Source organism: Pungitius pungitius, chromosome 8 (assembly GCF_949316345.1).
Source record: "Pungitius pungitius chromosome 8, fPunPun2.1, whole genome shotgun sequence".
Lineage (NCBI taxonomy): Eukaryota > Metazoa > Chordata > Actinopteri > Perciformes > Gasterosteidae > Pungitius > Pungitius pungitius.
Genome location: NC_084907.1, coordinates 10,624,368 through 10,696,456, shown reverse-complemented (window position 1 = coordinate 10,696,456; position 72,089 = coordinate 10,624,368). Strand labels below are relative to the sequence as shown.

Genomic DNA, 72,089 nt, shown 5'->3' with positions numbered 1-72,089 from the left:
GTCCCCTCATTTGGTGTTTTCATATCCCTCTGTGTGCAGAAACATATTAGCAGTGTGTGAACCAACGCTCCCATTCCTTTCAATGGGTCCACCCCCAGAGTCAGACCCCCCCCCCCCAAAAAAATACCTTTGAGGTGAAAAGGTTTAACTTTGAACCCAACGCACCATCCCCTGGCAATGAGCTGCTGCTGTTACTACTCTTACCAAGAGATAATTGACAGGGAGGTGGAAGCATCTCATCAATGGTTAGCCATTATTAAACATTCAAAGAACCATTCAATAAGCCATCTCATTGGCTCTCCGTGCCAAAGGCTACACGCCACCACCAATGCAGCGCCGCAGTGTTTTTGTAGCAATATAAATAATTCAGTGAGCTTGTCAGTGGTAACAACCTGCTATCATTATGACTCTCCACTGATTATTCATCAAACTTAGGTTTAGAAATACTTAATCTGATATGTGCCACTGTAGTAGTAGTAGTATTCATATTTTGTGCCGATGGCAAGGTGGACTATCTCTCTCTTTGATGGGGTAAAGTGTAACATTGAGTTGTGTTGCACGGAGGTAAAAACGTATCAGTGCTTTGTCACACTCACCGTATACACTGCTCACAAAAGGGGAGCCATATGCCTTCACAGCGGGGATCTAGTCGCGCTTGTTATGAATCGGACCGAAGGTGTTTCATCACAGTGTTTTTGCTGACTGGGTGAATAAGCAACCCAGCTGTCTAGGCCATAATCTGAATTCCCATGTGGACAAGACAACTTGTGCAATTTTACTGCTTATCCCCAATATTTCTCTCTTGCCCAATCATCTGCAGAGAGGGGCACTTCAGAACCATCGCCACGCAGATTTGTTCATTTTTCTTATTTACTCAGCAATTGATCAGTTATTTGTTTCAATAGAAAGAGGCACACTGTTACCAATGAGCGATCAATACGCATTTCTTTCTGCTAGTAGTTCAGACAGTTCAGATTTCTTTAGATCAAGACTTTCATTTTTGGGAAAGGTTTTAATTTATTTGATACATTTCATTTGACTTTGCTAGATTCAAAACACCCCACTCGATTAATCATTGTTAAAACGGGGAATTTATCACGACATCTTTTGATAACCGAAGTCCGAAGAGAGTGAGGTAATGCCATGGGCTCACCTGATGAGCGTCCAGGTCGATGATGGTGGCCCTGGAGATGCCTTCCACTCTCTCGAACAGGAACTGAAAAAGGCGAGACGACACACTCACCGTCTGGACCCACACTGCGGACATTTCATTTAAATGGAGCAGATTTGCAGAAATGTCTGCTTTAACGGCTGCAGGGTATGAACATGTGTTATTTACGGTTGATCGCCTGGTTGATCACGCCCCCCCCCCACACACCTTTGCTGTTTGCTCTCTTTTTAAGTATTGCTAGGCAACACCTGGATGAGTTCTGATGTTATATTTACACAAAGCATGCACTACTAGCCTTCTAATACTTAATAGTTCAGTTCTATTGAATGCACTAAGCCTGCTGGCTGCTTCCAGGTCAGATCATGGTGACCACGGTGGATAAAGTCCCAATTTCCCAATGAGAGTGCAACTCAAGGGCCAGAAAACGCGCAGAACTCTAATTGAACAATTACATCAAAAAGGCCCCGGGCTGGCGAAATACACTGTGCCCTATCAGATGATCAGTATTTAGTTACCCGCCATAAGCTATAGACCCCAGCAGAGCGAAGAAGCCAGGGCAATTTAACTATCTACTACTGTATCTTAGTGCTACTCATTATGTCTTTGGTCTTGGCCTGTGTTGGAGCCGACGCCGTTGGGCATCCGCCTTACTTTGATGGCCAGAGTGATGTCGGCGTAGGCGCAGAAGCCCCCTCCCTTATCGCTGGAGCAGTGGTGGAAGCCTCCTCCTGGGGAACAGGAAAACCACCGGCTCAACGTCAGGGTCAGCAGACGGGCCCAACGGGTCACTGCACAACCCAAACGGTTCCATCCTTTCAAAGCGGCTGTTCTTGAGTTTAATGCGCCGTGTGGAAATGCTGCTGTGCCCCCATGGGGGGTTTTCACACCAGAATGTTACCGCTGAAATGCGACTGAAATGTTTGTGGAGGGCCGATGGGAACTTCTGTGAATCTTTTTTTTTCTTCAAATTGGGATGAAAACCATTAATTGAGGTTAGGAGTTATACTCCCCTGTGCCCTGCGATGCTCGTGTTCATTAAGCCAGAGGAAAGAGTGGAATACTAATAAAGGCCAGTAAGTATGATTACCATTCATTGGCTGGCCTCCATAAACAGCCTCAACCTCCACGTCCTCTGGGGGGGGGGGGTCCACACACTCAATATGCACACGTCAGACACATTTGAGTAGGCTTTTTTTATCTTTATAGTTTATTGATTCCCCCTCAACCCACGCGCTTCATCCACGGAGGGTGCGAAGAAGCTGACTAAGCTGTAAGGTGTGACGCCGCCTTCTTTTCGGTTACCCCGCTTGGCATGAATAGTAAAAGCACGACCCTTGCTTCATTTATCTATTTATTCTTGAGACAAAGACCCGCTCAGCGCGGCCGCTGAAGGGAGGGGAGACGTGTATTCAAACTCTACGGGGGACATTTGGTGAGCCTTGTCTTCGTGGCCGATAAATGGACAGTGCAGAGGGCTTGACCGCCCCTTTGCGTGTTAAAAGTATCTGTACTAGAAACCCACTTACCTACGTTTATAGCCCATCCTCGGTCGACGGCCAGCTTTGCCGCCTGTGGAGGACCAAAGGTTTCTCCGAATCAACCCAGGCAGATGGATGAAGAAAGATAAACCTTTCTGAGCAAAACATTATTCATTTCCCAATTATCCAGGAAAATAGAGCGACAATCTTTGAGACAACAGGAGACGCGTGAGTTCCTGTGTGGTAAAGCTCTCCAAACGGAACATGTAATAAGCAACAACGACTTTATCAGAGCTAAACACTTCGATCACGCTTCAACAAGTCCTGTCTTTTCTGGAGGGGATTTAGTCCGAACACAACGATCACTTACTGTGATGTACTAAATTCACTGCAGTGATGGAATATGTAAAAATGCACATGTGGCTTGTTAAAAGTGCTTAAAAGGTCTTTCCCAGACTGGCAATAAAGCCACGAGGATGTATCGTACGGCTCGGGGTACCGCCCACGGGGGAGTGGTGGTGGTGGTGGTGCGGACGATGGGACCCAACGTGCAAAACGCATCGATATAAAAAAAGCATGCGTGGGGACCTTTCTGTAATTCTCACAATAGCAAAGTCATCCGGCGGGGTTTCACATCTGTGCATTAGGGTCGAGACAAGGGTTAGCCGAGTTCAAGAGGTATTCCATCACGCAAAACAGCATTGATCGATGGCAAAAGTGCATATTTTGTGACGAAGGTAACAGAGACTACACAGGATCACGTCTTCATTTGGTAGCAGTGCTCCAGAACACTATCTCTTTGAAGGCAGATGGAAGGAAAATGGGTGCAAATATGTTATGTTGCGAGCCAGAGACATTTAGGGACATGAAGAGGAAACGTACCATTATTGTTCCTCCAGTCTGTGTCCGCAGAGGCCTCAACACTTTCCGCTGCACGAGGAAATTAGGCAGAAAGATCAGAGGTGGGATTTCTGTGATCCCCGCCACCACCAGTGACCACTGAAAGAGAAACGGAATGAGATTAGACGCCGTGTGCACATGGACCTTTTCTATCCGCTGTCAGGGAAACAAAACCACACATGGCCCCTCGGACCACTGAGCCAAACAGAGGGTTTTAATGTGGGATACAAATGGTGGACTAAAGAAAGACACGACGATGCTGCCGGAGGGCTTACTCCTGAGGCTCGGCTCTCACAGAACAACTGGTACGAGGACGTAAAACCATGAGTTGCCGTGGGACTCATGTTGAGCTGAGGTTTAGTGAACGAGAGGTGACACTGAGAAGAAGCGAAGCTACCTTTAATCTGTTCAGGTAGCGTCGGGTGTGAACCACCAGCAGGTCCTCTTCGGTCGCTTCAAGGGCTTCCACGATGTTCCCGTCAGTGACGAACTGCTCCTCTGAGACCAAAGGCATCGTTTCATTAGGACTTAACCAGAACTAACACTTTTTCAACCACACTAATGGTGCGCTTCCAAAGAGGTTGGACGCCGAGGAACCCGGAGACAACACACGGCAACACGGGGAGAACATGTGACCTAAATACAGACAAAGGCTTTGTTTGGACACACCTTCTCATTCAACCGAATGACTTTTCAATGGAGACGTATGTGACACCAATATTTTATTTTTATTCATAACAGCACAAATCACATCCGACCTTTTTGACTCTGAGTCGAGCCACTTTCATCTGTTGACTTGACAGAAATAGGTTGGATTGTTTGCTTCTGAACAGTCTCGACCTCTGTGCAATCTGAATGTGTAAAAGGAGGAATGTACGAGATATATATACGTTAAGGGTACGCTAATTTGACATTTTCTTATTTATTTTTACTCTACTTTAATCATTTGTATTCATTTTTCTTTCTTTATTATTTATCCAAGTTATTGAACTTACTCAACAAAATTATTATTTATTTTATTATTTATTTTGCAACGCCTGGAATGTACCTGCCCATCTCTCTGGTCACCAGATTTGAATTTAGAACAGTTACACACTTACAATACATGTACGTCTCACTAACTAAAATGTGATCAATGATCGGATCATGACGTTTCACACGTCTTGGGTTGATGACTGTATATTTTGTCAAAAATGTTTTCTTTCTAATATTACACCTGTACGTCACAGTGAATGTCTTATCTCCATTACATCGTCTCTCCACCAGGGGGCACTGACAAGTGTGCTTTTCGTCTGTGAAACGTCTTTCAAAGAACACACATTTAACACATTTAAGGAATCCTAAGTGAAAAGCGGATTGATATTGAACGCGGCAGATTGTTTTACCAGTTGAGCAACAAAAGATATGAAAGCAGACTGAGTGCTGCATTAGGTGACAAATCAATCTAATTATTTATCCATTGAATACTTATGAGTCATAACAAAACTCACTCTTTGAAATATTGTGATTTCGATCTTTACGTCCAAATGAATGATAACTAGTCACCAACTCCTTAACGACCTTGTCAAGTAAAATAAAATACAAACCATTTGGATCAATATGACACAAATAAAGAGCATTTTTGATGGTGTTTAATGTACTTCTGTACACAAGGCAATAATTCAATATTGGTAAAACACTGATGCAATAACTAGCTATCACACTGAACATGACAACTTATTTAACTATGTTTACCAGTTTTGGTCAGTTCAGTGCAGTAGTCTACATTCAGCATCCACAGCGCTTACTCCACTTGATTTGCTATATTTATCTCATTATTTACTTTAAATAACCAAGGGCTGTTGTTATCAGACACTGATTACCTACTTGACTGTTTATCAAAATCCATGGCGCCAGTTTCTTAGATTGATTCTCTAATTGTGCGATGGGCTCATTTGCAAAAATCATCCTCTCTTTTCTGCTACGTCCAGTAACACGGACCACTTATCCTGTCGACTCCCCCCCCGTCCTCAAATCCTGAGCCAGGCCTCATCGACACCGCAGTTGGACACACACTCCCACGGGGAGCTTGCTCTAACGATCTGCGTTCTATTGCTCTGCATCTCCTCTTCTCCAGCAACTACATCTCACCTCTCCACTCTCTCTCTCTCTCTCTCGCTCAGCTTTGTTCCTCTTGCGGTTGACTCCGAGGGAAATGTATGCATCTTACCTTTCAAGAAGTGAATGACTTTCCCCCACTTCCCTGCATCAAACGGGTGGAGCTTTTCAAGGCCCATGAAGGTGATGTTGTAGTCTGGGTGGTACACAATGGGCAGAGATGTTTTTGGGATGCAGGCGTGCAATGCAGTGCAGTGGGAGCTGAAAATAATTATTAATGAATACATTAATAAAATTAAACCACTGCTGCATTTCATTTTACATGGAGCACTTTCCCCTGTGGTTTGACAGGCATTATTGGAAGTGTCTTGCTGTGCTACTCACCTCCTTTTACCTTCATTATCTTCTTTGTGAGCCATGATTTTCCGGCATTGCTACTTTCATCTGGAGGGGAACGAGAAAAAGATTAACACTAAATCAAATATACTGTAAATATTTACTGTAACTCTCTGGTAATTCTCAACTCCGTTTTAAATAAGAATGATTTCATTCTAAAGCAACCTCTGAGGAACTAGTTTATAGAACGTTCCATTAACCTCACAGAAGCAGGTGAACTGGTGATTCGTCCAAATCTCGCGCATGCGCAGTGGCATGTTTACATCTGCACAGACGCAACTGCACGAGGAAGTGTGTGAACCGACAGACACGCGCGCGCACAGCGCTACCGACGATGCGTTATAATTTGGCCGGGACATTATAGAGTCAAAGACAGTACCGTCCCCCCGGCTAACGTGTGAGACAGTCTGCAACGGACCGTGAGACGGGAGACCAGTCGCATCCGGTGTGTCTCACCTGTCACCGCGCGCAGAATGTCGCCGCGTCACCGAACAGCAGCGGGAGATTAACGTTAATTTAACGACCAGAGACGGTGGACGTTTACCCGCCCCGGCAGCCTAAAAGCTCGGTTAAAGAAAACGTTTTGTCAGATTTCCTCTCTCACCGTATCCGCGCTGCTACGTAGGCGGCGTACGTAGAATACGCGCGAGCTCCGTCCCCTTACGACGCACGCGCGTATTGAGAGCGGAACAGGCTGCGCGAGAAATGTCAGATTGGACCTCCTGAAGTCTGTTTTTAACTACATCTCCTTAAACACGTGGAAGAGAGTTGTTCAGTTATTCCTTTCACCTCAAATATTGAGAAATTACCTTTTTTGCGACTTTTCTTTTTGGAAAATCTCATATATGCTGCAGTAAAAATGTCAGATTCTCAGTTTGGATGGAGCCAGAGATGTCCTGACACGCATACACGAGTCATTGTGAGAAATTATTGATTGAAAAGCTTTTCTCAAACCTAATACTCAATGACTCCTTTCTCTGTAGAGATACATAACTTACACTCTCTCAATTGGTACAGTAAAAGTGTGTTGTATTGTGTCTGTAGTGTAAGTCTGTGGCACCTGTTCAGTAGAAACTGACAATTCTCTCCTTTGTGTAATACGTGTGTAATATTCATGAAACAAACAACTTATTCTGCTTCAGACCAGATTTCTTTTTTCTCAGCCTTTCAAAAATAACAACTGAAAACCATAAAGGTCTGCATGCAACTAGGCCATAATAATGTGACAAACAAATTAATTAATTAATGTCTAGAGTACAGACCTCCTACATCTTTGGCACAGAGCCATAGAGTAAAAACGTGTTCCGAGCTAAAGAAAAGCCAGTCCGGGACGATATCCGACTCAATAACCATAAGGGACAGCATGTCGTCTTTCTGTAACCCATATAGTTCATTTTGGACATTGGACTAATTCCAATGCTCTTTGTTCACAGGAAGCGTCAGATGTACTGCTGATGAATGGAAAAACGTACGGGCAGGAGATGTGTGTGTGTTTGCGGAGGTGTGTGCGTGTGTGTGGGGGGGGCGTGGGGGAGGGCTGAAAGGGTTGAGGAACATGGGAGGAGCGTGGCGTGGATTGCTGGCAGGCCAGCGGGGAGACGAGCAGGAGGAGACACGGGTGATGGGGAAAAAATCTCAAACACCAGCAATACATAACATTATATCCTGATTTAACCTTAAAGTGTTCAGCTATCAGTGAGGAACATATTTTCCTTTGATTTAAGATGATGTTTGATGGCATATCTCGTTTGAAGCGACTTAAAACATTGAGAGAATGCAACGAAAGGAATTAAGGAGAAATCATGTGCATCTGCATTGCAACATCCTTCCAATTCAATCCACGGAGAGGCATGGTGCGATAAGAATGTTCAGATGTCATATTAATATGTTGCAGCACGACAAATCTTTAAATCAATAACCAACTGCCAAAATACATAGTATAAATAAACATATTTCCAAATGTGCTCTTGTCTATCTGTATGACAACGAGAAAATAATTAGTGAGGAATGCGGTTGGATAGTTCCAAGGGGCGGAAGGTCTTAAACGTCTACAGCCGTTGCAATCTACAGTCCTGCCGTAGTATGAGATCATTCCAGATGTGCGTCAGGCCTCTTTCAAACCAGAGAGGACGAGGAAATTGACAAATGATAATAGCCCAAGGAGACAGTAGGGAAAGCTGCGGGGGTTCTGGCCATGAACGCAAATGTTTGCTCTCGATGACGAGCGCAGCATCTCAACGCTGATTGGCTTTTGCGAGACAGTGTCAGGAAATTGTTTTGAAATATTTCGACTATTTGCGTCCTCCATGCCACCAGTTGGAAATGGGCTTCCTCCACAACCATTTGCGTCTGTGCATTGACTTTTTTTGGCTTTTGGTATGAACGCAGCATTAGATTTTGCCTGCGTTGTCAAAACAAACACTTAGCATAATGCAAGGTCAGGATTTGTTTCCGGGCTCGGCTGGATAATGTATGCAAAGCTCAGGCTGTTCGTGCCCTTGCATCATCAGGAAATTCACAGTACAGCAGCCAGGCCTTCTTATTGTCTTATTATTGTCCTCTGCTGACCTCGCCAGTCGCAAGGGCATCTTAACTGTAAGGGAACACAGAGCAGACGGTATTGACTCAGTATGGGATTTAGGAAGTTATGCCTCGGGCATATTACAAAGTCCTCCTGTACAAAGATGGTTTCAGCTGTTTCAAGCCAGAGACTAAAGGGCCTTGAGAAATTTCTTCATGGGAAGTGTCTCTTTTCTTGTTTTTTAGGGTTATCGGCTGGAACCTGACGAAGTGTTGGTAGGTCGTGCAGATGTTGGTCTTTAGAAGCGCTGGACAAGTCACCTTAAACATAAATAATATCTTTCACATTAGCAAAGGGGCTTTGGTTGTGATAGACATGGTTCAACAACATTTTTGTACCTTTTTTTGTGATATGTCAAAACAAAAAAAACAGCAGTCACCCAGCGGTTAGTGGACAAGGAGTGACACAAGATGGCAGTGGATATGCAACCAAATACTTCTGGGGACCAAAATGTCATGATTGACTTTCATTAACTGAAAACAAGGAAAGCATATGATGCTATGTATTTGATTTTACATGGATCACATCATGCTGTATTGAAGAAGACTCGGAACATCCATATCTACTGAGGGAATAAGACAAATAAAAGGTAAGTTCTTTTTTTAAAGACTTCTATACAATGATACTTCATTTTGCCGCCTTTGGAGTTATCACCTGATTGACTTTGCTTCTCAGAACAGATGGTTACTACTAATATGTGTCCAGTATTCACTGTGATCTAGTTCTCTATAAACTGAAAAAAATGCTTTGTAAGAGGTGAGACTAAACCAACAAAATGGATGCTGAAAGGCCAAAACAACAGGCCAGTGTCGAGATGAGGTGACCTGCAGATTCTGGGGATAATTCTGTGTAGTTTTGTCAATACAAGCCACCCCTTTACTATTTTAACTGGTCATCTGATCCAATGTCAATGCAAAAATCCAAATGACTGCAGCTTCAAGGGTACAAACTTGATTCAGACCCCGAACGGATGGATTTGTGATTGGAGTGAAGTATTAAAGTAGTTTCATGTTTCCATAGCTCTGAAATAACTCCTCTGACAGCAAAATCTTGTTTTCCACAACACCCGCTGCCCTCCATGCTAATTAGCGTTGTGAGATCCTGATGACTCGAAGCGTTGGGCGGTGACAGTGAGGTATTCCTTTGCATGCAGACAGACCTCCCGGGGTGACCAATCAGGATTTCTTTCTTTATTGTTTTCCTCCAATTCAGCAAACGCCTCACAGTGGAATTGTTTACAACCTAATGTATGATAGATTATGCAATTTCCATCCTGCGATGCCACTGGAATATTAAGTTGTTTTTACCCTCGTTGGATTCACTCTACTGTGCATTGGTTTACTTGCTGCCCACATGGCGTTTGAATGCAATCAGAAGCACAGCGACCTCCCTAGTAGACATTAGGCGGAGTATTTCTTTCAATCAAAGGGCAGCGAGTTTATCGATCAATCAGTTGATAGTTTCATGTAACCCAAGCCAGCTCCCAGAGAGGCATACAGCTGTTTAATGAAATCTATGTGATCTCTTTCACTTGGTGAATGACAGATGGATGGATGGATAGATGAATAGAATCAATTTAATCGCTTCACAGTGTGTACCCATGCAACATCCCCTGTCCTGAAACCCTCACATCGGCATAAATGATGGATGGATGAATAGATGACGGATGGACGGAAATATAAATACGGGCACAAGACACAAAACAAAGTTAAAATAAGGATCATTTGAATCAAATAAATCAATGAAATGGGTATTTGGCATAGCCCGGGACAACAACAGGATATTTTGATTCTGTTCACAATGTATTGGGATGTTAAAAGTGGGCTATCTCTGGAAGGCAGTGTGCAAAACACACCATGCAGGCGTATGTTTTTGATGACGTCGGTGGTAGAAGGCCTCTATAGCCTTCTGGGGGGTGCTTTACGGGTGGCGAAAATAAGAAGAAGAAAGAAAATTATAATTGATCCAATGTTTTGTTCACGTTCGTTTTGACCTGGACACCACACTCTAGCAGGGGGGCACTTATTATAATGGTAAATAGTTGTAAATCCAGCATTTTGACCATCTGCACAGGACCAATTCAGCAGCAGTGACAACACACTTTTCCTAGTTTTTTTAATGTTTCCACAGTATTTCCACTCCAGTTGCTTTGATTGAAACCTGACACGTACTGTAGATACTTTTCACTCAAAATATAGTTAGGCTCAAAAAGACACCTACGAACATACGTCACTTGAGCCGCCTCTCGGCTGTCCCGTTAGCGTTGGCTCCTCTGGATGCGGTCGAAGGACACAGGAATTCACTCAAATATCTAACGATAGAAATTATATAGTATTATAATATAATTAGTGCTGTCCAGCAATTAAAATATTTAATCACGATTAATCGTGATGTCATAGTTAACTCTAAATAAATCACAATGATCCCACATTTTTATCTCTTCTAAATGCCCCTCTTTTATTTTTTTCCAGATTTTATTTTTAATTTAAATGCTTTTATCAATTTGGAAAAGTGGATTGGCTTTCTTGCAAATGTTTTATTTCACTGAGAAACAACATTGCCAAACAGGTGGTACAAAATATAATTATAAAGTGCACATTTCAGGTAAACAAGCCTGTAGTGCAGCTAAACCATGGCTTAATATCTTCTTTTTTTCAAGTTTGCTTTGAACAAAGGGGTCAGGCCTCTTATTTCAGAAACAATTAACCGTAACAGTTATAAAAGGTAGGCCTACTGCCTGTTGACATTTTCAGACAACAGTCATCCATATCCTCCTTTTAAAGAAAACGTTAATCTAATATATACGTATATGTGTAATACACATTGTGTATATATGTTTATACATGTATTTATATATATATATATACACATGTAGACAAAAAAGTGGGTTTTGTTGTATGCTACTTTTCCGGGGGAATGCATAGCCACTGTACGCGACGTGGGTCGTTCGGGCTCCGGACAAGGTGACTTGAAGCCAGGATCGTGTAATACAATGCTTTTTTTTTATTTCCGGGAAAAACCGCACTGGCGTCCAGCTCGCTCGTTGTTCCGTCCCCCTTGCTCGCCCCCGCGTTACTGCTTAAGTAGGGGAGAGCACACACACACACACAATCACCGACAGCTGATTATTATTGTTTCCACCTGGCACTGTTCCCCGAGCCACTCCCCCTCTCACCCCCCTGCAGCCGAGCCGAAACCACGCCCGCCACCACAGCCACGTTACCGATTTTTTTCGTCAAAGCAAATTTGTGACATCCTCATCATTCCGTTCATTGATCTTCTGAATTCAGAACCGAGCACTTGGATATTTTCTTGAGAGGAATTATCTGCGACGTTTGTCCTTTACTGACTTAAGTAGACGATTGAAAGATTCATCACCATTTTACAGAGACTACATCGACTGGTTAACCGACAAACACTTGCCTTTTTTAGGGCATTTAGCCCTTTTCAAGGCGTCTTTTTAAAGACTACACAACCATTATACACAATCACTATTCACAATGTCCCGTGAAAACCCTGCTGCAGCTTCACTTCTCGGACATCCTCTGACTGGAAACAACGTGAATATTGCACTTTCTCGTGCCAACAATGAAGTGCACACCCTGAAAAGGGGAAGTGAGCGAACTTAATGACTACGCTGAAACTCTGAAGGCCCGTACCGACTGCAGGGTGAACAGTCAAGTACTGGCTTATGATCGCACGATTGAAAAGCTTTTAGACCTTTCCAGGGAGAACAAGGGTTTGTCGCTGAAGCTCACCGAGACTACCGAACAACTCATTGTCAAAAGTGCTGAATTCACGGACAACAACGAGACCTGGCAGCAGAAGTATGACGATCTGGAGAAAAAGACATTCAGCGAACTGGATAACTTGGAGTCTAAAGTAACAGGGTTACTCTCCACCAACGGTTCTCTTCAAGATGAGCTGCACGAGCAAGTCTCTGGCCGAGACAATCAGGGAGAACAAGGGTTTATCTCTGAAGCTCACCAAGACCACACAACAACTTTGTGTCAAAAGTGATATACACTATGTACATATGTATTCATATACACACAATACTTTTTCCCTGTGACATTTCACATGATCACATATGACTTTATTTCTGAACTTCTTTGTTTTGGTTTCTTTGTATGTATGGATTACTTGGGTCGTTACCAACATCTGGTGAAAACGTCATGTCAAAAAATCTCCTTTGAAAATATATTTACTGAGAAAAATGGTAACGTGTTCAATTCTTATTTCACCCGCTGTATATATACACCTATACATCTATGCTTTTTCAGAAAAAAAAATGTAATCACATTCAAGTAAATCAGATTGCTCCATCAGATACAATTGGCAAAAAATAGTTTAGTGTGGCTGTAATTAATCGGTTTTGAACATCTTTTCAAGATAATAACAGATAATGGAGTGCAATCTATAAAAATAAAACTCGTTTGTTAATAGTTTTACACTTAATATCTTTTCAATAATGTGCAACCCGTGTAAATCAAAACAAAAACGAAGGTTCTCAATAAAGTTAGAAATTAAATCATTTTGAATTCCCCCCTCCTAATATTCAATGGGTCGTGAATCAGATTCCATGACAATAAATCATCACAATAGTTAGTTGGTGTGCTACTTGTCATGGCTATGGTTTGGGAACAGTATGATCCAAACAGACTACAGAAAAGAGTGAAAAGTTTTTCTCTTGATTCCAGTTCTCAGCTGGAGTATGCGTTTTTCTTGGGGCTCAGATGATGGTACTGTAAAAGTCTGGATTCATATCCAAACATTCATCCCCTACTGTGATTATTGGCGCTGGTGCACAGCAAGTGGCCAGCTTTCCAACACTCCAAATTAAGGAGAGACAATGTACTGCAAAGTGTCTGGAATTTCTAAAATATCCTTGTGCAAGGTTACTGTTCTTTATCCCCATCTGTTATATTCACACTATGAGGACTGGACATGAGGAAGGTGGACGGTATGTTGGTGCGTTCCAGGGGGACTCTCAGGAGTCTCAGACGTGGTCTTCTGCTGGATGCAAAAGGAACGATAATCAATCAAGCTGTTGCCCTAACTTAACACTGGAGTCTTTCAGCGAATAGAGATGTTATTATGTAATATAATAAGAATATTATCAGTGAATCGGTTCTGCTAGAGAGTTTTTAAAGTCAGAACCCATAAATGATGTGGATTTGATAGAAAAGCGTTGAACGCTATGAGACACTGTCGAGTCCAGTTTTCTTTGCCCGGAGCAATAACCGCTTTACAGAAAACTGTTTGCATTTTACACAGGAAGTGAAAGCGAAGCTCAAGGTCAACCCTGTGCATGTGGGTTTAATGAGCTCCTCGATACAGGGGTAAACGGCTCGCATGCGTCAACCACATTTCCAAAAAGGATACTTCATGTTCCATCTTTTGCAAATGAGTCACTCAGGTTGAGGTTATTGCCAGGGTCGGTGCTGAAGCAGGCGGAAGCAGGACTCAAATGCAGAGGTTCTCGATCAAAAGTGCTCTTTATTCCTGACAAAACCAATAACGTGCTCCAACAGCGGGGAACATATAGACAATGACACGACACTGGACAACAGGCACACAGGGCTTAAATACACAAGGGAGGTGCAGGTGATTGGACACAGGTGGAATCAATCAGGCAATCACAGGACAAGGCAGGAAGTGAAGTTACCCAGGAACACAAGAGACATGAAAACTACAAAATAACACAGGAAGAGAGACCAAACCGTGACAGAACCCCCCCCCCTCAAGGACCGAATTCCAGACGGTCCTCAAGGGGAACAGAACCAGAGAAACACAGACAAGGGGAGGGAGGGTGGGAACCCAACGATCTTGGACCGCGCAGGGAACTCAGGGTGATGGCGGCCACTCGTCGGGTCCTTCGGGGGGTCTACCGCTACGGCGACCGGGCTTCAGGGTCTCGGGGAGGCGACCGCTACGGCGGCCGGGCTTCAGGGTCTCGGGGGGGCGACCGCTACGGCGGCCGGGCTTCAGGGTCTCGGGTGGCCGACCGCTACGGCGGCCGGGCTTCAGGGTCTCGGGGGGCCGACCGCTGCGGCGGCCGTGCCTCGTGGCGGGGGGTGCCGAGCTGTGCGGCTGCGGCGTCGTCGCGGAGGGGGGCGCCGAGCTGTGCGGCTGCGGCGTCGTCGCAGAGGGGGGCGCCGAGCTGTGCGGCTCCGGAGTCGTCGCGGAGGGGGGCGCCGAGCAGTGCGGCTCCGGCGTCGTCGCGGCGGGGGGCGCCGAGCAGTGCGGCTGCGGCGTCGTCGTGGCGGGGGGCGCCGAGCAGTGCGGCTGCGGCGTCGTCTTGACGGGGGGCGCCGAGCAGTGCGGCTGCGGCGTCGTCGTGGCGGGGGGCGCCGAGCAGTGCGGCTGCGGCGTCGTCGTGGCGGGGGGCGCCGAGCAGTGCGGCTGCGGCGTCGCCGTGGAGGGGGGCGCCGAGCAGTGCGGCTCCGGCGTCGCCGTGGCGGGGGGCGCCGAGCAGTGCGGCTGCGGCGGCCCAACCCCTGACCCCACCCACCCCTGGGGGCCGTCTGGGACCCGGCCCTTGAGGGGGGGGTGGGAGAGGACCAAGGGATGGGAGGGAGGGGGCACGATCAGGGGCCGTGGGGACGGGCCAGGAGACTGGACTCTGGGGGACGGAACGGGCCGAGAGTGGACTCTGGGGGCCGGAACGGGCCGAGACTGGACTCTGGGGGCCGGAACGGGCCGAGACTGGACTCTGGGGGCCGGAACGGGCCGAGACTGGACTCTGGGGGCCGGAACGGGCTGGGGCGGGCGTCTTTGGGCCCGGTCAGGAGCCGGGGCTGGAGGGGTTCGTCTCCTCCTCCTCCTCGGGCTCTTCCTCGGGTTGAGGAGGTCCCTTAGTTCCAGGCACGCCTTCTGATAGCTCCTGGGACCAAAAATGAAATCCGTCTTACGCTGGAAAAACGGGCTCCTCACATCCAGGTATTCCGGGCCCAAGTCGCACCAGGAGTCTGCTGAGTCCTTCTTTGGTCGTGTCATTCTGTCAGGGTCGGTGCTGAAGCAGGCGGAAGCAGGACTCAAATGCAGAGGTTCTCAATCAAAAAGTGCTCTTTATTCCTGACAAAACCAATAACGTGCTCCAACAGCGGGGAACATATAGACAATGACACGACACTGGACAACAGGCACACAGGGCTTAAATACACAAGGGAGGTGCAGGTGATTGGACACAGGTGGAATCAATCAGGCAATCACAGAACAAGGCAGGAAGTGAAGTTACCCAGGAACACAAGAGACATGAAAACTACAAAATAACACAGGAAGAGAGACCAAACCGTGACAGCCTCACTTTACCACAACTATTCAAAAATATGCTGATTGTGGGCAACCACCTGACCAATTCTAGTTAGTCGTCAGTCAGTCATCTTCACTGCGCTCATCCTTCATACGGGGGCCGGGGTACGCCCCGGATTGGTCGCCACCCAATCAGAACACTGAACTTTCTTTTTGTGTTGAACGCTGAAAAGATGGAATGTAGCAAATGGAGAATGGCATTGTTAATGTAAAGGAGAGTCCTCTCTGGGGAACGGGTTGCTCTTGCTGTGCATCCGAGCTGCCAGTCAATTTAGACCTCTTTCATAACAAGGCAAAGTTCATGAAGTCTTTTGAATTCTCTAAGTGCTCCAAATGCACTGTTACCGTTGGACTGCATAAATCACCAGACAGTGCAGTGTTGTCACAATGTCCTTTAGCTAAAAGGTACTTTTTATGGCAACCATCAATTTTGTCAAATAAAATAGCAAAATCTGTATCAATGCATCTCTTCAGAGTGTGCAGCCAACTTGAGTTTATTTCATATTCATACAATGTAATCTTCCAGAGTAGATTTTGATTTATGAGAATACCTGAAACACTTCATTTTATATCTGCAATGGTCCTTGATTGATGAATGATCCAACCACATTGTTCTTCTCCAAGGCAGACACTGTGTTTTCCATTTTTTCTTCAGAATAGATGAAGATCTGCGCTCCACTACAATTTACAATTTCAGTTGGATTGATTCACAAATTGTCATGAAAGAAAAATAAGGAAGGTTTTCTTTGATACAGTGATGGCATGAGCCAAACACGGCCAGATGGTTCCGCCTGAGGTCTCGTTAATACACGACTCTCATCTCACAACATAAATCTCAGTAACTCTTCCAAGACAAAACAGTGAACAGGCCCACAATGAATCCCAACGATGCCAAGACTTTCAAATGTGTGTTGAGGACTTAATGTAGTTTAGTGCTCACAGTTGAATAAATACTGACAATGAGGGGATTATTAGAATTGTTCATGGGGTTTTTTACGACTCACTGCAGCACTCGTCTTTAGTGCATGGCGTAGTTTAACAGATACCCACTGTAAGGATACCAAGAGATGTATACACGGGACAATAGTGAACATAATTCTTCCAAAAGTTAGAGGGGTTCAGCGTAACTATGTTCGGAAGCATTTGCTTAATCAACTGAGGGAGAACTCTTATTACCTTGATGAGTTCTGATTAATGAAACTTAAAGCCACCGTCTGTGTTTGTTTATGTCACAATGATATACTGGATGATTAATCATTATTCACGGCCTGTCTGGATGCGTTGAAATGAATCAAATGTTGCGTCGCCATTTCATTTATTATCTGTTAATGCACAACATGAACAAATACAACTGGGACCAATGGATAAAACTGCATCAGAAAGTCTAAGAATATCCTGGGTTTTCACTTGTTTCTTTTTCATTTTTCAACTTAATGTGTGACTTCTTGGTCTTAAATGAACAATTGCTGTGTTGTGTTTTAAAGTTCACTATCATTCCTGTACTTACATACATAAATCTTCCTTTATCTACCTTTCATATGATATTGCGGACACGATTAAACAACAGAAGTGATGAGCTCCTGACTCAGCTGCCACGCCGTCCCTTATCAGAAAAGCATAGAAGCAGCAAATGCACCCCGCTGTTCGTGTCATCTTTGAAAAATACCTTCTATTGGCTGGAATTAAGCTCCAGTCTGGGACTTTGACAAAGTCAGCGCTAATGCCGGAACGACCTAAGAGGAAGAGATCAATAAAATGAACGCTGCAAGCACTTCTGTCCCTCTCTTTAGTGTTTGAACTTCCCTTTTGAGCAGAACTTCTTCCCTGATACCTAGTAGATTCCTCCTGGAAAAAAAGCGAGGTCAAAGGTCCACAAAGTGTTCGTTGAATAAAGGATTGCAGATGGCTAGTGTATTGTCGTTGGAGAAGCAGATGCCATCCGGGAGAAATGAGGCATTTCAGTTGCACAGTGTGAAGAAAAGGCCGCCACAGACTTCTTGCATGTCTCCGCTGTCAACTACAGAAGGAAAGCAGAGCACGCGGTCTATGGGGAGTGCAGGAAGTTGTGGGATGCTGATTAGCTGCTGCGACAAGTGGAGTTAGCTTGTTTCCAGTGAAATGCTGTAGACTTCATCTCTACCTCAGGTTCCACGGGTCCCGGGACCAATACAATGCACCCTGAGAACATGAAATAAGGATTACAAACATTCCACACTCGGTTCTGGACAACCTTTAATGCAATACGAACATATCTGTCCTTATTTAGATGCCAGGAACAGTCTTTATAGACATCATTATTATTCAATCCAGCGGCTAGTTGTTTTACAAATTGCATTAACATAAGGGATGAGAAATGCCAGTTGTATTTGATCAAACCCTTTTAAGGTGCATGGTGCTGCCATAATGAGTACACCTGGTGGATTTAGGTAACTTAGTTAACTTCCTTGCTCAAGGAAAGAATGACCTGTTATCCACTTTGTCATGTCAGGGATTTAAGTAAGGTGCTGTAACTTTGTTGCTCCAGAATTAGAGGGTTACCTGTTTGATTATAGCCAATCCGTTTCTCCAGACACCACTACACTACTGGGACTAGCCCAAACCATGAAAAACATCCCAAGACCATTATCTCACCTTCAAAATATATCAATACAGTTTTGCCTGCAGTATATAGTGTAGCAAGGTAGTCTTCACCATTTTTTATAGTTACGATTTAGGGGACCCCCCAAGAGTCCTAAGTTATTTCGAACCCTGCTGTCACATCTACCCGATCCACCCCCTCTGAGGACCTATTTGGCATGCCTAGCCTATGCAATTCATCAGGCAGAATCATCTGGTCAAAGTCATCTTAACGTCAACTGCAGTTCTAATGCCTTGTGTACAGTATTTGGCAGTAGCCATCTTGCTTTTTGTGCAACAAGTGAAAGGAAGTGGCTTAGAGATGCTATAGTGATGCTAAGGTAGCCACGCGCTAAACCTGGCTAGGTGAGAAAAGGTTTTAAGCCATATCCTCCTTGGCTTCTCGCTCCAGAGCCTGACGTTGCTGTCTGGGAAGAACTGATCTGGGACCAGACAATTTCCTCTGAGGATTCTAATCTTCACAGCATCCGTTTCAAAGCTAAAGTCAAAGAGCAACATGTCCATACTTCTTTGATGTCATGCTGCCTGAAAAATAAAGTAATGCAGCACAGTACAGTATGTTTTTGCTGGATCCTGTCTGATGGACAGAAGTGAACCACTCACTTGGATCTGCTGCCCATGTGGGACGAGTCATCCCAATTTCAAAAACAATTACTGCTGTTTTTCAGCTGGCCTGAATAAAGCAATGCTGCGTTGTCAATGTAAAGAGAAACCGCCTGATTGGGTTGACATTTGCATTAGAAAAACTGTTATGATGAAATGATTTGAACTTTTTTTCTTTAAACAAATTAGCTTTATGTTGTTTTTTAACATGACGGTTTTAACAGTTTTTTTTTTCAAATAAATATCATTACTCAAAGCTTCGTTGTTTGTTACGTGTATCATCTATATTATATAGGTTTGATGGAAAGAAATGTTTTCAGGTTCACATTTTTATTCTCTCCTTTTTACTAGCACAGGTTTACATGCTTTAACAAAAACACATAAGTTTGTCTTTGGTGCCTGTCTTTTTAAAATCCCTCATTTTAACAAACCTCCATGTGACAGAGGAAGGAATGGCTTGTTGAATGTGTTCTGTTTTCTCTTCTTTCATAGCTTCGCATACCCACGCACAGATAAAAGAGTTTTAAAATGCATGGGGAGGAATTCTTCAAAGCTACCAGGATCTGACATTGACAGCAATTGTTTTTGAATTCATCTTTCTACGGTAGGTAATAGAGTATTGTGAGATGTGGAACTGCTGCACACACTGCAGCAGTGCTGTTTTTCAGAAGCTCGACCCCTCAGTGAGAGAACGGCCAGCTGACTACCTCTACTACCAATCTAGGTTTTGTTGTTTTCCTTTTCGTTTAGGCTGGCTTTGTCCACCGGGCTTGGTGTTGGCTCCCAGCAACACAAAGGGAGATGAAAACAAAGGCCATGGATGTTCACTTCACCCGAGGGGCGATTCATCGGCTCAATGCATCCTCCTGTCACCAAATTGGTTTGAATCGGCAGAGGTGCAGCCTGGGGGGGTTCAAAGGGAAACCAAGCATTCAGGTAGATGGGTGAGTCTAGATTCAGTTGAGTTCCACAGTCTGAAGTTTTTAAGCTTTTCTGCTGTGATAAGGTTCTTATCTGCAGTGTAAAGGGATATAGACACGGGGAGCCAATTTGGAGCAATGCATAATTTGGATCCCTTCTCCGTATGGAGCAACATCTCCTGGAAACCAAAGCTCCCTGCCAGCGCCTGCTGTTAGCTCATGCATATTTCATGAAATCAGAAGCTGATTAGCTGAATGGGTGCGAGTGGTTACATTGAACAAAACAATTACTATTAAAATCAACGTTTTTCTATTTCAAAAATTTAAAATCCTGTTGGTTCCACAGATATATATAAATTTGGCCTTCCAGATATACCAAATGCCTTATATATGTTTCATAATATAACGCAGAAAAATGTTAATTGAGATTCGTCAGCTTAAAAAATTCAAACTAAAAGCCCTTCTATTAAATGGCATCAAATGATACCAGTGATACAAGCTAGTACCATCTATTCTTTACTTTTTTGTTTGTAAATGTTGTGGAGCATATGATGCAAAGAGATGTTTCTTAAATTTGAAATACAAGATCATGTTAACACTTTGCAGGTAATGCATCCGACTGATTGCTATTCCAATTCCACCTTCATTATGTTGGTGACCAACAGACTCTGGCTGGGACCAGTCCCCTGCGGACGGACCCACATCTGGCTCGAATGCAGCCTCAAACCTGAAAACAGAGGCAGGGCGTTTTGCTCGGCCCGCTGGAGGGCAGGCAGGCAAAGTAGAACCAGGACTGAGCATATGAAGACTGTCAGATCATTCCAGGTTTTCTGCAGGAACTCTGGTGCACGGAAACACCACTTCTGTCCACAAGGAACGACAAAATCAACAAAATCTGGAAATTCCTTGTGCGACGTTTGTTCTAGGTGGCCAGTTTCATTCCATTCTTGTAAAAAATCACCATCTGAAGGAAAATGTATCTCGCCACGTAATGCTTTACATTTTAATGCATGTAAAGCCCATTGTCAGATAGAGATGCGATATGTGGGGAAATACAGATGGAACACAGCACGGGTTTGGACCGTGTTGTGTTCACCGTACGTCTTGTGAAGTCTTGATTTCACCACATATTATTCTTGACAATCTGAGAATCAGAAATGCAGGACAGCTCCTTTCCTCTTACAGCGCATTGCTAATGGGAATTCCAGAGTGCAAAAACACCCACTTCCTGTCTCTCTCTCTCTCCCTCTCTCTCTCTCCAGAGTTCACTTTCGTCCTGCAAATCATTGCTCTGTATCCTTCAGATAACCCATCAGACTGAGGTCCAAGTGCAGGTCAAACCTCTTCAAGTATTAGAAGGAACATTTCTGTGACGCTGCATCGATGCTTTGACCAGGTCTTCGTATCTCCTGTATATCATTAACTGCAGACCTCAGTGCTGCCTTTTGCAGGGAATAAGAATTTACTGTTGAGCTGGTGCCAGAAGTTAATTGCTACATGCTGCACGTATTATCGTTGTTCATTGAAAGGGAGATATTTCCAAATGTTTTTAGTCTCCCAGGCCACAATCGGGGGAAAAGCTAGTACTCATACAAAATATGAATATCCTCTTGAAACTTTCAATACACACTGCCATCTGATTATAGTTAGCCAGTAATTTCATGCATTTATTCGTTGAGGCGTTTTAGCCACCAACACACACTGACTGAATCAAGCACATTCCAGAAATGAAATATCTCCATTGTGTTTGCCTGTCGATTCTTACCCCTCTGTACCTAAATAGTGCCATTTAAGGACAGACCTATGGTTTAAACATCCGTCGAGCTGTGCACTGCGTTATGAACCCAGCTTATTTGTAAGTTGTGCAGATTGTCTGCATGATAATCGTTGGCAGTTGCAGGCGAACAAGCTGTCAGTGAACTGTGGGTGAACTGCTCAGTAGATGAAGTCGGTAATGTTACATAGCACAAAAAATAGGGAAATTTGTGTCTGATATATTGTTTCTTTGTTATGACAATGCTTCTTGGTAATACATTTTAAATTGTTGGAAAGCCGGTTTTTGTCCTGTTAAAATGGTGCCACATTGTAAGGAAAATGCATTTGTGGGATGAGCAGCAGGCCCCAGTATGTGGGTTGCACAGAAATAAAAAAGCCAAATTGTCTCTACCCTTGCCAAATCCCTTATTCTACCATTGAGTCCTGTTTGGTGTTGTTTGGTAAATTTGGATGATTTACGTCTGAGGACAATTTAAAAAAGTATTTATTGGATAAACAAGCTGGCACCCAGAATGTGGAGATAAGGGATTGCCACTGGTTGCAGAATCTTATCACGATATCTCTCTACATTGAAATGGATGACAAGCCTTGTTTTTTACAGTCCCGGCCATGCTGCTCCACACCATCATCCATCTTCGCCAAACTTTGACCCCACAACCCAACTGCCGTAGGCCGAATCTAGACCCATAGCTGAATATCCCTCCTTCACACAAACAGGTTCCAGTGCACATGCTGCCGACAGCAAAAGGCCTGATGGTGATGGGCAGTCATGGCAGGCCTCCACATACTCGCACCTGCTGCTCATCCCACAAATGCATGTTCTTTACAAATGTGACCCAATTTAAGAAGGGAAATAACCAGGCTTTCCAAAAGTACAAGATTTATTTCCAAAAAGCAGTTAAAGAAATATTTTCATACCAATCAAACTGTAGACTTCCTTACTTTTTCTGTCATCTCATGAAGTTATTTTAACGTTTTAACCGTTTCCTGACCTAACCAAGTAGTTTTGTTGCTTTCAGGTTGACAAAACAAGTTTGTATGGACACCTGTATTTTGTGTCTTCTTTTGTTGCAAACGTTGTTACAGACTGTGGTGAAAGATTTTGCACAGACAACCGTAAAGTAAGAAACAAAGGCTCCAAGTCAAATATGTCTTTCTCCGTTTATTTCCTTGCAAGGGAAGAAAGGTCACAACAGCTACGTGCTCTGCAGACTGTCATGAACCTTCTTGCCCCCTAACAGAACGAGGCAGTTCTTATACCTAAGTTCAGTTATCGGTGGCGTCAACAGAAACCTTGACCACCTTGTTGAGTATCTGCAGCCAGGATACTGGGGACATCTAATCCATGTAAGACACGTCAGTTCTTTGACCATGGCGTCGCCCTCCCAACACTTGAAAACAAATCTGGTTATACACATTTGACCTACTTTGTTTAGTCTCTACAGCTAGGACACTGGGGACATTTATCAGTGCGAAACACTCTTATACCATGGCCTTTCCATCTCAGCACTTGCAATTAATACACTGGTTATACAAATGAAGCATTACATATATTTTTGCCATTACAAGACACCAAATAAATATAAAATGTATTTACAATTCAACAATTTTTTGTACTGATGTCGGCATCTCTCTTGAAACAGACACAGTAGAGATATAGGCCCATAACGTCTTATAGGTCCAAATCTACACGGCTTCTACTTGGTAGATAACTTCTATTGCAGCTGCGGAAGTGATATTAGGCAATAATCTTACATTACAGGTACATTTACAACATAATCCCACTCTCCTCAAGCTGCTGAGAAGACAGTGATAGCAATCTAAATACTAAACCTGTCAGTACCGGGGGTGCGTGGGCAAGGAGGGAGGACCCAGACGCAGAGTTATACGAAAACGAAAGGACTTCAATAGTCAAAGAATCAAAACTAAACTCAAAACCACTCCACCCGAGAAAAAAGGGAAAGGAGGGAAAAACTAAGACCCCATAAAAGAAACAACACGAACATGAATTCCATACGTGGCATGATGAAGACGAGACGAGACTTGCAGACGACAGTAGACAACAGAAGACAATGACCCGACAAGAGACTCACAAGGCTTAAATACACAAGGGAGGTGCAGGTGATTGGACACAACTGGAAACGATAAGGCACGGCAGACAATCACAGGGGAAGACGGGACAAGGCAGGAAGTGAAGTTACCCAGGAACACAAGAGACATGAAACTACAAAATAAAACAAGACAAGAACCCAACCGTGACAAAACCCAACTGGAAACAATAGTTAGCATAATTTTCCCATTAATGCATTGAGCCAATACCACAAGTTGAGACATGCATAACTCGCTGCCAAGATTGAAGTGGAACTCATTTGTTTGAGGCCCCTGCCAAGCCTCTCTTCAATGGACAATACAAGTGGGACACCAGTGAGTCGTGAACCAGAGGCTCCCCGGTGAACACATGAAGGCTGACTCCCCCAAAGCCTCTCGGGCTTTTTCAAAGCCTCATCGGCATCTGCCAGCTCTCCCTGGAGATCACACTGGGATTCCACAATTCTCACCCATGCGTGGTTGAATCCCACTCTGTGTTTTACAGCAGGGCTGAGCTTGATCCGTTAGGAACACGCAAAAATACAAGTTTGTTCACTCCACCATGGCAACCCCTCTGGGATCTTGTTCTACACTGTCATCTCTGGTACTCCAGACAAAAAACTCCAGTGAGCCTGTCACTGACAGGTCAATTCTGATATGTGAAAAACAAGACAGTTGACTCCGTGATTGAATAAAAAGATGTCAGCCCAATGCAAGTTTGGACATGTCCTTTCACTGCTCCTGCCCTTAACACTCTGAATGCAAGTCTTCTCTATTGTTTTACCTCATCCATCATCTTAAAGTAAAATCCGGCCCACTCCGCTTGCAGTGGTCTTATCTGCGACCCGAGGGGAACAGTTTATCACAGCATCGACCACCTTTTCACCCCCAGGCCCTGTCAGCTCCTCCTTAAGACCCTTAAACTAGCTGCGGGGAGGGGTCCAGACCGCCCATCGGGTAAACACCGCCAGCCCCTAGCATGCCACATTTCATCCCAAAACAACTGCTCCCACTCCCTACACTCTTTGAACTCAGACGTCCTCGGGAGGAGGCCATCTGAAAGGGGACGGCTTAAAGAAAGAACAGTGTGTTGTGAAAGCAATGTGCAAGATTGGCCTTAAGTCATAAAGTACCTTCCTGGGGTTTACCGTAGCAGGGGTCATGCTCCCTTCAATACACGATAGGATGAATAATTTCTTTACCAGGAGTGAATTCTGTTGAATGTCTTGCTTTTTTTTAACCCACTCAAGGGTGTGGGGCTCAACAGGCCAATGTAAAAAGAGATTTGTTTTTCTGTGGGTAGTTGCGATAGCCTCTAGCCTTGCAAAATACATGAAGCGCAACTGGCCGGAGACAGACAGCAGCATGGGTAAAGGCGTGAGTGAGCGGTTCTTGTTTAGCCAAGGTTACGGCCTTCCTTTTAAGAGGTACATGCAAGATCCTTGAATGCGAAGCAGTGAACATCGCCTGACGTTTACCTCGGGGCCGACAACATGTCTCTAAAGGAAATATAAGAGACTACAGCAGCACTTTAACACTGTGAAGTATAGCACTTTATAAGCTAAATATGAGAGGACAAATAGAGTTGAGTAATACCTTTAACAAGCGAATTTATTCTTGTCTTTGGGCTGATAACTTTGAGAAGAAAATGCAGATTTATACACAGATTAAGGCTTTATGCTTGAAACATGCTTAGCCACCTTCTTGCCCTGAAAATAGATGATTGTGCAGAGCTAGAGATGGGACAAACTAGCCTCTAAGGAATGAGAGCGGGGACCACAGCATGAGCGAGCAAGTGGGGCATAACAACAAAGGTACCCCAAACCATGAAAAAAAAACATAATTATGTATAAACCAAACTCATTGCTCGTTAAACTGTTAAATATCTGGCTGCTAATTATTTGATAAATTGCGCTTACTTGAGCATCAACTACGTGATGTGTAAAACTAGTAGCATTGCAATGCGGATATAAGCTCAGCTTTAGCTTATAAACTAATCACTTCCTGGTTGTAGCTCCAAAAGACATAATGGAGAGTTGCTGCGCTGTGATCGATCTCCAAATGCAGCCTTCGAAGGATGCAGCCAACTTTCTGCCTCAGTCTCAGCAAGAAAGTAACTTTTATACCAGTAGTTTAACAGTTTAACATAATAAAAACATCTTAGTATATCAATGAATATATATAAACTATGTAAATAAAACAATATTCAGAATATAAATACCATATCGTAACTATTATAAATATCCAACATAATTATCAAATAATAAATATATTTAATTATAGGAAAAAAATATTACAATACAAATATATTTATATAAAATCTATTAGAACATGTACAGTATATGTACATATTAAGATGCACCACTCAACCTAGTTTGTTGGGGAAACACACGATCAGTGTGTTGAGGAAAGACCAACTCAAAAGCCCCACAAAACTTCACACATTGAGTTATTATGGATAAAATGTGCCTGTTTTCATCCACGTCCTGGTTGTGTGTCCTCACCAAAGTCCTTAGTGCGCAGCTGGGTGGCGATGTTAACTTTAACGGCGACGTCATGCGCTCTGTGCGAATATACGGCGTTAGCACGTAGCTAACTGGCTAGCTAAACATCCCAGATGTAGAAGTCTCTACAGTAGTGGCTTCCCTTTCACACTGGTCTGTTGTTCTTCTCTTGTACCGAGTTCGGGTCGGGTCTTCTTGGAAGGACACTGGTGGTGGTCGCTCTTGTTCTGTTGTTAAACGACGCGTTGGAGACTCGCCCTGACGGGAGCGCGGCATAGGGCGGGCGAAGGTCAAGCCCAAATCTCAATGAATTTCAGGACGCTGAAATAATAATGTCACTCATTAACTTTATCAGTGATTGGCTAACTGCTTCTTAGACCCGCCACTTTGGGACCCGGCCCGAGCACAGCTGAGTACGTGGAGACAAGGGAGAGGATGTGCAGGAAAAGCATATCTTTAGTGCAATATATCTTAATTTACAAATATCACCAGGTATATAATCCACGTTTCAAAAGCACAAATATTCACTATTTGTAAAATATATATTTGATATTATAAACAACAACATTCTTTTTTTTCTTTAGGCAGGTCACGCTCCGTTGCCTTCTATGGAGCAAAAACTGTTTATTCCCTCAATTTGATGTGAACGACAATGACTACAATGTCTGCTTTATGAATGCACTAATAGATTTTCCCTGCCTGTACATTTAACATTCCACTAGTCACCATGTCATTCGTATTAAGTTGTTCAACGTCTCTGGCCAAGCCAAATAAACGTCTCCAGTCCGTGTGCTTGTACGGTACCCGCTGTGTGTGTGAGGCACACAGCCTGCTCCACATTACCGTGATGGGATCTCCTCCGGACTCCCCACAAGTGAGGGGGGGGGGGACTTTTCGTCCCTCCCTCCCTGCCTTCCTCCGCCCGGCAGGTCCCAGCAGCGCTGTGATGGTTCAAAGATTCCCAGCGCCGGCGCTCACGAGGACTCGGCAGCTCTCCGAGGGCCACCAGCCTGCACGCGACCAGGTACGTTTACCGGGCGGAGCGGGCTGCTCGGCCGCTTTAAACGCGCACTTTGACCCATTCTAGAGACGGAGTGAGCCGCTCAACACGGAGCGGACTGCTTCATTGTTCAGCCTCAGGACGGGAGAGTGGTGCTTAGCCTACTGTTATACTCTTCTTCTTCTATAGTTATCCGGTGGAAACCACAACAGGTTGCCATCTCTCAGCTCAAATATATGTAGTGTTTATAGACGCCGCGTCTTTGTGGTGGAATATTAGTTATTTAGAGGCTCCAAATCTTCAACTTTGCTGAATGCATGTGACAGATATACAAATGTATTGATTTCTTTAAAGGATTTTATTTGTAACACATAGGTGTTGTTACAGATGTCTGAGATATGCCACTAAGAGTTTAGTTGTGTGAAGATAGCTCTGTGCCTGTGTGTATTCCACAATGAGATATAGTCTTCTGTGCCTTACAAAGGCGAACAGCATCCATCTGAGAACTGTAGCAGGTATTTTTGAGAAGTGAAGCCTCCTCTTTCTTGACATCAGGGATTGTTCTCTCTCTGTGTGTGTGTGTGTGTGTGTGTGTGTGTGTGTGTGTGTGTGTGTGTGTGTGTGTGTGTGTGTGTGTGTGTGTGTGTGCAGAGTGACAGACAGAAAAGAGAGGTATCGCCCATCCCGTATACTTTGGGAAACACCAGGGCTGGTAGGCTCCTCTTGGAGCATGGCCAAATGCTCCTGAGTCCAGTACAATGACTGCCAATGACTGATGGATTACCGAAGCTTCCACACTGAAAGTTTAGATCAAGAAAGGCCAATTATTTAATGTGTCCTGTTTCTTTGCTTTGTAGAAAGCTTTTTGAGGTACCATCTTCTCATCTGGCTTGGACAAAACATATATATAAAAATCAGCTTTTTAATTATATGGGGGCCATTCATGAACACCTTGTGAACACCCCAACAATCATGGTTAACTCATAGATGATTCCCCATGTGTTCATTTGAATTGTTGAAGAACTTTGTTCGTCTTTCAAGCCGGCGGGGTGAATGGAATATTAAAACTATGTTTTGATGAATTGAACGAGATGCGGCCCTTGTTTAATAACACCAAAACCACATTAAAATATCTGTTTAGGTATGTTCACTACTTCCCAAACGCATGCATCCTTCCGTTAACTGGACATTTCATTACAGTTTTGGCTCTTAAATGCGGCTGATACATCATTTTGGGGCACATATTCACTTATTGAATGAACTTAATTGTTTTATAGATCAGTTTCCGGCTTTAGATAAGACCAAAGCTAACAAAAGCAGTTTGCATTACTTGTGACCAGTTTCCATGCAGTTGAGTTTCCATCTTTACGTGCGCCTCATGACTCACAGCAGACAATGCGCTCCATGTTGAATTCAGCATTAACAAGATACCTCATGAGCATGAGTCCTAGGACGGAAGGCTGGTTGGAGTGGAGTTTGGAGTGGGGGTGGGGTGTGTTTGCTTGTGATGCATTAATTGCCATGGAAAAGAACGTAGAGTGTCTTTGATGATATATTTGATATGCTGTAAAATTATTTTAGCTCCAATGATAGTGTGTAGTTTTTGTGACAAATTTTAGAGGCATTGATTCCTTTTGTTGATAGTAGTTAATGAGATCATGAGTTCATATACTAATCATTAACTTTACTCTACCTTTTTATTTAACCGACTCCGGAACCAGATGGAGCTGTTTGACACTCCGTGCAGCCTGCGACTCTTTTTAACACATCATTAGGAACTAGAATCATTATCCAACGGAGGCTGTGCCCTTTGGTCTTTATTTTGCTAATTACTTTTAGAGAATGTGCTTTACATACAATTTAGTTTCAAACTCAACTGGTACAGCATTATGTTGTAGTGTTCAGCAGTTCGTCCCTATGGAAATAACAGGGACACGGTGCTGTTATAATTGGACTCTTGTGAGCTGAATTACCAAGCCAGATGTTGGTCTGCTTTCATTTTGCGGAATAAATCTCTCTCTGTCCCTCCCTCTTTTATTTAATGCAGACGAGAGATGGTTCACAGGGGTACCCTGCGCCTGATTCACTGAAGATTATTGGAAGGCCTTGGGCGATACCTGATCTCTTTGGATTTTTGAGTGTACACCTGATGCCATGCCTGCTATAAAAGCTGCAGTAGCGCTGCTGAGGTGTGCGTTCCTCTTTCTCTGCGTGACTGTTAGCTTGGGCCAGCCTGACTGCACCGGCGCCGAGTGTCCTCAGCTGGACAACTGCATTGAAGAAGTGCTGGAGGGCGCCAGCTGTTGTGCCTCGTGCCTACAAAAGGGCTGCACGTGCGAGGGCTACCAGTACTATGATTGCGTCAACGCCGGATTTAAGAATGGAAAGGTGGCCGAGGGCGAGTCCTACTTTGTAGACTACGGCAGCACGGAGTGCTCCTGCCCCGTGGGTGGAGGCCGGATCAGCTGCTACTTCAACAGCTGCCCAGATATGCCTCCTAACTGCATCGACGCGTTGGAGCCGGTCAACGGCTGCGTGCAGTGCGAGCGCATCGGGTGCGTCCATGACGGGCAAAAGTACGATGCCGGGCACTCTTTCCACGTTGACCCCTGCCGGGTCTGCCACTGCCCAAGCAAGGGAGGAAAGCTAAAGTGCTACCCTGTGCCAGACTGTGACCCGCACCAAGTCCATAAACCAATGTTTGCTGCACCAACAGGAGAGGACACGTCTAGCAGGCCCAACAGTTACCCCTACAGGTTTGACCAATTGGATCAACTCATGCCACCGCAACACCTTCCCCCCAATGGGAATCTTCCTCTTTTCAAACCAATGCCATTGGATAAGGACGATCCAGAAGAGTATGATTACGGTGGTACGGCCTTCCCAGACCCCTACCTTCAGTCCTTGGTCTTCCCCACCCATTCCTCCACCTCCAAGCAGGTCATCTCTGTGTCTCGAGGCTCTGAGAGACCTGACCAAACATCTCCCCTCCAGAGCTTTGAAAGACATAGCAAGCTGGAACTAAGGGAGCGACACAGAGTCCATGTCAATCCTGCTGGCAGAGAGGACCAAAAAGAGATCCCCCTGAGAGCTGAGCAAGGCACCATTAGGCCCCATGTGCACACTACTTCTTTGCAACCCTTGCAGGGTCCAACAAGTGCGCAAGGTCTTTTGTTCAGTGACCAGACAACACAGAAAAATTCAGAGAATCCATTGCACGCACTCAAGGGTGTCATTTTTCCACTGAACCGAGGATTGGGGAGTGAAAAACATTCAGAGTATCCTCAAAAGCACCCAGTTCATCATCATCTGAGAAGCTCTGAGATGAAGACACACCACCAAAATGCATCAGATAGTGTGACACCCAGTCGTGCAGGGACTCTGATGAACATTAGTCATCCAGCGAGAGGTACGGACACTCAAAACAATCAGCAGAGATCATCAGATACAGAGGATTTTCCGCTGTACATGTCGAAAAGCCCAGACAGCCCAATCCATCCCCAGGCAAGTTCAAACGGTCAAAAAGATTTACAGGGGACGGTCCTATCAGCCGTGGAGGAAGAAATGGAGGAAAAAATGGAGGAAGAAATGGAGGAAGAAACGGAGGAAGAAATGGAGGAAGAGGTTATGGAAGAGGCAGAGGAAGATTTGGTAGCATTTCATGGTGTCACCGAGCCTGAAGAAAGAGAAGTTCTCTTCCAGACAAAGTCGGCACAACAAGAGAAAAGCAGTGCGGAGTCAGAAAGCAGCAATCTAACAGCCCTTTACCCAGAGGCAACACCTGAGCCCAGCACCAGCTCCCCCTGGAGGCCTGAGTACCCGACACCCCCCGCGTCCCTGTACGTTACCACTTCCCAGCCGCCAGCGAGGGTCAAGCTGAGTAAGAGCGAGCCCACCACAAGGCCAGATCAGAGACTGTTTAAACTGCCCGTTGCAGACCAGGTGGAGGTGACAGAGCCAGAGGAGGGCAGGAATGACTCAACTGTTTTGCTCGTCAAACCGGATGGGGGTAAGTCAAGTTTTGTTGCCAAATGTAATCTGTATCAGTTACATAAATGAGCTGACTACAGATATGTTATACACTCTCAATTTTTAAATATACCTTTGATTGCGGAACCTGGATCTTGCATTAACAATCCAGATTAATCTGAGCAGTTGGGTTGATGGTGCATAGTCCCAACATTTTTAATGTTTCATTTGAGCTTGACTCAGCAGTGACATTTCAATATTCAATTGCCAAAATGAGTTTGTGGTCATTTTTAAATGAATCTATATTGCATCCATTGTTCACTTTTGACACATTGAACTTTTAACTGCAAAGGGGCAAAGACGTGATAACAGGGGGTAGTACGTCCATCAGGGCGGGCCGAGGAGTGAATATTTGTAAATGTGGAAAAATACGGTTCACTGTTTAGGTGTCCAGTTACGTGAGGCTGACACGTTCAAATGCTTCTATTTTACGGATAATTGAAAATTTAAATGTTTTACCTTCCCAGAAGAGGTGCAACGTATCTACACCTAACTATAAAACTTGACCCAGCCGAGTCCCTATGAGAGCCAATCTGCTGCCCCCAACCTGTAAAAGGTTGCACTAATCAACCACCCAAACCGGATCAGCATACAAGCACCTTTATGGATCATATAGCAGCATGCTCAGGGCTGATTGGCTAATTGATCAGCCTTTTGATCAGAGCGTCTCTTTTTGGTGTTCTTTTTGCCTGTAATTTAGTTTACTGCTACGCGCTCCTATGAGTTAGTTTCTATGATATTGGTATAGTGCAATGGTTATAATAGGTCTTTAAAACAGCACGGATGCTTTTGCACTTCATGCATCCTAATTATATCGCTTAACCTCTGAGGAATTATTTCTGCTTCCCTTTTTGAATCCCACATAAATCATTCAAACACAGGGCCCTCCCAAGGTTTAATTATAAGGCATTGTGCTAAACACAACGATTCTCCCTTTTTAAATGCCATGGCTTGGCATGAGGCCACAGAAGGAAGTGAAGACGTTCCCAGGTATCTGAACCGCAAGGAGTCAAACGTCCTCTCTGACCAGTTACCACCTTTCCTCACTCAGCACACAAGGCCTCGCCACTCTTTTACTGCAACGTGCCTGAACCCTCCCAGAGGAGACAGACACGGGACCACCAGGATCTGGATTTGGTTATGAATCCTCTCTGGCCTCCGGCCCTCTCAGATGGTTCAGAGGCAAGTCGCAGATTTAGAGATTTTCATTTGAGATGTTTGAAAGCCACGTGTCTGTTTGCATCCCGACGGTGTAGGGCGGTACCCAGATGTGTGCCTCTTGGATCCTCAGTTGGGAGACAATGAACTCCAGTTTCTGTAGGGGCTGCCTTTTTTGAGTCGCGCAATATAGAAGCCATCCCTGCTAATGACAAAAACACAAGTTGTTCTTTTTACTTCAAAGAGTGGAAAAGGGAATCACATCTGTTTTTGTGCATTTAATATACAACAGCAAATGTAAAATATATATTTGCAGATGGTAGGGAAGCATAATGGACAGTTTTTATTTAAAAGGTCATGGACTTAATATGGGAGCTGAGTTATTGGACCCGTTTCAGATGGATATGAAATTGCTTTGAAAAGGCATAGTATGCAATACTGTAGCAGATCCAGATGTTGGTGCCCTGGAGGGCATAGATAAACTCTACACTGTAGACAAACACTGAGCAAGACCTGTGCCATGCAATTTGATCCAAACCCATCATTTTTCAAGGAAGAATTTATATATTCAAATATAGTTCCATTCAATGGGGGACATAATGTTAACGGCATTTTAGTAGTGGAAATGATATGTTGATTAATTCCCTTGAAAGCCAACAGAAAAGAACAAAAAAAAACTCTATTCCACTTTGTTCCACTATACTTCATGTCTTTGGAAGTGGGGTTGTATGAGACACTTCTCCATGATGTATTTGTAGAAGGCAGTCGGCGCCCCCCCCCCCGCCATGATGATGATATCATGCGATACATGTAGGCAAATGGATGATAAAATGACCAAGTGGTTCATCCATTAGGAGGCTGATCTTAATTGGTTCATCTTTTGATGAGATAATGTTATTACATAATTACTGTCACATTAGATTAATTCTCATTTGCACATTGATTCTTGGTTGAAGGGGTTGGTGTACTGGCTGGTGGATCATGACCTGGGGCCTCATTACAGAAACCTCCAGTCTGATATCGTATTTCAGTTCAGGATGTCACATTTTATGTATTAGAGATACAATTGCCCTCCTACAGGAATATAGCTATTACAGAACTGTGTTTCCTAACTGTCCAAGATAGGAATCCAAAGTCATGATAGAATAGATCGTGTTCCATAATAACACTGATGCCCCAATTCCAAAGTTTCTACTCTAAAAAATCCACATGGCTGTGTCCTCCGCAGCACAGGCAGGAGGGTTACTTATCTGCAGCGGTGGCTGCGTGGCGCTTTATTCCAGATGAACAGCTTTTTCTTCAGATAGCGTATGTGCCCACAGGTGGATGCTCTTAATCTTGGGGTGGAGATGGAGAGGAGGGCCAGCTAGGGCCTCACTCCATTCTGCTGATATGGATGCAAATTAGACCTCTACAAGTCCCAGTGAAACAAGACACAATTGACAAATTGGTATTCACTAAAGCTGTGATAAATAATGAATTAATTGACAACTATTTCAATTAGTTTGTTGAGATAACCATTTGAAGGCTCCGACCTTCTCAAACGGGATGACAGCTTTTCCGCATATTCCATCATAATAAATAGTTGATAGTCTGATGGTTAGTCCTAACGTACCTTTTGTTTCATGCATCAAATTAAGAAGGCATTCATGGGGATTCGGGCTCAACAGGTCACTTTTCCATTAGCTGTGTATTTTTCATCTCCATGATGACTAGATACATACTATAGGTAAATCAATGAATTAGCTACATTCACGTTTAGCTTTGTGGCAGTGCATTTAGTCTTCCGTATGCAGGTAGAAAACTATTTTTTTCCCGCGTCCCAGAATCATTTTGTCACGTGTCGGGCTGGGGCAGGTTGCAGGGAGGACTCAAGCGCAGAGTTTTCAATCCAAGTGCTCTTTATTTTTAACCAAACCAAAACGTGCTCCAACAACGAGGGACATTTAGACAATGACACGACCAGGGACAACAGGCACACGGGGCTTAAATACACGAGGGAGGTGCAGGTGATTGGACACAGGTGGAAACACTCAGGCAATCACGGGACAAGGCAGGAAGTGAAGTTACCCAGGAACACAAGAGACATGCAACTTCAAACTAAAACAGGAAGAGAGGCCAAACCGTGACACATTTATTGTGGATCAAAACGTGTCTCCAATATTCACTAGATTGCCAAATATTTTGTATTCCTTTATTTTCAAAGTTCTGTAAACAATGACGTCGTATAATCTGAACAGTGTGTCTGGGTGACAGAGTGGCTGGTCAATCACTCGAGGATGATTTATTTGCCAGGTAGCTGCCTCAAACTGTTACTGAGACTCCGGTGAGTCGGTCTGGAAGTGGCTTTTCAACGGTGACTGACATGACAAATCAGGCATCATGATAACAGCTGCGTATGAGGTTTAGATTTCCATCTGCTTTTGACAGTTCCACATTTAGGATTCCTTCGAAGTGCGTTGAATGTTGAATTTAAATTTCCAAAGATAGATCTGTCATATATATATTTATACATCAAAAAACATATGATTATTTTCAAACAATGAAGAGCTAGGTTTCAGACAGCAGCTAAACAGCAGCAAGCTCTGATTGACGTTCGTTTGTTATGGCTGAAATGACAGTTGCCACCAAAAGATTTTATGAGACGTAGCTATGGAAGTGCGTCAGATAAAAGCCCCTCAGGTCGGCCCCCCAAAACAAGCAGAGACGTAACTGCTGGGTCCAACCCAAAAGACAAAGCACACGATCTGTTCAAAAGCTGTAAAACTATTTGAGCTATTTCACCAATAAGAGTAATATACACAACTGAGGAAATAAGCCACTGTAATTCACTATAGAAGTTGCAACAAGCAGTTCCCGTTGCATGTGATCCAGATCCAAGGCCCCAGACAGTGCCCCAATAAGAAAAAAAACTCTAATCAAAATGCCAGTCACACTTGCAGGCCTCTACAGATAGGAAGGCCACGGGATATGCTTTGCACAATCTGGATGTCGCATGGTTGTCTGCGTTGCTGTACCCCCCAAAGACACGAACCCCCCCCCCCCCCCCCCCCCCCCCTAAGTTCTCACATCATCGTTCACCCATCTCTCAGCCCTTTGTATGCAGCTAATCTAGCAGATGCTCTGTCAAGTGTTCCGTTCACACGAGACAAAAGTTTCCATCTGTTCACCTGTAATCACACTGCTTCTTCTGGGAAATACAACAGCAAATACTTTGATCTGGAATGTGGAATGTGTCCAAACAGCAAAGTATGTCCACAAAGGTTAAAGGACACGTCTTCATGTCTGGATTAGTGGCAGAGAGGAATTACCTCGAGAATTTCCGTACAAACAGTTCAAACCGAGTTACAACTTACACATTCTTATGGTTATGGTTATGTCTGACTGGACATTTATCTCATTTACATCACATCCCTCTCAGCAATGTATTAGTCGGGCAAACGGGGTAGAAGTCAAGCAAACTCTACATGACAAAAATCAACCGAGGAGTTTGAGTGAATGAAGCAGTTTGCGGGTTGTCCTTGGCTGCGTTATCACGCAAACGCTTCCTCCGACACCACTGCCGATTATGGGCGTTCACATTTAATTATTCATAATGGCTTCCCCAAAATAGCGAAATGATTGAAGGTGAAGGTCGAGAGGGAAAGTGGTTATTTTGGTGTAGTGTCACTGTTTTATCCGTTTATTGGCAGGGAATTACATTGTTTTTCTACACCTGAAAGTCATCTTTCTGGCATTTCCATCACACCCTTCATGTGTTTTACCAATGTATTCTGTTCTGAACATTAGCTGTGAGTTGGCTCTTCGTGAAATAACCTGATGCACAGAAGGTGACGACGTATATGTGGACATATCATATCGACATGATTGGAAAGTTAGCATTGTAACATTAGCCGCTATCACTGAAACATGGGGGTTAAAGTCAGGTTAGCTTAAGGTGTTTCTGTGATTTGACATATATGGATCATTCAAATACATTTTAAGATCAAGATGTGTTTCCTACTAGAACTAGATATTTGGCCACAACTAGATGAGAAAAAAGCAAAGAAAAAGAAAGCCAGAGGCAGGAGTTGTGGTATGAACAGCTGAATTAAGTTTATTGACATGTTGGTTGACAATATGGGGGACTTACTCTGCATGCAGTAGAAAACAGCGGCGTCCGCCTGTGGCAGTGATACATACCATAATCACTTACTGCCATAAATAAACTGTGACAGGCCTACCCAAGAACAAACACACCATTAGATTCTTCCAGATGGCCCTGTAATCGTCTCTCATTATGGGAAAAGATTTCAATGCAGCATTTTGTTTTTGTACTTTTAGTTCATTCAGCCTCCTTCTGCCCTCTCATGCAAGGCAGTCTCCCTGTTTTCTTCTGCCTAATTCCATCTATGTGTCTTCAGATTACTTTAATTATTTTCAGTATGTGTGTGACGATGCTGCACAAAACATGATCAATGAATCAATCAATCAAAAATACATTAAAAATATTCTTAGAGAGATTGAATCCTGACTGAGTATCCCAATCTATCATCCTTAACTTTGATCTGTCCTGTTGAAGTTAAACGAGTTAACCGTGTAGGTTTAACAGTAAGTCTCTTCCAAAGAAAACGTTCAGTAGAGGAAATTACTTTCTCTCTCTGTAAACAAAAGATGTCAGTGGGAGCGTGTTTCCTTGTTTGCTGAACCGTGTTGGTCCGGTTGGCCCTGGGTGGATTGTCAGTGTGGCAAATAAGAAACTCGATCTAGAAAGGCCTTCTGATGTTGTTCTATCTATTGTTTGGGACCTTATGGTTTTCCAGCAAGTTATATAGCATGGCTGGACTAAAAATGGGGAAAGAGCTCGATTTGTTAATCAACCACAGTGGGGCGTGTCCAAGGAAGAGGAAAGTTGGTAAACCATTGTGTGACACCTTCAATCCCCCGGGGGGGGGAATTCACTGTGGCCGTACGTATGACCTCCCTAAAGCTATTTTATATAAATACACTACATGTATTCTAATAATTCTTCCCATTATCTATATCTATAGTTTTCTCACTGCACAGCTCTCTGCTTCCAGTGCATCTTGTTTTAAAGAGAGCTTTTATCCAATCAGATTCAGTCCCTGTGTCTCTATAGAAGAGAGTCCTGAGGTCTCAAATAAGGGGCATGTCAAGGCACACCAGGCCTGTCACGGTTTGGTCTCTCTTCCTGTTTTAGTTTGAAGTTTCATGTTCCTTGTGGTCCTGGGTTAACTTCACTTCCTGCCTTGTCTTGTGATTGCTTGATTGTTTCCACCTGTGTCCAATCACCTGCACCTCCCTTGTGTATTTAAGCCCTGTGTGCCAGTTGTCCTTTGTCGCGTCATTGTCTACTGTCACTCGTCGTGGGTTCATTTTGGAATAAAGAGCACTTGGTCTAGAAAACTCTGCGTTTGAGTCCTCCCTGCAACCTGCGCCAGCCTGAAAACCTGACAAGGCCTTCAAAATAGTTATTGACTACATATTCATTACCCTAAAAATCCACCCAAAGTGTTGTTTCAGTGTTAATCAGACACTGACTGCACAGCGCTGTGTTTTTTTCAACCAAAAAACGCTTTACACTCCTCAGGGGTTTACATGGCTTAAGATCACAAATTAAAAGCCATTGAGGTCAAGAGTAAAGAAGAAACAATGCAGTCAGTCCAGCTCAGCAGCAGGAACCAATCATCCGGCCGTCTATTAGTGTTGCTGACAGGATCGAACTGACTGAGGCAGATCGGACCAAGGGGCCACTACACCAGTTATTTACAGTCCGTCTGATTATCGGCTCTCAAGACGGACGACCCTTGGATGCCCCACATCACAGGCAGCTCCAATCCCCTTGAGTTCTTCAAGTGCCCTTTGTGTGTTTTCTAGTCATTTAATATGAAGTCTGGGTGTGAAAGCAGTGTTTCATGGGATGGATAGGAGGATGGTGTTACCGCCTTGGGGAGTTATTGCGAACTCCTTGGGCCTTAACACTCATTGTCTCCGGCTCATCCCGACCTCCTATATGACCCAACCTCACAAAGCAGTGCTGCATCTCCTGCAGCTAAGCACGTTGACTGTGTGGATGACTACAGATGGGTGGGGTCCCATGTGACGCAGGTGGTTTAGTGCTCGCTGTATTATCCAAAAAGTTGTGCCAATGTTGTCACAAGAGCCCAAGAAATATGATCCTGACTTGGATTGATCACATTTCGCAATATTTCCTTTATGTCTATTGCTTCTGGCATTTTTCCTCGGCTCCGCGTGGAATAAAGCTCAGGCCTGGAGGGAAAAGACTAAATTTTCTATTTATCATTATTGCTATTGTTGTTCCCAGTGTGTTGTTTTCGATGTCATCATCAAGACCAGCTTGCATAAATAACTATAATGGCTTCCATTGATTCCCATCTCCTGTAATTCTAACCTAATAATTATTTCATATGACTCAGCTTAACGGCTTTCTTTTCTACATATCATATAAGTGGATCTCGGAAAGCTCCCGCTTTGTTCTCAGGCCAGTGACAGGGGGGGGGGAAACCGCGTGCGTTAAGCGGATATCGATGTAGAGCAGGGGCCTCCATCTATCACTGGGTTCTCCCTCCACTTTCCCAATGTTGAAGAAAACGGCTTGGTCGCGAGCTCCGGTTTCTTATTTTATGCTGTGACCCCGGTCTCGTCGACAGCCGCTATGGGGAACATCAATCTATTAATTATACCAAAACTGCTTTGTTGTTTTTTTGTAAGGGAAGCTGAGGCAGAGGCAACAAACCCTTGGATCTGCTGTCGAAAAACATTGTTTCTTCTTCAAGACGAGTAGAGCTAATTAGGGGGACAGAAAAATAATCAAAGAAGTAAGCCTGCTTGTGATAGCATAGTTCGCGATGGAGACGCAGAGCATTTGGACCAGTTGGAAGTTTCATCTTTAGAACTGGAACAACAAATTACAAAAATGTTATGTAGCAATGCAAATAGCTTTGGCATATTGTGCTGTCTTTGCAGAAACTGTGTTCATGTTATCTTGAACCATCCAGTGAGACATTTTCCTATGGAGTACTTAGGATAACCTACATTGGGAACGCTGCACAGCAACATGTTTGGTGGATTTCACAAAGGACTTCTTCTATTCACCTCCACTATATTTATTATACCCACAGAAATCTCAGGCTCCATCCAATCACATACGTTTTGACAATCTTTGACCAATTCACTCACTAGCTGGAGAGGAGAGTTTACACTTTATTCCTTTATGGTTTCTTTGTGAACTTAGTTTGGCAGAGCAAACCCAGCAGAGATCACAAAAAATATATATATATATATATATATTGACCAATGAACTCTGTGTATTTTCCTAATATGCGTCTGTTCGCGTTCAATGCATTGAGAACCTCAGATTTCTTTTGAGGCCGATCCTCCCCAACCATTATTTAGGTATACCCCCCCGCCCCTCCTCGCTGCGCCTCGACACACCGACCGGCCCACACAGGTGAGCACGCTGCCACTAGCAGACAAAGGGCCCACGTCCAACAACCCCACCTCCCTCAAAGTTGAAAACCTAGGGGTAACACTGCATCTGGTTCTCAGATGGAATCCAGGCCGCTGCTGGACCAGAATGATCGGGCATGATGCACAATGAAGTGTGAGAGGACGTCCCAGAATGCCAAGGAAATGACTCATTAGCGCTCTTCTGGTGTAAATTAGTTCAGAGTTTAGGAGCCAATCCAACGTGTTTATGAACCATTTTAGCTGAAAAGCTGAATCGGATACAAAGGTGGACTAAAGTTTGGTTGATAAATACTGGGATTTTGTGTTTTTGCCAAACTGCTGTCTCACATTTGGAACGCAGCGGCGTCCAGCGTTTCCCACGAGGCGGCTGGAGCCGGGCCCAGCGCTCCGCTCTGGAGCGGCTCTGTTGATGGCTGTTTACGGCTGATGGATTGCGTGGCATGAAAAGGGGCCGGGCGGTGGTGGGAGGCCGGGTGGGGCACGCTGGGCGATCGTGGGAGATTAACATTTCTAAGGCAAATAGCAAGACTCGTCGAGAGCAACAGGGCGCCGCGCGAGGGGAAGGGGGGGTGGAGCACATTGTAGCTCCACTCCAGACTTTGCACACGGCGAGAACAAGAGATGCCTGCGCTGCATCGTCTTTTGTTTGAGTGAAACCACCAATTTGAGGGGACGGCCCTGGACTCAGGGTGAAGACAGTACTTTTAAGCCAACAGTAATGTCCCCATCTGCCTCACAGATGAGACCCCGGGGGCCGAAGTGGCAGAAAAGAGGTAGAGACGATGTCACTCGCATAACGTTGTGTGCTCATGTGAAAGGGTTGGTACGGACTGACCTTCAGAAAGTATGACTAAAAACAAGGCTGTTGTTTATTAAGGGACATCGAGGTGACGTTTCCACCAACTATGCACACAATGAGTTGCCACTTGGCCATAAAGTGAATCGAAAGTGAATCTTATAAACAAATTTGTCAATCCGTTTTTTGTCATTTAAAACATTCAACCAATAGGAATAGTTGTAATGATTGTGATCTGTCTCGGATTTAAACGTTAGAAAGTGACATACATGTTTGGTATGAACATACAGCAGAGTGTATTTAGTCTTATGGCCTTTGGAATAAAGACAAACATTGGAGCCATTTTTGCTACACTGCACTGCAATCAGAGAGGGCAACAGATCAAAGCCTAATACATTATCTGTTGTACTATATACTACATGAGCCAAAGTAACTCATCACACTTTATTAGTGAAGATTAGCTATAACCCCTATCGCTGCACAGGTATGTGGAGCACCTCAGCTTACTTTACTTGTTACTATTAATAATAAGAAGGTCAACTTCTTGAGCAACTTAAGCTCAAATATCCCTACGACTCCCTAAGAACACGTGCCTGGCCAAATGCTGCCTTGTAAGTGGCGTGTCATCGGCACAGCAGCTCCTCGTGTGTCCAGAAAGCGGATCAATGAATCCTGTGCGAGGCAGAAGCAGGGCGACGGTGGCGGAGCAGCGGGGACCGAGGCAGTTAGCATCCTTGCATTGTTCTAAGCCATTACTGTCCCTGGCCTGCTGGTATCATTACGGCGAATGGACCTAGTTGGTCCATTCATACTCGCTTCACAAATGAGCCATCAGGTTTTCCTTCCAGGAAAAGCTCCACAGGAAACAGGGGTTGTGTGACGGAGGCGCCGTTGTTTTGTCTTGGCGTGCAATCAAACCTCTCTATGTTGGTCTTAGTTCCTAATACCCCCTGCTGAATTTTAGGTTTAACTTTTCACACTCAAACTGTGGCCCCAGTATCAATCACACGCTTTTTACATCAGTTTGAAGCTTTAAAGTTTCACCCGTCCTTTGTTTTACATTAGCCATGAATGAATTGTTTTGGTGTAATGGCCACAATCTTCCTGTTTATCCACCTGGTTTCAAGCAGCAGCAGGCGTTCGGATCAACTATCTGCACACTCTGCCAGAAACATACTGCTGGGAGTGTGTGGAAGTTAAAAGGAGTGGGACGATTAATGAGTGGGAGAGAAACATTACTAAAAGGGGCCGTAATGGAACTTTTGATTTCACTAAGTTGTTTATTTAACCCTGCCAAAGCCTCGTGACGGCTAAACAAGCACAACGTTTGACTGCTGTGTCGCAATTAATAAAAAAATAAAATAATAATTTGATCAGAGGACAAGAACAAAGCATAAACACCTAATGGCACATATAAACAAGCATCTTTTTGCAGTGTGTGGAAACATCTGTTTGCAGTGTGTAAAAACATCTGTTTGTATTGTGTATACAAACGGATGTTTCTATGTGTATACTGTATTTAAGTACGGAAGGAAACATAAATGTAGATGCTGTTGATTAATTGGATGAATATTGTAAACACATTGAGCAGGTGACCTGATCTCACTGCATTCTTTACTTAGTTGTTTATTTATTGATATTCAGAGGAGAAACTGGACCACATTAATAAGGCTCATCAATATTTGGGGTGATCGGTCAACAAATTACCATAGCGTCAGAGCAGACCCCTCGCCACTGAACCCCGTGTTCGGCCCCTCAGTGCGGGGCCGCCACGCGATGCCAGCCGGTCCCATCTAGTGGGAAAGGACCAACCTTTGTCTCTCTGGATGAAATAAAGGAGGACGATGTTCTGCTCCTTGTCCAGATTCACATGATTCAGATGATCTATGAGGAGCAAAGTGGGAAGTGTGTTGCCTTCATTCCTCCGTCCTCCCCACGAGGGGAGACACATCTGGATGTGTTACTGGGAGCTCGCATTGGGACTCGTCTTCCTCACAGATTACTGCGGCTGACATGAAATTGGAGAAGAACACAGTTTCCATGGAATGAAACACCAATGTTTTTGCTGGTTGAAATAAGACGTTCCTCTCACTTTTGCTGTTTTCCAAAGAAGGTGCTAGTGAATTGTGACAGCCTCGTTTTAAAGAGGAGTCGGCACTGGGGGGAGACCCGGTGCAGCGAAACTAAAGAACTTCCAGAGTGAACCTCCAAGCGGACCTACTCAGGACGGGGTTAGCCTAGTCGGGACGTCCTACACAACGTGTACACACAATGGGTCTTACATGAAGGAAATAATGCCCGCAGGAAAGGGCTTAATCTGATTGGTGCTTTACTGGGCCTCCTGCGGGCCGATCCTCAGATGTTAACGTTTTTTAATTACTAGAAGAAAGCTTCATGCTTAACCGGATTTCTGGTGGTGCAGTGCGCTCATCTCTCCTGTGTGTGTGTTTTGGACCGCTTTTCCGTTGAAATAATTCTGGTTTAGGTCTTGAAAGTTACACAACTTAATTTCAGAGCAGTGGAGATATGAAGACTGAGCAAATTGTTCTGTACAGTAGAAAAGGCTGACGGAGTTGGAGTGAACGCAAAAACAAAAGCTCTTTGTGTGTTTGCTGTTTTCCAAAGGCCACAGTGGCAAGTTGTGTGGTGCGTGAATGTGTGCGTGCCAGAGCACTCATGCCAACGTCCGGGTCAAATGGTCACTGCTCGTTCGGGTCAAAGGGTCACTGCAACGTCAGAAAGTTCTGGACCCAGTGATGGTTTGGTGCAGCTCATTACGCAACACACCAGCAACACAAATCACCGAGCGCAGACACAAAAACAACCTTATAATAATAGTAAGAATAAGCTAAAAGTAGTACAAACAATGCACTTCCATGTCGTGGTGTGTGGGGGTGTCACACAGCATTCCAGACTCCTGTACATAAGCAGTCACTGTTCCACTGAAATGCTGCGGGCGTCCAAAGAAAGCACTTAGACTTTACCTCCCCGTCGCTCGGGTCCGGCCGCACGCTCATAAGCGGCGACTCTTTGCCAATCCGTCACACATTTTTGTTCCCAACCCAGTGCGTGGACAGCCGTTGGATATATTCATAGAACAAACTGTAACTTTCTTCAGACCTGGGCAAAGTTTCCAATCATAAAATGGGGCCCCCGGTTATGGCAACGTGACGGCTCCTCTTTCGTCGGCTGTAGAAACCCTCAAGGCGCCTTTGAGGCCCGTAGCAGTCTACCACATGTTCCTCTGGGCTTCTGTCCGCTCCGTCTAGCTGTGCAGAAACCGGGGGGGATTTACTGCTTCTTACCCGTCGGCCTCCTGTGTGCGCTGTTGATGTAGCGTTCACGCCCGCGCGTCTCCTGGCTGCAGGTTCCGGGGCCTCCGTTGAAGGGCAGCTGCAGAGCTGCTGTGCTGCCGGCCAGAAATGGGCCTCGGAAAACGGCCACTGCAACCACACGGCGCTGCTGAGCCAGGACGTATGCGGGTGAGTTGCTGTGGGAGCAGGACAAGTTCATCTTACTCACTTTAGTTTTACTAGTACTTTTCAGGCTGTTCACTAAGAAAATGCAAATATCACAATGCACAAATGCCCATTTGGACGAAATAATGAACTGATTGTAATTTGGAGGTCATTGTGTTTTTTTGGCAATAGTTCAAGAACATACCATTACAATGGGATGTCATTAAATACGGACATGGAACTTGGGTGTGCCGCCAATTCCTCTTTACTAGTCTACCATCCTGCTCTCAGGGAACTTCGCCTGTTTGTCTCCACCTCTCAAGTTCAAACGAGCCACTTTTCCTCTTTTTTCACTACTAAAAAAAAAATATGTTGTATAATGTTCATTTTGTATCTGCACGATTGTCATTGTCAGTGTAGTGTATGACTATGCCTGTGTGTGTGTGTGTGTTTGTGTCAAGTGTTGCATGGAAGCAGTGCTGCCTGAGCTCCGTAAAGGAGAGCCAGTGTGAACTGGGCATGGCGTCGGCCCGAGGGGGGGACACCTGTGTAGTGGAGAAGGAGCACCAGTGCACAGAGGACTCTTACCAGGTGAATTACTCTCACACCACATGACGTCTCAATGGAAAGTGATGGAGAGGAAACCACAGGAAGCCCGAGTCCTTTATGGTATGCCTTCGTGGTACGAAGAATTCCATGCTGCTGCCACAATAAATTGATGAAAAATCCAGTTGATTTCAGACTTTAAACATGTTTAAACCAACCCCGGAATGCACTGTTGTTTTTGCCTCAGGGAGATTGCAATTACAGATACGGGTTCCAGAAGAGAGGCTTTTAAAAAAGGTCAGACAGTGTATTTGTCTTTATTGGCCAGCAGACCTGTGAATAATGGGAGTCATGCCTTCACCCACATTTAGCATTCCCCGGCTCCTCCAAAAGGAAACCCGACGCTTCGGCAGCTGAGCCTAACTGCTGTGCCGGCTCATTGTTTAAGAAGAAAGTTTTTTTTTTAAAAGGTGAAAGATGAAAGTTTTCTTTGCATGACATCTGCAACTAGTGAGGCGGGGGCCCTTCCTCTGCTGGTTACAAAAGGTAACGGCCGGTGGTAGTGAGAGAGCTGAAGGGCACCCTGCTGATTGGCTGCTGTGTCCGGACGCACAGGTGTGCTGCAGCTGCTGTGCCCTCGGCTTGCGCCTGCGCAGTCGAGGAAGGGGCTGTGACGCCCACCGCTACCTGGGCTACCCGTGCGGGCACGTCTTCCTCACCTGCTGCGAGGAGGAGGAGGAGGAGGTGGAGAGTCAGATCCCGCTGAGGAGGAAGCTGAAGCCCGGGCCGACGTCTACGCCTAGTAAAGGTACCAGTTACCCGCCGCACAGCGAGCGTTTCACTGACCTTCCAAACCCATTCATCACGCATGTCGTTGTCGCCCAGTAGGGCACGTGAAGCCGTTTGTAGTCAGAGCTGCTGGAAGAGTGGCGAATGAAGAAGAAACATGTGGGTTCTTGCATCTGGATTATTATTGGAATGGATTCATCATAGCTTGTGATTGTCAGGTTGCAACCACGCCGTTGTCACGGTTTCCCTTTTCAAAATGTATTTTTGCTTTAACCAAGCAAAGCGTAAACGTCCAACATAGTTTTACTTCATTTTTAGCTTTACTTATGCAACCAAAACAATTGGATAGTTGCAGGAGATGGAAGTACTTGCTTATGCATGAAGAGATGCGCATGGAGTTGAGCGGGTGCCCACGTGTCAAAGTGTCCCTCAGCAACACACGGCAGCACACTGCTCCTGATGCGTGGGACGGGTTAAATGCAGCGGATCATGAAGAATACTTTCTTCTTCTTCTTCATCCTCATTAGAGTTTAGACTATTGGACGCATTTGAACTCCCGGGAAAACGGCGTGTATGCTGCGTGATCCGGTTTGCCAGCGAGTGGCCATCCGGAGAAGTGGGGAAAAGGTGTGTGCAAGCTCCAAGGAATCAGGAACAGACGGCTGCCACGGCTGTTGTCTCCTCACTTCAGCCAGCAAAGTTTTCCTCTGCTGCCGAAGCATCAAGCTCAGTGACATTCACGTGGTTTTTCAAGCAGCCGAGGTTCAGGATAAACACACCTTTCAATACCCTTTAGCAGCTCCATCTGGTTAGTGAGCTCCTCTGCACCTTTAGCGCACTGGCCTCTGAACGTGTGAGCAGTCGGAAGTATTAAAAGGTGTGATGGGTGAAATGAGACAAGAATGATTATGGTCAGACAGTAAGTGTCTGTGTTTGTCTCTCGGGCACCTGTACTGTGTTTTAGGGTCGCAGCGGAGCTCACAGCTCTGTCCAGCTGTTTAGTTCACATAAAGCATCATTAGTCAGCCTCCGCGGCCGTACTCTAATGGGAATAGTTGCCAGTCTCCTCTCCTCAACGCCTGTTATTTCATTCACGACATCAATGGAATTCCTCCTCATCGCGCCTAACTGCCGGCTGCCGCTAATTGCCCTCAGTTTTAAAATGGAAATTTGAATGATGTCATTCTGAAGTGGGAGTCGAACAACCCGGTAAAAGCTGTGAGAGGTGTATGAGCTGCAGAAACTGCTCACCCTCTTAGGCAGCATGTTGCGTATAGCTCTCTCCTAATGCCTAGACTGGAGGGATGAAAACAAATGGTTGAGATGCACTGTAATTATTTCCATGGGGATATGTTTTCAGTCTTATGACTCACTGCCTTTTAATTAAAACAGGAAACATTAAATCCTCTGGATTTAAACCCCATGCAAATACTGTGAGAAATATTTACTGAAATCCCAAAGCTGGGTCCATCGCAGCTGCAGCACATGTCAGACCCGGAGCCCTCGTTATTTATAAGGGTGTCTATGATTTATCGACATCCGTGCACGGCTCTGTTAGTCCTTGGTGCGGCTTAGTTTCGGCACAAAGCTCACCTTTCCAATGTAACAGATGGTTTAGGCATTAAAGCTAAGAGCATCAGTCTGAATGTTCACGTAAAGGAGGATTATGTGTGATTTTGTCCAGTTTAAACCATAGACTATATATGAGAATCTGACAGGGTTGTCATGGCGTCACCGGTTGGTTCGTGGACTACCGTTTTATGCCTTGAGTGTTTCCATCGTCATTGCCATCTTGGATTTTGACCGTCACCATTTATTCATTAATTAGACTGGAGGAAGGGCCTAAAGATGCTCTACCAGCGACCTGTCAATCCCAATAAGCCCGCCCTAAATCATCTGCTTTATGGTCTAATTGACTCTAAATGGACCGTAATTTACTAAATGAACATCATGCTGTATCGAAGAAGACTAGTGATTGAGAACATAAACCCATGTGTACAATGTTTACTGAGGGAATAAATCAAGAAACAAGAAGTAATTGTCCCATAAACTTATGTACAAACTGAATTATCTGTGCAATAAGAGGACTTTCCCCCTAGTGGTCAGGAGAGAGAATGCAGGTTTAAAACACTAGCATCGGATTCACTAATCAGAGCCGTAAGGTGTAGTCATTTGTCAGTTTTCCCTCCTGATCAGGCACTTTTGTCACTTGAGCTGTAATCCCACACAGCTAGCCAATAACATGGCGTCTGTCTGTAGGAGTAATGCCAGATCAACTGCTGCAGGCAGAAGTCATAGAATGTTGTTGACATGGTCCCCACATGGAGTCAGAATCTGCAACGCTTTTTCCTCCAGTTTGCTCCTGCTGCTCCTTACAACGGCTGAAGTTCTGAAAGCGCTCACACACACACACAAGCAAACGCTCATTTTTGCTGTTACCGTCCCATCAGACACATTAATTGGCTTGGTTGCCTTGCCTCAGGAGAAACAGAGGTACCTTTGAGCCCACCTCCAAAACACTTGGACCACCAGTACCAGGGGCTTTGTAAGTTCCTATAGTGTTTCCTTAACTAATGAAACCTTATTAAGGGTCCCAGGACTAAGGTGAAAGTACTAACTTGCCCGACATTTTACTTTTTTGGTAATGTTAACAGTGTAGGAAACATTCTAAAGAAGGGGCAATTGCTCGGTCTCACTAGGCAGCCAATCAGCAGGGTGCCCTTCCTTCATTGTTCTCTCCTGTCCTTCAAGTCTCGGACAGGAAGTTCCCCAACCAGGCCTTGTCAATCGGCGTCTTGGATGAAAGCGCCAACGCAGTGGGGGAGCTGGAGGACGTGGACGAGTGCCGGCTCTACGCGGGCCAGCTGTGCCAGCACACGTGCACCAACGTCTGGGGCTCCTACCGATGTGGCTGCCACCGGGGCTACGTCCTCCAGCGGGACGGACACTCTTGCGCCCCAGGTGCTGGAACTCCCCTCGGAAGCCTTAACCATAAAACAGCAGCACTCATCTTCACCGTTTTTATAGGGATTCTAAACTAAACAGAATCCCGATGGCGGCAAACCTGAAATATTTTACTTTTAAATCATTAAGGTACCCCAGGTATTGAGTAGGTCTCCCAAGAGACCATTTAAAAAGAATTCTATGTATCCACGGTCGATATTACTGTGATTATGGGGCGATTTAACCAACAGCAGATTCCCTCATCAAAAGCCGCTTATACAGGCTCATCAAAATTCCCCACGACCTCAAATACGACATACATTCATTCACAAACCTCTGCATGCTCTTTGAAAGAGGACATGACAGGTCCCAGGCTGTATGTCTTTGTCATTAAGGAATAAATATTACACGGAATATCACCCTTTTTGAAATTGTTTTTGTGTATCACTGTTGTGTGAGTAACTGGAAGGACACAGAATCATATCCCTTTCTTCCTGGTCTCTGTTTCCACGTGCAGTGAGTCCCGATGAGGACAATGGAGTCCCAGAGTACGGCCCCGCTGTGGTCCCAACCCAAGGAGCCTCACCCGGAGGGACCACTCCCAGCCTCGCCCGCCTCAACCCATGTGCAGGTAACGGCATCGTCCAACCTTTGCACGCTAAACGGCAGCAAAGACACGACAAGAGACGACGGGCGCACTGGATTCGCTGCTGACCTCCTCTGCAGCAAGTTACCTTTTCAGGTTGAAAGTAAAATGCACCGTACGTTTTCGGAGGACATCATCTAAGTTTGACTTTCAAACATTTCCTGCTCTCTCAAAGCCAGAAAAGGGTGAGGTGCAGCTTCGTAGACAGTGAATGGGAGACAGATTTTGTCTGTCTCATTTGTTCCACCCTAATGAGATGTATTGTATTGAGGTCCTGTCAGATTCGAAACAGAACGTGTTGCTGTAAACACATTCTGATTCCTCCTCGTTCCCTCACTGTCAGAGGACCTCACAGATTTAAACTCTCAGCTCTGTAGGTTTTGGAATTGGAGATTTTTTGGACCGACTTAGTCCCCCTCCTTGACTTGACTTTAAATTGTGAAATGTTGGAATAAGTAGACGTCCAATCCAACTGTCCTTATTGGAAATGATAGGTGACCTCTTCGTAAGCATACGGAATGCAACAAAATGGCCATCCCAGCTTCCCAGGGAAGGATTTCGTTGACACATCAATGGAGGGACTCTTCTGACTCTTGATATGATCATGTGATCCCTGTCCTCAACTCGCTGAGTCGTGGCCAAATTGTTCTAGAGCTGCTCAACGGTGTTGATAATGTGATTTCTGGACGTTTAAGTGTCATCTCTAGTGGTCTCAGTTACATTTGTATGGAGTGTAATCACATAGAATCATATTCCAACTGAGAAACAATAGTGACTGATATGCTTAATATCTAATAATTTAGACAAATATTGATCTCCATCTTTTTTTTAAGCATTGTAAATAAAATGAATGTATTTTAAAGTAATCCTCCGTCACACACTTAGAATTCTCACTTAAAAAACAGCCCACACTTAAAAAAATATATATATTTGAATATATATAAGTAATTTCCATTTATTTTGAGCATTTTGTTTGATTTGTGTTGGTCACATTGCGTTTTGAACTTTTGTTGTTTGCATGTGAAAAATCAACCCTACAAGAAGCTGCCCTTTTAAAACTATATTTAAACATTGGCGCAATATTCTTAATTATTATCATTCCATCCAGTGTGGTTTTAGAGAGCGTTTGATAAGAGGAACACTGTGGTGTCTCTCACCTGATGTCCAGCCAACAGCGAGCAGAGTGCATCTGCTCAACCAATCAGCCCTGCTTCTTCATTCAATCATCGAGACGGGCTGACGCGTGTCTCCCGTCTCAAAGAACTCCCTCGTGACCAGAGAAAAAAATAAAAGAATAAAATGTGGCCCAGCGTCTTGGCCACAAGCGCCTTCACTCATAAAATACTCAGTCGCAGATGAGCTGCGCTGCAGCAGCTTCACGAGCCGGATCTCGATGAAGATCAGCAGGGCAAAGCCCCCCCTCAAGGAAACCCCCCGCTCCTCCTTCAAAGGGTCTCTTATAATATGCTAATCAATGTATTGAACGGCCCTCTGACTGACATCGGAGGGGGTGGGGGGCATGTGTTGGTGAGCAGCCATTGGGAAACGGTTCCGGAGCCTTATTAGGATTTGGGGCCTTTAAATTGTGTGTATGGAGTCTCGAGGAAGCCAAACTCCAGAGTCACATGGACGGCAGAGAAGCAGCTGGACATGAGTGCCCCCCGCAACCCCAAATGAGGGCGGGCACAATGACGCAGCTTTCATTTGGGGCCTCTTGTCTTGCAGAAAACGGGCCCTGCGGTCAGCGGTGCGCGGCGGCGGCGGGCCGGGCCAACTGCTCCTGCTTCCCGGGGTTCTCCCTGAAGGCGGACGGACGCGCGTGTGAAGGTAAGCGTTTTTTGCAACGGACAAAGGAGTTGTCGTGTCCAGACACCGTTTAGTAGGAGGCAGCCACGGCTGAAAGAGGACAATGAAAGTCCTGTGAGTCCAAACAATGCTTTGACTGACTGGGCTCCGTGGAGCGTTATTCAACCACGACCAATAACTCTGTAGCAGCTACTCACGGCGTCTGTTTACGTTCTGACCTTCAATCCACAAAGTTCTGCACGGAAACTTTGGACAAGGGGTGAGGGTCAGAATGAAGGACAGAAAAATCAAGTGTGCTCTTTACATGGTGACATTGTGCTATATTTTTGCATTATAAACAGAGGTGTGGACTCGAGTCATGTGACTTGGACTCGAGTCAGACTCGAGTCATGAATTTGATGACTTGAGACTCGACTCGACAAAACGTACAAAGACTTGCAACTCGACTTGGACTTGAATACCGATGACTCGTGACTTGACTTGGACTCGAGCCCTTTGACTCGAGAAGACTTGCTACTTCCCATGAAAACTGGGGGAAAACATTTTCACACGGCCGCGCCGCTCTGTTTATCTGCATCTGTCAAAAAAATGTGCGCCACCTGTATGCAGAGAGCGCGCGCTGCCTGAACAACATCCAATCACTGCAGTCCATTTGACCTTATCAACGAGACAGCTCGTTCATGGTTACAAAAATCGGGATTTTTGAACCCGGATTCAGACTCCGATGGAAATCCTCGCCAACATTATGTCAACGTCCGTTTTAAAGTAGTGTAATGAGCTGAGTTAAAGTTATTAGTTAATCAGTTATGCAGATGTTGCATGTGTTCACGTTATGCTCCGTTACCAGCTGTAGTTACGCGAGACAACCCGAGTTTTGGGGGGCCGTGTATGCGGAAGTGTTCGTTCGGCGTGGTGACGGCCAACAGTGACCGAAGTTGAGTTGTTTTATATAAATAAATGCAGCGGAGTTGCAAGCCAGTCATCGCCTCCTTATTTACGCTGCAGCATTGGGGTGAGCGTTACAGTACTATAACACAGTCACAGTCGATCCACCATTACCCTTCCCTTCGTAGTCTAGGTCTGTGAGGCAGCGCACCATCACCCAGGGTTCCCCGTCCCCACTATAATAAAATGACTCGAAATGACTCGAAACTAAAATGGTACGACTTGTGACTCGACTTGAGACTTGATGGCTGTGACTTGTGACTCGACTTGGGACTTGCTACGTCTTTGACTCGACTTGACTCGGGACTCGAGGGCAATGACTTGAGACTTGCTTGTGACTTGCCTAACAGTGACTTGTTCCCACCTCTGATTATAAAGCAATAAAACATGATTTCCTGGCAATACACAATTTCTCATCCACTGCTGGCTTTGCTATCTCCAAATGAACCACTTTACTCTGACAACATTGATCCTCTGTGCCATGAAACAAATGATTACCCTCTTCCAATCAATGCCTAGTTGTACCTCTGTGGTTTTTTTGAAGAGCAATCAGTAACCATCGCTCTACACAGACCGTAATATAAGGGGTTTGCTACTTTACAATTTAAGTAATAAGTCATATATTTAGTTGACATTTTGAAATGAACTAGCTCAATACTGTTATATGATTTGCACATAATTCAGGAAACACATGAAGATTATTATTCTGAAGAATCTACATTCTATTATGTATTGAATCATTCTGTCGTCCTCATTCTGAGACCAGAGTTTCCCCGTATTTGGAATACTGAAGAGCACCCAGAACCTCTCTGGAAGTGGCAGCGACCTGTCAGTCACATTAGGCCCACCCTAAAGCAACCCTGCTTTATGGTCTATTTGGATCATATTTTACTAAATGAACATCATGTTGTAATGAAAAAGACTTCAAACTAGAGATTTGTGATAATGCGGACATTTCTCCGCATGGGCTTTACTGGGCAGTTTGTTATCTAACATGGACCATGAATGGTATTACTCCAATACGTCGAGTACTAGTTAGTGAATTGATCAGTCAATTGATTGAATTTGCACCTGGGTAAAATTTCCCTTTGTGCTAAATTAAATAAATAGATGATATATGGTCTACTTCTGGATTTCTGTACACGTCAGCTGGATAAGTTGCCTATGCAAGTCTTTCTAGAAATCAACGGTTAGGGGTTGATCATTAACTTTTTAATTAATTAACATGAAAATAGTTTCCATCTCAGATCGCGTGCTGATACAGGGGAATTGAAGCCGTGGCTGAGTTTATTGAACCTTTGAGCAGACTGGACCGCACCTCTGAATATATAAGCACCACGTGAGAGTTAAGGCTTCCTCCCTGATTTCCCTCCATTTAGCGAGCCGAGTGAGGGTCCAAAGTGTTCCCACATGGTGAAGATGTGGGTGGGCAACATTTTGATTTATGCTGGAATCGAACAACGCAAATAGGACTGTGAGATGTTTGACTGGATTTGAGGATTTAACAGAGATGGACACTGGAAGTAAACCCTGGAGTACTTTGAGGGGGGAAAAAAAACATTTTCATTTGTTCACGCCTGGCATCCAATGTTAAAACTGCATGATGTTCTAATTTACATTTACAGAACACATAAAGCATGCAGATGCAGTTATTCCTATGGAGAAAATTGCTGTATGTCAACCAGGGTGAGAAACCTAAATGTTTGTAATGCTTTAAGTGGTACTTCAGGCTCGTAGTACTTCACGCTCTTAGTACTCTCTTGTGATAAGATACTTCTGGTTTGCAGTGGTTACAAAGAGCTTTACTTTTACTAACTACGCCGTCTGGTAGAGATTTCAAATGAAAATGTCCATTTAAAAGTGCCGTGCTTTTCTCCATTTTCTCAGTGTTAAGCCCCTCCCAATGCTCCATAAAAAACACTGTTAAAGCATGATAAAATCAAGAATCAAGAATGCAGGTGTAGTTTGCCTGGAGAAGTTTCGAGCCTCCTTGGCACTCGGTTATTTCTGTCAGTACTATAAATGGAAATCGAGTAGCAACTTCCATCCCTACTAATGAATAAGAGATAATTGAGAGAACTATGCTTGCAGCTTGTGTCGATCAACCTCCTACCAGCATCTATGTGACCCTTCCTCTCCTGTTTCAAACCAAATCTGCATATTTCCACTGCTACGCTGACGACACCCAACTCTACTCCTCCAAGACGAGCCCATCACCTCAGTCATCTGCTCTCAATCCGGGGAGACTTGTTGAAGTTTGAACACTGCTTTATTATAACATGCATAAATATTGATATTGCAATGTGTGTGGGACTTGGACTCCATCCTGCCGTAGGATAGAACAGGGGCTGGGATGCTGAGCAGAGCCATATCCCCCCCTTTGGGAGTCCAGACACTGGTGATGGTGGTAGAGAATAAATTGCTCCAATCCAGGTTCTGCTGTAGATGGGAGGTGTCAGGGGTGGTGGCGGGTCGCCTTTGGTGCGCGCTGAAATGACAGGCAGCAGACAGCAAAGAGAAAACAGTCTTTTAATGTTTGCCAGCACTGATGCAATTGGTTTACGGTAACATCACCCACATCTGGTTGGCTGGTACTACCCGACCCCGCCCCTAATCAGCTGGCCGTGCGCCCCCAGGGAGAGAGGAAGCCTCTCGGGAACGGCAAAGCCTGTCCAGTCTTGCTGACTGAATTTTCGCCTAAGCTTTATTATTTAGAAAAGCGCTATTTAAAATCTAAGTATTGCTACTATTAAATCCAAGGCTGACTTGATCCACCTGTGCTTGAACTCAATTCCATTCAACTAAGCATTTGCATTTCCCTAAAGGATAGTTTTACCTATCCAGCTTGCATTGGATCACTTTACTCCCAAAGCCGTGCAACGCGGTAGTCCGTGAGGAACTGCCAGGGGAGGTAGGGACCTTGAGGCAATAGGGTACTTTATTTCCTTTTATCGCCCCCCCCCCACCAATGACGCACTGGAAACAAAGCTGTCCACCAGAGTGGAAGGAAAGAGCAACTTTCTGCACCAGTGGCAAAGAACAAGCATTGGAAACGCTCTCGTCGACCCAAAGGCAAGTGGGGCCTGGAGGACCAGGCATTCAGTGTTATTCGTCCCCAAAATACCCTCCCGTCAACGAGGGACAACAGATGTGGCCCCGTTGTGAACATTTGCAACAGCAGGGCCTCAAACAAGAGCACGTTGCCACAGGACTGCCTGCATATCATGAGTGCCGTGGACTCCACAGAGGGTTCCAGAATGTCAAAAGAGGAAATTGTTAATTTGTGTGAAGATGAATGTGGTTGCTGCCGCTCCACAGAGGCCCCATGTAATCTCGTAAAGCACGTTGTGTGGTGGGAGAGCTGACGCTCGTGTTGTTTTTCTCAGGGCAAATAGCCTTAAGGGAAAAGAAGTGCCGCTGGAAACCTTAAATCATTGTTTCTCTTCACCCTTCTCCCCTGTGGAAAGGTGTTCATCCCCATCCCCCTGTGACAAAAGCTTTGAAAGTCGACAAAGGCGCTTCATCGTGGGGCTGCCAACAGATCACAGGCGACACAGGACAATTCCTTCCCCCTTTTGTTCCGGCCTTTTGTGTTAGAGCTGCGGCTTCTGTCATGCACATTTGTACCGATTTTTGCCGGATTCCCCCGTGGAATGCAACATTTTTTGGGGGGGGTTTGATTTTTATAAATCTGGTTGACTGCCAGACTCCTGTAAATATGCACACACACACACCCAATGAATCCCAATGCTCTCAACGCACCCAGCTACCATCGTGTGCGGATTATGTGAATCAGTCATACTAACAACAAATATTCACTTAGTCCAGCTGTAGCGGCCAGTGATGCAGTTATGCTTACTTGGCTCTTTGGTGAGTGGCACACTCTGGATTCATACATATACAGTATATATATTAAGTACTGTGGTCTTCTCAAGAGGCACCTGAAATAATTAGGATCCTTGAGATTCTCTGAGACGATGTTGCAATACTCGATCGGCATGAGGTAAGAAGAGAAGAGTGGGTAGTGACAAAGCTTAGTGGCCAGTGGATTTGAAAACATGAACCACAGTGTCTGGAGAGTTAATGCCAAGCCCCCAATACAACCCACAAAAATCCCAAAACAACAAAAACCAATGAGATGAAAGATGATATAAAGCGCCATAGTTGCATTTTTGTGTTTTTAGTGTTAAAGTGTTTCAGCCTGAGACACAGTAACAGTTTCCCAGCCAGTGAATCCCATGCAGGCCAATGTTTAATTTCTCCTGGCGCATTCAGGGCCCGCTTGGGGGAGGGGGTTCAGGTCGAGGCCCGTCCATCCCATCCTCGCATTCAGCCAACCCTCTCCCCGCCTCGTCATCTCACTCGCTCACCGTTTTCGCTCTCCTTCCGCAGACGTGGACGAGTGTGCAACCAGCACCCACGGGTGCCGGCCCGGTGAGCGCTGCGTGAACACGGCGGGCTCGTTTGTATGCAAGCAACGGGTCGTCTGTCCTGTCGGCTACCAGCCGAGGAACAGCGTTTGCGAGGGTGAGTCCACGTTCCGGGCGTATTTTTCGTACCTCTTGCTCCACTAACGTGGTTGAAACACTGTTGATGTCTTGTTTAGGATGCAGAGCTGGGTCCTTAGACTTATTTTTAAAGGGGAGCAGGATTTAGTAAAAGACAGAAAGAGCTGTAAAAGCAGAACCACAACCCTATCAGTAGACACTAGTGTCGAATTTCTGCAAAAGCCGGCAGTCCTTTTCAGTCAACAGCGTATTTTTAATCCCATTTAATCCCAAACATTGTGGAATGTAGAGATATATAAACATTGATATCATTCCCTTATTGGTTTTGTACATATTAAGCTGGTACAAGCAACAAGCTTAGCTTAGCTCTTGCAGCAGCTAACCTGCCATGTGCAAATATTACAAAATAATAGAATGTTTAAAGCTCACTTATTTAGAAGTTATATCTTATCGGTTCAATCCATACAATGCAATTTTACAAGTCGTTTTGTAATGACCCCGTATGTCCTGGCTGTGCACATTTCCCTCCCGGAGTCTCTGCTGGTTGCCTGGCAACCATCGCAGGGAGGGTAGCATCTTAAGATATGGACGGAGCGGCATGTTCAAATCAAATATGCAGCATCATTAGATCATTTTACACGACGGTAATTTTGACACGTGTCAACTAATGAACTGAAACATTAGCACTGCGAGCCGTGAATGAGCCTACAGAAGGGGTGCAACAATCCTCACTCACCTATTTATATCTGCAATTTGGGAGTCAATAATGTGACGTTCATTATCAACGAAATGTGAAGTGGTTGCAGGGTTGATATTACGTTAATGATATCAATGTATTCTGTTGATATTGGCTGAAATGAGCATGCTAACCTGCTAGCCCCAGCCCGTCCTGTCTTGTAGTGCCACTTGTACCTGGAGAGGCGATAGTGAGTCACTGTAGCGCCCAGTCTGTCCTCGGTCCGACGTGAGAAGACATTTAATACGTTTATCCGTTTGAACCCAAAGAGGCAGCAGGAGACTCCTTCGATAGCTAACTTAAACTGTGGCCTGAATCCCCTCCTTGAAATCAGACCAGAGTTTCTGCAGTTTCTATAATTTAACCGGAAATTATACTTTGTGATTCTGGCATGTGTTCCATTTGGCTGAAACCCATCGCACTGACTCCCCCGTAGTTGCGCCTCTCATGTTTGTGGGGCTTCTAAACGTTGCCTTCAGGGTGCTTCCACTTCACAACTCGCCACTTGGTTTGGCCGAGTGCTCGTGCTCGTATCGGAGCGTGTTTCTCCGTGTTGCCTCAGCAATTCAAACAACCAGCGGCGCACAGGTCCAACACTCATCCGGAGGCACTGCCTGATTCTAATCCTCTTTCTAATTGTATCCCTGAAAACCAAGTGATGATTTGCCCTTAAAGAGCCCCTTGAGAGTGCACACATCCCTGAAGAGACTGCAGGGTATTACAACATGGAAAGGTGAGATTGAAGTGTCCTCCCTCTGAGCCCAGGATGTTATTAGACGCAGCTTTTATTATTATAGTTATTTAGATTATTTAGAATGATTATCATTCCTCACGCAGTGGGGCAGGACGTAAACGGAGCCCGGTCAGCAGGGTTTTGGGTCCCAGTGAGGATGTCTGTGTCGCCCTTGGGTTCGTGATGAGAGAGGAGGCGCTTTGGAGCATCATCAGTTCTAGGCACCAGGGTGGACTAATCAATGTCGCTGGGTAATGAAGGTAATATTTAGTCGGCCGTTGGACGGGGGCAAACAGCTAATTAGCCGCATGGAAAGACATCCCTCTCCATCGGTGACTGGGTGGAAAGCGACTCTCAGAGGACGTGAGTGTCAAACAGGGAACAAATACCACGTCCAGACTCCCGCCCATCACTCATCACACTCAATAACTGTCATTTAGGAAGTTATGTAGAACTTCTGCTAATTGCAGAGTGTTGATACGGGATCTTTATTGGGAGGGGGGGGGGGGGTTCCTGGGATGCCGCACCTGTTTGCTTGAGCCACAGTGCCACCTGCTGTCCTGTTGACACGCTCAGAGGCAGCTTGGCAGCACGTTTTAAATCAAGTGACTCCTGTTGAATTGATCTGGTCCGTTTTGTCTTGCAGACGCGGATGAATGCTCCCTGCGGATCCACAATTGCGGCGCCGGCTTTGTGTGCGAGAACACGGCCGGGTCGTTCCTCTGCAAACCCCGGCACAAGTGCATCAGCGGCTTCACGCAGGACCCCCATGGAAACTGTGTCGGTAGGAGACACGTCAGAGCGCCTCCAGCTTTCTGCTACGTGGTGCTGGCAAATGGCAGCAATTATTTCTAATATTACTAAAAGGAGGTAATATGAAGTCCAAAGGCGTGGGGGTGCTGTGTGTGGGAGGGGGGGGGGGGATGTCTTTTACTTTGAGTACACAACTCATTGATGACATCACAATCCATTTTCCCAATGGACATGTGGACTGAGAAGTTTGTGACCTGAGGGCTCGCTAAGGGTGCACATTGTTTAAAGTATTAATTTAAAATATGCAACAATAGTCCTGATGAATGTCAAAAAACTGCCATAATTGCATATGATTGCCACAGAGTTTTGTTGACAATGTCGAGCTTATGATTCCATCTATAAGGGAAACATCATTATATTTTCATTTTCTAACTATAAATAGTTAAAAATAACAACATTGTTTTAACAGAAGTGTAGTCAATCATCCTCCTGCTCATACATACCAGTAGTAGTACTGTAGCTGCCAAATGAAGAATCTTTCTCTTTAGCTGTTAAATGCTGCACATTCTAGGCCCTTAAACGTTGCTGTTATATGAAAATAAAATTCGCTTTGAGGTACTTCATAGATTCACATGTAACACACACGACTGATTGCAATTCAGCCTGGTTGTATTCCTGATACTAACATGCAAAATACTACTCCCATCGTTTCTATTATTTGGTCCACCCCCACTTCTACCATTAAATCTGCAACCACCCCTCGGCGTGACATTTCTTCAACTGTGGTCACGTGTGTTTGCAGACGTGAATGAGTGCAGCAGCCTGAGTGAGCCGTGCAGCTCGGGCTTTAACTGTGTCAACACGGTGGGCTCCTACACGTGCCAGCAGAAGGTCATCATGTGCAGCCACGGCCACCACGTCAGCCCCGACGGAGCCCGCTGTGTCGGTGAGACTTACCCTTTGACCCGGGGGAGGCCGGCGACCAAAGCATCGCTGTCCTGTTTGGTTAAGACACGAGCGCTCAAGTTGTTGTCAGAATGCGCTGATAGGGGAGAATGAGCTTTAACATCCGCTGGTTAACGTCAGTCAATCGTAGTGAAGGACGAATTATCAAATGAGTGGCGATATGAATAAATGCAGACAAAATATTTGTGTGTTTATAGAAACCGTGGAATACAAAAAAAGACTCAAGTTTTTATATTTGCAAATACGTCTATCTGACAAACTGATCAGAATTTGGTGGGCAAAGGTCACCTTGACCTCACAAATCGCTACTTATTACAATTTACACCAAATTGTTGTAGTATAAAATGATGAAGAGAGGACATTTTGGACTGACGTGGACATTAGCAGAAATTCAAATATTAGTAGTTATAGTTCTGAATTAGCATGAACGCTGGTCCAGCAGAATCCTCGCCAATAAACCAATTCATTATCCATCTGCACGGCAGATGTCACACTCTGTACATGGGTACCAAGGAGGGTTTTGGTTCTTGTTAAGATGGTTAACAAGGTAGAAGTTTAGGTCTCAATAGCACATTCCTATTAGCATTTAGCTCAAAGCCGTCACACACGTTTTCCCTGAAATTACTTGAAAATCTATATATTTTACAAATGAGAACAATGGTTAGGCTTGATTAAAGTACACCGACAACAACTCAAGGCTCTAGGCGTCTTGGTTGGGTTGAGTCAGGTGCAGAGGGGCTTATTGCTGACGCACCTTCTCTTACTCTCAGACGTTGATGAGTGTCAGACGGGGACGCACCGCTGTGGAGCGGGACAGATCTGTCACAACCTCCCTGGCAGCTACCGCTGCGTCTGTCAGACGGGCTTCCAGTACGACGCCCTGCGCAAGGCCTGCACAGGTAGGTCTGCTCTGTGAGCAGATTGTCAAAACTGTCCCATCGCAGATTATTCCGAAAGAAATAAAGCTCTTTGTGAAATAAATAGTGCCCAGTTTGAGCAACAAAATGTAGGCTGAATCAATGCACTGCAATCCTAATGTACACATTACTTTAGTAGATTGAAACATACTTACATACTAAAAATAACAAGTACATGCATAGAAATAATGAAAAGAACAGGTAGACAGGTACCGAAACAAGTACAAGTAGGAAGTACAGGATCAAGAACAGCAGCAAAAACAGGGTCTTGCAATGAAATAAGAAAATAAACTTGCAGGTAGATATGGAATAGAACTACAGAAACATGGCTAGAAAACCCCCCAGCTAGAGCAGAACAGGATAAAGAACAGGAGGAGGAACAGAGGCAAAAATTGTTTTTTTAGTTAACTACCGATGATCAGATATTCCATTTGATGATGAAAATCAAATGACCATAGTCTATGGCAATGGATTTGAAGAAGACTGAATTCTTTATTTCTCATCTTATCATTTTCCTTCAGGTCTGCTCTAGTATTTTTCAGAATATGTGGCTCTTTAGATCAACTATTTAAGTACTTGGGAGCAAACGAGGAGGTACAAGCTCCTGGTTGTGTGTCTGTCTGACCTTTTCTTTCTCCACTAAAAGACTTGTGTGGAGCAGAAACAGTTGTTGGGACATTCTGTATTTTTAAGGCGTTCTTTCTTTTGTCATAACTGTCCCTTTTGGGAAAGGTATGAATGAGCAAAATGAAATACCTCAAGAAGGAAACTCTCCTGTTGGCTCTGAAGGAAGCGACCCGGAGAAACCCTGCCAGGGTCAATGATCAGAATGGGCCTCATGGAAGAGCTGCAAAGTTGTCATACTACATTTGACTTAAAGATAGAGGTCTTTAAGTCATATCGACTAATCAGCCAGGACACGTTTGCTTTTCCTAATAAATGGGGTCCGATATTAGTCCATGAAACCATATTTCTCGATTAACAATTATGTTTTTGTCGTAAAAACTTGTTGGTTAAAACCAGCGAGGGCGAGATGGATTAAAATCAACTGCAGCATTCGCTCCATGAGGGATCTTACAGAGAAATGGGCGGCCTGAAGGAGGCCTGGCCGAAGGTATCTGTCTGCCACCTCACGGTTTGTGTCCTCCTGCACTCGCAGATGTGAATGAGTGCTGGCGCCAGACCGGCCGGCTGTGCGCCCAGACCTGCGAAAACACGCCGGGCTCCTACCGCTGCTCGTGCACAGCCGGCTTCTCGCTCGCACCCGATGGCAAGAACTGTGAAGGTAAGCTCCGTCTCTCACGTGGGCATCATTGAATTGCTCCAAGCGCTGCAGCTGAGGCGTCACAGACGAGGCTGTGCTTCCAAGAAGGTGCGCCGGAGCATTATCCACCTGTGAAGCAACATTATTCCATTTTTAGTGATGTCTCATTTGCTCCACAATCTCGAAGCTTGTCTTTCTTTTATAAGCATGCATACAAACTAATTTAGAAACTTTCCAAATATGCTGAATGCACATCCCCAGGAGTAGGATTGTACTTTTTCCTTTTGACTGTTCTCTACTGACACGCATAGTGTCTTCTCCTCTGGTCTATAAAGCTCCACTCTGTCGTTATTTTATTACTACTGTATTACCAAATATGTATTACCCCACTGAAAATAGTTCCCAAAAATATACACTTCTCTCCTGTTTGAGTAACATTTGCTGACCTGCAGTTTTGGAAAATCACTGGGAATTAAAACAAATATTTGAGTCTCATATATATTTGTATATACACTTCTTCTGTCATTGACATGTTTGCAGTAATCAGAGAGTATTCATAGAGCCTTTTAATATAAGATAAATCATCTTCAAATTGCTTCTTTTTATAGGATTCGTTAACAAAAAGAAAAAAGCAGAACCTCGAAAAACAGTAAGATTCCAATCTTGTCTTCTGTCTTTTCGGTGCTTAGACGTAAACGAGTGTGACCAAAGTCCCTGCAGCCAGGAATGTGCCAACATCTACAGCTCGTACCAATGCTACTGTCGCCAAGGCTACTTCCTGAAAGAGGACGGACACACCTGTGAAGGTAATGACGAAGGGCGGAGGGGTAGGAAGGTCTACAGCAGGGCTATTCAATTGGCGGCCCGCGGGCCACATGCGGCCCGAAAGCAACCTCAGAGTGGCCCAGCCCGTAGTTCCGCAATAGACAGTATAAAAGAGAAAATAAGGTCCCGCCAGCGATATTTTTTCCCCCACTATGGCCACGCCAAGACCCGCCCTTCAATAGCATTCACACACTACTGTTGGCCAGGTGTCCGTGTAGAGTAGCGATCGTCATCCTCAGTATGTTTGGATCAACGTACACATGTGAGTCAAGTTTTTCACACATGAACTCGATAAAAAGCAACTCTCGTGGCTCCCTGACTGACCGTACCGTCCATCAATGCCTCCGGATTGCATTGACAACAGTCACTGCTCTCGTTCAAAACAAAAAATGTCACCTCTCCCACTAAGTCAGCAGGATAAATGTAGCCTACCTACATCAATATAATGTGGCATGTGTCATCACACATGTTGGTGATTTAAAATATGTTCCCTCAATGTGCAGTAGTACACCTTGTGTAGTTAGTTATAGTTGTGAATACTGCGCACTTTTTATTTTTATGCACTTTGAGATGTTCCTGCATGGGTCAAATATAAGATGTTTATTTTATTTCAAAAGGAAACTTAATGATATTGTGAATTGCCTATTGTGCACTTTTTTGTTTTATGTACTTAGTATTTAGGTCAGATATGTAGCTTAGGTAGGCCTAGGCAGGAGGTGCCTAGGTCAGTTTCTTTTCTTTTGTAAGTGGAAAAAGTAGGAGCTACCTCAGATTCTGTTCAGTTAGCTCTTTTGTTTTCTATGCACCTTTTGCTGTGCAAACTGACCAAATTCAAAAGAGAAACGCTGAAATGACTGGCCCAACTAACCTTTCTCGATTTGAAAATCTGGCCCAACTGAATTTGTAATTGAATAGCCCTGGTCTACAGCATACATAGGCTCAGCCCTCCATTCTACATTACTATATTCATGTTGAGAGGTACGAATCTACCCAAAACTGGATGTGGAAGATGTTGGTGGACCACAGGTTCAACATTCCAGCTGCTAACACAGCGTTACCTGGCTAGCATGCTCCATCTGTAATTCATTTCATCTGTGATGTTAATTGGAATGCTAATTTAAGCTATATAAGAATCCCCCGTACAGGTTTCCCGTGCAAGGAAGTAATCTGTAAATGACAACAAAAGCTTTAAAAATATTTTAGCATTCTGCTGTCTCTTTTGTTGTCTATACATCTGTAGAAAAGGGAACAGGACGTTCTCTTCTGTCAGCACCGAAATAGAGAGACACAAGTTAATCTGTTCCAGTTGCAAGTCTCATTTGCTTTTGGAAGATATTATAACGACTTATCCTCAGTCACTACACACAGCTCCGATCCAACTGATGCTCTGTGTGTGTGTCCTTACAGACATCGACGAGTGCTCTCAGAGCCTCGGGAACCATTGTACCTTTAAGTGTGTTAACGTCGCTGGCAGCTACCAGTGCGCCTGTCCTCCTCGTGGATACGTCCTGTCTGCTAATGGACGCACCTGCAAAGGTGAGGCCTCAGTGACCTGTGACCTGGTCCGACTTGTAAGACTAACCATGATATGCAAATGATCTTATTAGAGCTATGCTAATGTTCATATATTTCCAGGACAGAAAAGGTTTCTTGTTTTTAATTTTGATTACATTTTTGGCATTTTTTTACAAAGAGAATTCAAGAAATGATTTATATGAATCAGAAAGTCTCAAAAAAGGCCCCCAAAAATGTTTTTTGGAATACTGTGTTCTCAAAAGAAATCTCGCAATACATGACAACAATGCATTACAAGTGTAAGCTGTAAAGGACCATATCACAATGTTGACAGTTTAATTCGTTGTCTTTTTCAGATGTGGACGAATGCTCAGCTGGTTCCCACAACTGTTCATTAGGACAGACCTGCTATAACCTCCATGGGGGGTTCAGATGTCTCTCCTTGGACTGCCCTCACAACTACAAGAAGGTGTCCGACAAGTGAGTCTCAACATCTTAAAACTATTTTTCCTCCCAAATGCATTTACGAAACTAGATGATGCAATATTCTGTGTTCAGAGGCATTCTGATTCAGGTGGGGGTGGAGCCTCGGTATCGAGGTCCCGCCCATAAATCATGTCGGTAGCTTAAGATTTATAACCCTGGCAAAAGGGGGAAGATACTGAATATATCTGTTTTTACCGAACCCGCCCAAACACTACAATGTCCCCCCTCGCCCTCCTCTCCCCTCTCCTTCTCCACCCGTCTCCAGCCGCTGCGAGCGGACCAACTGCCCCAGCAACTCCTTAGACTGCCAGAAGGCGCCGGTCCGCATCACGCACTACCAGCTCAGCTTCCAGACCAACATCATCGTCCCCGCCCAGATCTTCCGAATCGGACCGTCCCCCGCTTACTCCGGCGACCACGTCGTCATCAGCGTCGTCAAAGGCAACAAGGAGGGCTACTTTAGCACCCGAAAGCTCAACGGCTTCATGGGCGCCGTCTACCTGCAGAGACAAGTCCGCCAGCCCAAAGACTTCCTGATAGATGTGGAGATGAAGCTGCTGAGACAGGGGACAGTCACCTCCTTCCTGGCCAGGATCTATGTCTTCATCACAGCCAGCGCCATGTAACATCAGGGGACACTCAAAGGGGGGAGAGGGTTTCGGTGCTATTTTTGTAACGCCTCCCTTCACTCAAACACATTCACAAATCTTCAGTCAATTGTTGCCAGAGACCTTATCGCGTGTCTTGACTTCAGAAGGTTGTCTTCATTGCCTCCTCAGAGTTCATCTATCAAAGTGTTTTTATCCTTTGGACTTGTTAATGCCCCACCATTCTGTAGTCTGAGTCTGCCCAGCGATTGGAGGCGCGCTGCTGCACAGGTTACTGCACAGGTCTGGGGTGGTGTTTAGCGCGTTGTCTTGCTCTTTAACCTCCATATGTAAATGTTCTGAAGAAGGTTCTGAAGAAAGTAACACTAGAAGTTATAAGGCATAACTACTGAATGTGCGAGGCCAGCCGAAAACAAGAATAAATGAATTAAATAGTAATCAAATAATTATGTATTTTAAATATTGTTGTCTCTCTTCATTCAGTTGGTTAGAAAAATCAAAATGAATAAATTAAATATATTTTTTCACATGACCTAATTCGGTAGCTATTTTTCAACTTTTATAATTTGCTCAAACAGCATTTTGCGTGAGTGTTTGTTTGTCTGTTAGAAACAGGAGTAAACATAACAAATATTATTCCATCAGCTGATTGGTGCTGCATCTCGTTTCATTCATATGATGTATTCATTTAGATCTGTTTTTACTTTTGTTCCATTTGGGCCTCCATAGCCACCACCCACATTTGTTTATGTATTTATAGAAAAGTAGCAACTTTCTTAAAATAGTTTCTTTTGTTATTTGATGTGCATTTTTTAAGATTTAATCTGGATGGAAGGGTAATTCAGTTCAATCCACTTGACAAAAAAACATGAACCATTCATATAGCACTGAGAATAAAATGTAGCGTAACTGTTGATTATTTTATTAACTGTCATATTCCTTCCTTTCTTACTGGATGGATCACTCTGTGTTACTGTATCATAACATCTCAGGGTTAAAATCAGTCATGTATCCACTACACACATATCTGTGCAGCCTGCAGGAATTCTTCATGCCGTTGTACCTTCAGACAGGCCTCACACTACATTGTATCTATAAACCCATCAACAAATCATCATCAAACTGGTATTTTCCTAACAACTGAAGAGTATTTTGGAAACATCTTATATCTTCTGCATATGCATAATAAGATTTGACAGTGTTTCATGAAAAAGTATAATCTTATGAGCAGTCTAGAATACAAATGATCATAGATGGGGTCGATGGTGGCGGATGGAGTAGTGTGATGCGCTGGGAGCCACAAGGTTGGTGGTTTGAATCCTGGCTGCCCCATGTGCCATGTTCAAGTGTCTCTGAGCAAGACACCCAACCCCTAATTGCTCCCTTGGCAAAATGTAACCCATGGGTTAAAATGCAATGTAAGTCGCTTTGGATAAAAGCGTGTTCCTCCGTGACCCAGGAGTGTCAACAGAGGGTGTATTGGAACATAGATACTCACGCTTTCTGTAGCAATGACACAATGTAATTTGTTCAGCATCTTTCTCTGATTTGAAACAAGAGGACCATTTTGCACTGAGCAACATATTTGTTAATGACTATGAATGGACATGAAGGTCACACACAGAGCCAGCTATGTTTCAATATATCAGACAAAATCATGTTTTAACTACGCCCCATGATGGAATGTATAAAACTTGTGTTTGTTCTTCATTCATGGTGCTCGAGCTGCAGCAAACTGCACTGTGAAAGTTCAGTGTCCCTCAATAGAGAATCACTCTGTGTCACAACCTCTATTTTTTATTAAAAAACGCGATATTATAACTCAATTCAATTCCTTTTATTTTGTATAGCCCAAAATCGCAATTATAAATTTGCCTCAGAGGGCTTTGCAATCTGTACACATGCAACATCCTCTGCCCAAGACCCTCATATCGGCACAGGAAAAACTCCCAAAAAAAGGAAAAACCCTTCAAAGGGGAAAAAAGTGAAGAAACCTTAGGGAGAACGTCAGAAGAGGGATCCCTCTCCCGGGATGGACAGACTACAATGGATGTCATGTGTACAGAATTGACAATGTAAAGGATGTACAATACATTCAATTCCTCTAACAGAAAGGATACAAATAATTGCAAGTAGCAGGCCAAGAGTACAGCAGGACCACTGCAGGGACAACCACAACCACAGGGGTGATGATGATGATGATGGTGGCAGCAGGTGGCAGGAGGGCCACAGTAGAAGTCAGGACCAGGGTCCAGACCGAACTACAATCTACGGAGACCTGCTAGGCGAGAAAACACAAAACTCCCGGAAAGAAGCTGAATTAGTGATGTGGATTAAGGAGCGGATTAAGGAGTAAGAGTGAGAGAGGGGCTCGGTGTGTCCTAAGAAGTCCCACGGCAGTCTAGGCCTAAAGAATCTTAACTAAGGGCTGGTCCAGGCTAACCTGAGCCAGCCCTAACTATAAGAGATATCAAAGAGGAAAGTTCTAAGCTTTATCTTAAATGAGCTAACCGAGTCTGCCCTCCGGACTGAAAGTGGAAGCTGGTTCCACAAAAGAGGAGCTTGATAACTGAAGGCTCTGGCCCCCATCCTACTTTTTAAAACTCTAGGAACCACAAGTAACCCAGCATTTACGGAGCGCAGATGCCTTGTAGGGCAATACGGTGTAACAAGCTCTTTAAGATAAGACGGTGCCTCACCAGCAAGTGCCTTGTAGGTCCCTTAATTTCTACTCTTGATTTAACAGGAAGCCAGTGCAGAGAAGTTAATACAGGAGTGATATGATCCCTTTACTTAGTTCTTGTTAATACATGTGTTGCAGCATTCTGAATCAACTGGAGAGGTTTAAGAGATTTACAAGAGCAGCCTGATAACAAAGAATTACAGTAATCCAGTCTAGAAGTTACAAATGCATAAACTATTTTTATTGCATCACTTTGAGACATGAAGTTCCTGATTTTTGATACATTACGTAGATGAAAAAAGGCACTCCTTGAAGTCTTCTTTATATAAGAGTTGAAGGACATATCCTGGTCAAAGAGAACTCCAAGATTCTTTACATTACATGTCATTTTTCCGAGTTTAGCATCAGGAAGTTGCAGGTCATCCAAGTTTGATGTCTCCAAGACATTCTTGAAGTCTAACAAGCTGGTTGGTGTCTTCTGGCTTGATCGACAGATACAGTTGAGTATCAAAAAGAAGCATATACAAGGTAAATAAAATCGGTCCAAGCACAGAACCTTGTGGGACTCCGTGACCAACATTGGTGGTCTTCGAGGATTTACTGTTTACAAGCACAAACTGGGATCGATACAATAGGATTTAAACAATTAAAAAGTACAGTTCCTTTCATACCAATCAAATGTTCTAGTCTCCGCAGCAGGATACAATGATCAATGGTGTCTAATGCGGCGCTGAGGTCCAGCAAGACAAGAAAAGAGACGAGTCCTTGGTCGAATGCAAGTAGAAGATCATTTGTAATTTTCACTGTGCCGTTTCTGTGCTATGATGCACTCGAAATCCTGACTGGAAATCCTCAAACAAAGCATTGTTTTGCAGAAAGTCACCTAATTGATTTGAGACAGATTTCTCAAGGATTTGATGCTGCATCCAAGGTTCCTACATCTGAAGAAGGGTCGGCTCTGGTTGGAGGCAGGAGACCATCAATTTTCTCTTTGATAGTCAGAATCTTGTCATTGAAGAAGTTTATGAAGCCGTTACTGAGGTCCACAGGAAATACACGGCTTGACAACGCTGTTACTCTCTGTCAGTCTGGCTACAGTGCTGAAGAGAAACCGGGAGTTGTTTTTATTTTTCTTATTAATCATGAGTAATAATATATCTTGCGTTACGTAGAGCCTTCTTACATGTTTTAACGTTGTCTTCTGATTTGGTGGAACGGCATAACCGCTTAAGTTTCCGCAGTTTGCTTTAAGTTCCGGGTCTGAGGTTTATACCAAGGAGCAAACTTTCTTGAATTCAATGATTTCTGAAGTTCTTCGTCCAAGATTTTTTAACAGACCACAACAGAATCAAACTGCTGATTGTTGGTGTCACTTATTTTTTCCACTCTTCTCGTCTATTTGTGACAGTATGCTGACATCCCCATCTACTGGTCAAGGTGCAGGTTTACCTCAATAGCGCCTCCAAACAACACCAAAGATCATTACAGTTTATAAATCCACACGTGTGTGTGTGTGTGTGTGTGTGTGTGTGTGTGCGTGTGTGTGTGTGTGCTTTCATAACAGCGAACAGATGGAAAGTAGGGAGGGTGAACCTCTCGCAGGTCGTAGATAAACACTGATACACAGGTTTTAGAAGTTAATATAATCACAAATGTTTTTGGGCCGAAGCTATTGACTGTTAAGAAGGTCTCGTTCCACCACCATGAGCTTCCTGATGATCTTCCATGCTTGGTGAGGTGTGGGTTATTCTACCGGTGGGAAGATACGCCCATGTTTAGTAGGTCTGATGATGGGGGTGCTGAGCGCTGGCCTCCCTCAGCCGTTGGGTTGGGTTGATGTTAGGAAGCCGGCGAGGGTCATGGACATTGATGTCAGTGTTTCAGGTCCTTCAGGAGCCACTTTGCATGAAACGTCTGCAGTGTAACTTTTTGGTAACTTTTTGGGTGCTTACTTTTGCATTTGTATATTGTATTATTGCAGCCTGTGTTTTGTGTTGTCGTAGCCCCATTAGCCTCATTTCCCCCTGAACACATGCCTCGCGTTAGCCTTGTTGGCTCTGCCTTCAGCTTTCTCACCACACCCTCTTTGTCTCCAGTTGGCCCAATGTGGTATTTCCCCCCCTGCTCAAGTTGTGTCTCGTTATTGGGATTCCTTCTCCGCATCTACAGTGTATGTATTTATGCATACCTGTGTGTTTGTCATAGTTCTTTGAATCATCATGTCTCTTCAGTTCATGTTGCTTCTGCATGTGGGTCCACCTGCCTGCATAACCATGACAACGAGCTGTGTCCTGACAGTTTCAGCCACCCATTGCTTTTGGTGTGCAATGCTTACAAAGCAATCAGTGAAAATGTGGGCCTGTCAACCAGACCAAACACCCCTTGTAACATGCCGGCGAGTCCAGTCAGGCAGCAACACGGCCACTGTGTACAGCTCAGCCCGGTCTAGTGGCGATGATCTCGCTCTTCTTTGCACGACTTTGTTTCCAAACGTTGCCTTTTCCTTTGATTAGTCCCTGTTTACAGAAAATGCTGTTATTGCAGAGCACAGTGCTGCACAGAAGGGCCTCACTGTCTGCGGAAGCCGTGAAGGACGGACAGGTAACCGGACCTGACTCCGTGTGAGTCAGATGGCTTTGATGAGCTCGGTGCATCCCGGAGCCGTCTCTGCAGCTTCTCCCGCTCTGCGCTCCAGTGGAGGGAAACGGCACACACACGCACACACACACGCCTTAGCCCAAATGAAGGGGTCTTATCAATGTTCTCCAGAGACACCTTTTAACCTCTGTGAGTGCCTTGGTTTTGCATTGGTGAAGCACGTTGTCCCCAAATGGACAACAAATGGACAGATTAAACTTCTACTTGATCTCTTTAGTACCAACGTGTGATTCAATGGGTGCGGTTTTGCTCACATCCAGGATTGTGCTTCAGCTGGGCTAATTTAACGACGCCGTACATCAAGAACTGACGACCCCCGGGATGTAACTTTGTTTGTGATGGATGAGTAGTTAGAGACAATACACACTGTGGAACACTGGGAGACTTCTGCTTTCTCCACTGACACAGTGTCACTGTGCTCTTCTTTGCCCAATTCTATTTGCTAATTATTAGTGGATTTCATCAACAGATCTGGAAAAAGTCTAAAAAATTCCCAAAAAAGCACCAATCCTGTGTTCACCGGAGATGTGCTTATAAGGTTTTTGCTAATAAGCTACAGCATAAGAACATGAGCAAGATAAGCAACAAGAGGACAGCTATGTTGACTAAACAGGTTTAGTCAACATAGCTCAAAAAACACCACGATCATCATGATGGTGATCAATGGTGTCCACCATCATCATTAAAACACTTTGTGAGGATTCCAAGGATGACCAAAGCTGATAGGTCACTCATGATGATGGAACACTTTGTGTTGTTTGTCCATTAATTCACGGAGCACCACCCAATAGCTCGAACCGAAATAGATCTCTGATAATTCTTATCGTGACCCTTTGTATTGGTCAGACTATTGTTTATTTATATAGTGACCTGTGAGAGATTCATCCTCCCTACTTTCCATTTGACAGGCTATCTGTTGGGAGGTAGCAGAGCACACTTTCCGGGTGGGAATGGAGGGTGTAACACACTAAATGTAGCACTAGAATAGGTGATAAAAGCAATGAAGATAAGGACGGGTCAGTCTTACTGCGAAGGAAAAACAGGGTCTAAATTAAAATGCCGCTATCCCATGAGTAATGTGCCGTTTTATTATTTAGGTATGTGATCTCATGTGAAGCCCATAGAAATACCTTTAAGGGTTTTAAAGAAATAAACTGGTCTGAAACACCCTTTCACCAATAGGAGGGGGTGTTGGCTCACTGTTCACACACAATCACTGGAAATGACAACAGTCACAGTGCGGAATATAAAAAGAGTTCATGAAAACAAAGTTGGGATTTCACCCATTTGATGAAGCCTGAGGAGATACTAGCAATGGTGGTGAATTAACTACAAAAAATCACATCGGTCTCCCTGAGAAATACT

General features: G+C 44.6%; 2 protein-coding genes across 5 annotated transcripts in view; one reads left to right on the top strand and one right to left on the bottom strand.

The window, feature by feature from the left end:
* The window catches only part of hdac11 (histone deacetylase 11), a 14,401-nt gene extending 7,683 nt beyond the window's left edge, over positions 1 to 6,718 (bottom strand). The window contains exons 1-8 of one of the 3 annotated variants that reach the window (XM_037490343.2): positions 6,647 to 6,718; positions 6,031 to 6,090; positions 5,759 to 5,907; positions 3,947 to 4,047; positions 3,532 to 3,648; positions 2,698 to 2,740; positions 1,823 to 1,899; positions 1,154 to 1,216 (exon numbers count right to left, since the gene is read on the bottom strand). In XM_037490343.2, coding sequence (XP_037346240.1) covers positions 1,154 to 1,216; positions 1,823 to 1,899; positions 2,698 to 2,740; positions 3,532 to 3,648; positions 3,947 to 4,047; positions 5,759 to 5,907; positions 6,031 to 6,065 — 585 coding nt within the window. In that variant the 5' untranslated portion in view covers positions 6,066 to 6,090; positions 6,647 to 6,718. The other 2 variants (XM_037490344.2, XM_037490347.2) reach the window with 2 other exon arrangements.
* Positions 6,719 to 27,399: 20,681 nt separating this feature from the next.
* fbln2 (fibulin 2) lies at positions 27,400 to 67,188 on the top strand. 2 transcript variants are annotated; one of them, XM_037490341.2, is made up of 17 exons: positions 27,400 to 27,489; positions 29,513 to 31,474; positions 44,307 to 44,421; positions 44,859 to 44,988; positions 45,559 to 45,751; positions 48,484 to 48,693; positions 49,193 to 49,306; positions 51,047 to 51,148; positions 56,465 to 56,599; positions 58,696 to 58,833; positions 59,605 to 59,748; positions 60,539 to 60,667; positions 61,845 to 61,970; positions 62,639 to 62,755; positions 64,182 to 64,310; positions 64,646 to 64,769; positions 65,041 to 67,188. In XM_037490341.2, exons 2-17 carry the CDS (start codon positions 29,620 to 29,622, stop codon positions 65,399 to 65,401), a joined length of 4,122 nt encoding a protein of 1,373 aa, XP_037346238.2. In that variant the 5' UTR covers positions 27,400 to 27,489; positions 29,513 to 29,619; the 3' UTR covers positions 65,402 to 67,188. The 2 variants fall into 2 exon arrangements, with proteins under 2 accessions (XP_037346238.2, XP_037346239.2); XM_037490342.2 differs by lacking the exon at positions 27,400 to 27,489 and having other exon boundaries at positions 29,459 to 31,474.
* The last annotated feature ends 4,901 nt before the right edge of the window (positions 67,189 to 72,089 follow it).

What these genes read in the sequence shown, in the direction of transcription:
- fbln2 (XM_037490341.2), top strand. Translation starts at nt 29,620, where the DNA reads ATGCCTGCTATAAAAGCTGCAGTAGCGCTGCTGAGGTGTGCGTTCCTC. An exon ending in GCACAGAGGACTCTTACCAG is followed by an intron (nt 44,989 to 45,558) that starts GTGAATTACTCT and finishes CCGGACGCACAG; the next exon opens with GTGTGCTGCAGCTGCTGTGC. An exon ending in TAATGGACGCACCTGCAAAG is followed by an intron (nt 64,311 to 64,645) that starts GTGAGGCCTCAG and finishes TGTCTTTTTCAG; the next exon opens with ATGTGGACGAATGCTCAGCT.